Source organism: Saccopteryx leptura, chromosome 6 (genome assembly GCF_036850995.1).
Source record: "Saccopteryx leptura isolate mSacLep1 chromosome 6, mSacLep1_pri_phased_curated, whole genome shotgun sequence".
Lineage (NCBI taxonomy): Eukaryota > Metazoa > Chordata > Mammalia > Chiroptera > Emballonuridae > Saccopteryx > Saccopteryx leptura.
In genome coordinates, this window is record NC_089508.1 from 170,034,658 (window position 1) to 170,106,091 (window position 71,434).

Here is a 71,434-nt window from a genome sequence, read left to right on the forward strand (position 1 = left end):
CATCATTCCAAATCATCCTCACTCTGTGAAAAATAATTTTATATATTGTGTAATAATCAGCACACTCTCCTGTGAAAATACCGTATAGTTCTTTATATTTTTATTATGAATGAGGCATGCTAGTCAGAGAAGACAATGCCTTGCTTAATGACACTTCATATTCCTTGCATAAAGTCACGTGACATGAAGAAATTAATTACTACTTAATGAATTAGTACTCAGTTCTAATATCAGGGATCTATTTGACACCTCACAGCTACTTTCCACTAAAATTCACTGGTCTTCTTGTACTTAAAGAATGATCAGTTGTCAGGAGAGGGATCAATGAGCTCTCTCACCTTACACAGAGCTTGACTCTAGCAGACTCACAACTGGCGAACAACTAATCAGACTGTCTAGCAATATCTGATATAGAAATATCGCTACTCCCTACAGTCTTCTTTCAGCAACCTTAGAATCCAACCTCCAAAAGTGAAAAAGATTAGGTCAATGTCGTAGTGATTAATGAACCAAAAGCTAAATTCCACAGCTCATTCTAGCCCCTTCTTTGTCTCCATCTCTAGAGCGGGAAATGAGAAAATAGTCCACCCATGCAGTTTCTTAAAAGTTATTTGGAACGTTCTCCCTTTCATTAGGCCAGTGTAGGTATTACAAATCCAATACAAAGAGTTACTCAGCCTGACCTGGTGGTGGCAGTGGATAGAGCATTGGATTGGGATGTGGCAGACCCAAGTTTGAGACCCTAAGGTCGCCAGCTTGAATGCAGGTTCATCTGGTTTGAGCAGGCTCACCAACTTGACCTCAAGGTCCCTGGCTCAGGCAAGGGGTCACTCAGTCTGCTGTAGGTCAAGGCACATATGAGAAATCAATCAATGAACAACTAAGGAGCCGCAAAGAAGAATTGATGTTTCTCTTCTCTCTCCCTTCCTGTCTCTCTGTCCCTGTCTGTCCCTCTCTCTCTGACTCTCTCTGTCTCTGCCACACAAAAAAAGGAGCTACTCCCCATCCACATAATAGTAATGGTCTCCTGCATTTTTTAAGATGTGTGACTCGCCTCATCCAGAACTGAAAACCGTACTCACCAGAATAAAGAGGAAACACCAAGGCAATGATGAAAATTGACTTGATCAACAGTGAGAAGAAGGACATTTTATCAAGTCTGTAGAAGAAACCCCAAAGGAACATTTATAGTACATGACACAGAGACAAGTCACCAACTTTTAAACAACAGTTTCTTACAAGTGAAGGACCTGCTTCACTGCCCTAGGTTCCAGGTTATATTGGACATGTGCCTTTCTCTTCCCCAACACACAGGGTCAAGAAGACATAGATAGATGAGCAGAAGGCCTCGTAGAGACTTGAGGGAAAAATCAGGACACAGTGTCGGCAAACTTAAGAAAGGAATATCCATTCCTAATTCATGGCTTGGCCCACAGAGGCCTGACCTCATTTCAGGGAATACACACGTTGGAATCTCAGTTGGCCTCTGACTCTAGAGACAGTGCAGGAAGGACTGGCCGGGACCAGACCCCACAGCACTGCTGCACACCAGGGCCACCTGAAGACTCCCCACCTTCCCTTCCTGAAGCAGAGACTACCGTGGAGAGTGACCTGCCACTCTGGATACTGTGCCTTGTTGTTCACTCTTCCTTCTCAACCACCTGCTCCTAGCTAATGAGCCTCCTTTATCAGCCTGCTGGTGAGGAGCTTGAGGGGGATAGATGGCCCCAGATAACATGAGACACAGAGGTTCTCTGTGTTCTGTCTGGAGGCTGTAAACAGCTTGTGAGCGAAGCTGCACAAATAATTCTCAATAGGTCTTTCCTCAGCAGGAGGTTTGGGACAGTCTTATCTGGTATACCCAGAAGTAGGGCGTAAGATTAAAGTTAGGTACTGCTTTGAAACCCTAAGAGAAATGATGTGAAAAAGTTTTTAAGCTACAGAGTTGGAACAGAGAATCAAATAAAGAAAGAGAATATGTTTTGGAAACTCTAATTAGTTGCATTTGTAGGCCCTCAATATTTTGTAACACTAGAAGTACAATAGACTTTGGGAATTTGGGTATTTCTTAGACTTTTTAAATTTTGAGATAAATGGAGATTGTCCTAAAGGTTTAAGTACTAGAACAGAGAGTAATCAGGTTCCTTTTAATTGATTTCCTCCCATGAGAACATCTTCTAAAGCTGTTATACAAATTCACCACCAGGAAGGTTCAACAACCCAAGATAAATGTCCAGCTAGCCCTAAAATCTGGGCTGGAGGACAGTGTGAAAGTATTAGGTCAGAAGAGAAAGAAGGCTCAGGAATGAAGTTGAGACCACAATAGATAATGCCGTAAATTATATACTGAATAATATGATCTGAGGAATAAATAAAGAAAACAAGATGAAGTCAGTATAGCTAAGCTGACTCAAAATAGAGTCCGTGTAGTCAAGCTGAGTCCCCATGTGGTTCAAAGCAAATGGGCTGAAACAGGAGAAATAGATTTCAATTTAATTGGCCTGAGGACTCAAACTCTTCAACTTTTCAGTGTTGCATCAATGCCTGCAGATATACAAATTCTCATAGATAACTCTCTGAAAGACTTAGGAAAGAATGAACAACATAGGAAGGAATGTTGTTGTGTTCAGAGTGACATCTGTTAGAACACCAAACATGTGGAAAAGTTCTATTTTGAAACAATCTGGAGGCTAAGCCTATAGGACTGATTTATTTCATGAATTTACCTTTCATTATAAGAACTCTTAACTTTGCTCTTTCTTTTGAAAAACTCAGTGTGTTACCTAGTATTGTTTCTGATTTGCAAATCTTAAGACCCTTGAGTAAAACTGTCATGTTTAAATTTTGCAAAGCCTTCTGATTCCTTTATGCTGAGACAGCAGATACAACTTATAGAATGTACAACACCAAGATTAAACATAATGTAAACTATAGGCTTTTGGTGATTATGATGTGTCACTGTAGTTCCATCAGTAGTAACAAATGTACCAGCCCAGTGCAGGATATTGATAATACTGTAGGCTATCCATGGGTGGTGGCAGGGGGATCTATGGCAAATCTCTGTACCCTTTTCTTAACTTTTCTATGAACATGAAACTGCAGGGGAAATAAAGTTTCAACTTTTTAAAAAGACTAGAAAGCCCAACTAGGTGATGATGCAGTGGATAGAGCATCAGCCTGGGATACTGAGGACCCAGGTTCAAAATCCCAAGGTCACTGACTTGAGCACAGGCTCATCTGGCTTGAACGAGGGCTCAACCAGCTTGAGTGTGGGCTCACCCACTTGTGCATGGGGTCTCTGGGTTGAGCGTTGTATCGTAGACATGACCCCATGGTTACTGGCTTCACCACAAAGGTCGCTTGTTTGAGGCCAAATATCACTGGCTTGAGTCCAAGGTTTCTGTTTTGAATAAGGTGGTCACTCACTCTGCTATAGCCCCCTAGTCAAGGCATATATGAGAAAGTAATCAATGAACAACTAAGGTGCCGCAATGAAGAATTGATGATTCTCCTCTCTCATTTTCTGTCTGTATGCCCCTGTTTATCCCTCTTGCTGTATCTGTCTCTTTCTCACTAAAGACAAAATAAGTAAATAATAAAAAAGACTAAGTAATACCCCTTTAAAAAATGGAGTAATGGCCTGAAAAGATATTAATTCATTATGATATTAAAGTGGAGTATAAGCACATGAAGACAAGATTATCATTAGTAAACAGGCAAATTCAATACAAAAGCACAATGAGATACTTTCAGACTCACTTGATTTCCAAACACATAGTAATTGTAATGCAAAGAGTCAACCCATTAGATAAAACTTGGGCTTCCTTTGACAATGATATGTCAATGTAGGTTCATAACACATGTACCACTCTGGTGGGGAGTGTTAAGAATGAGGAATGCAGGGATTCTGAGATGGCAGCAGAGTAGGTAAATATACAAACTGCCACCTCAAGGACCCAAACTGGATTACAAATTACTTTAATAACAATCATCGTGATAAACCAACTTTGGACTAATAGAACAGGACACTAAAACCAGGAAGTATAGAAGAAATCACACTGAGCCTGATAGGAATTGTGGGGATGCTGTGGGGGGCTACTCTGCTCCCAGGAGCAAGGGGCAGCTGAGAGTCCAGAGGGTTTCTCATTGTGGGGAGAGAGATCCTGAGAGGCAGGATCCTCAGTCCCAGGATCAAAGCCCCAGCCCAGAAACCCAGAGACTGGAGTAGCAGCCTGACAGTATTGAGTTCAGAGACGAGAGAGATTTCTCTCTGTAGGAAATGGCTAGCAAAGAAGTTGCTGCCTTAAAGGGCCAGCTTAGAAACTATCACTCACAGCCACTTGCCAGGGGCTCCGGAGGTAGGAGGGCTGAGAGGACTAGTGTTGCATGAGGAAAGTGGGGAGATCGAGGCACGGGAACACAGAAAGTGATGAGGAGAAGTCACTGAGTCATTCTCCAATTCCAAAGCGGCCATACCTAGGGGGAGGGTCACTCCCTCCATCCAGTACAAGCCTAGCATAAAGCCAGTTTACCCACCTCCAAAAAGCTTTCCAGCTCCAATCAGTGCAAAAGGCCATTCAGATAGGAGGAAGTAAAAGGGAGTGGCAGTGACTCAGGTTTCCGGGGAGACCTGAGCTGCACCTCACCCTTCTGATACGGAGAATGTGCCCTGCCCCAGAGAATAACTGCAGACAGCACCTTCTGGTTCTCAGGGGTCACACCCACCACTTTCCTGGATAGAGTTTCAAACTGGGGCCAAAGAGCCAGGTAAACCCTCTACCCCCATCCTAAAACAGAAGTTCCCTGCTGGGCTCAGCAAACAAACAGCAGGGAAATTAAGACTTTTAAGCAGCTCAACTTGTTAAGGAGAATCAAAATCCCAGCAACCAACAGAGGCTGTGGAATAAAGCCTTGGAGGACGGGTTGGTATATGGATATACCAACCTCAGATGCACAAACCAAGCAAGCTTGCAAACCACACACAGGAAAAATGGAAACACAGAGAAATGTAATCCATACGCATCAATAAGATAAATCCCCAGAAAAAGAACTGAATGAGATGGAAGTAACCATATTTCCAGATGTAGAGTTAAATAATAATTGATAGGATGCTTAAGGATCTCAGAGCTATAATAGATGGACTTAATGAGCACCTAAATAAAGAAATTGCAAGCATCAAAAAGGGCACTGAAATCAGAAAAAAGAATCAATCAGAAATGACAATTACAATATCAGAAATGAAGACTACACAGGAAGGAATCAACAGCAGGCTGGATGAAGCAGATCAAATCAGTGATTTATGAACAAGGTAAATAAAAACACAGAAACAGAGCAGCAAAAAGAAAAGAGGCACGAAAAGTCTGAAGAAACTATAAGAGAACTCTGTGACAATATAAAGAGAACAAACTTCTGCATCATAGGGGTTCCTGAAGGAGAAGAGATAGAACAAGGGATAGAGAACCTGTCTGAAGAAATCATAATTGAAAACTTTCCTAAATTAATGAAGGAAAAAGTCACACAAGTTCAAGAAGTTTAATGTCGGTTACTTACACCACAACATATTGGGCTAAAATTTTCTATTTAGTCTTTGTGTAACCTAAGTGCTAGTTCAAATTTTAGGCACCAGGCTTTTCTACAGAAGATTCTGCTTCATTAGATCCAGAGGATCTTCAGCATCTATGCTTTTTACATACACTGCAGGCGGGTCCAGACACATGGCTGCAACTGGCATCACCTCATTGGGTCTCTGTGACTCCACTGAGCAACCTCAGTGGCAACAGTTGTCTTTTTTTTTTTTTATAAATAAATTTTTATTTTAATGGGGTGACATCAATAAATCAGGGTACATATATTCAAAGAAAACATGTCCAAGTTATCTTGTCATTCAGTTCTGTTGCATACCCATCACCCAAAGAGAGATTGTCCTCTGTCACCTTCTATCTAGTTTTCTTTGTGCCCCTCCCGCTCCCCCTCTCTCTCCTTCCCTCCCCCTGCCCCCCGTAACCACCACACTCTTGTCCATGTCTCTTAGTCTCGTTTTTATGTCCCACCAATGTATGGAATCCTGCAGTTCTTGTTTTTTTCTAATTTACTTATTTCACTCTGTATAATGTTATCAAGATCCCACCATTTTGTTATAAGTGATCTAATGTCATCATTTCTTATGGCTGAATAGTATACCATGGTGTATATGTGCCACATCTTCTTTATCTAGTCTTCTTTTTTTTTTTTTTTTACAGTGATTAAAGCCTTTAAGCAAACTCTTGGCCAATACAGCAAGAATCCATAAAAGAGTAGTGTCCTTAACATGTTCACCAAGTCCAAGTTGACCCCAACACCATGCCAAATCCCTGAAAAATGCAACCCAACCCCAGTTCAGTCTGTTAGGAGCTGTCACAAGGAGCAGGAGTTCAGGAAAAGTCCACATCCAGGAAAAGTTTGCATGGCACTGGAATTGTTGTCACAATTCTATATTTTGCAGCTCACGTCCAAGTCCCAATGACCACTGCTTCTAGCTGGTAATGATTCAGGTAGGCTGGAAAAGCCATCTGCAGCATGTGTGGATATGGAGCTTCTGTTCTCCTCTGCCTGGAGAAATGAGACCAGGTTGCTTTTCCCTGGAGCTCTGCGACTGTGGTGTGGTAAAGAGAACCTTGGGATACACTAAGCTGGGTGGCAAAGGTAGATTCGTAATAGAGGTTGGCAAAAGGGGGAAAGAGAGCTCTAAATTTGGAGTAGGTCCCAGCCTGAAATATGAGTGGGGCATTGAGGTAGGAGGAAAAAAGGAAACACTATATATTAAACAAAGAAGCAGAAAATAGGACTATCAACACCCACAACAGAGATCTTCGAGGGAAGAATAAAAAACCTGACTATTCAGGCAAGACATAGTTAAGTGGCCCTTGTGCAAATGAGATCAGTTTACCTGCTTCTTGGAAGAAATACCCTAGGCTCGTCCACAGTGTCGTAGATGGGGCCGACGGCCCTGGGCCCCTTCAGCCTTCAGTGGCAAACCCCAGCATTCTGGGCAAGGTTAGGTCATAGGTGGCTGGAGCAGGGCTGGAAGAGACTGAACCCTCCCATAGAGGAGCGAGGGGGAAACCTACCTTCCAGTGTCCCTGTTTCCTCACAGCAGAGGCATGTAAGTCTGGCAGGCTTTAGCTCGATGACCTTCCTTTCCACTATTGAAGCAGGACCCAGATGGCATCCTATGAGACCCCTTTGGGGCGTTGGAGCCTTTAAGGGTGTATCCTAAAAGCTGGTAGTTCCCCTGATCTCTATTGGGCTTTTTCTGCCTCTAAGTGTCTTAAAAGCCATGCTCAGAAGATCTCACTGAGGGGTTTGAGGATCCCCATCCACCTATATAAATCTTTTCCATATATCTGGAGCTATTTGGAAAAAGACAAAACAGTGTTATTAGCTGGATCAAATAAAGAAGGTAGTAGTTTGCAGGCAAAAAAGATTTGGCGTCTCCTGTTCATCAGCAATCAAAAGAAATTTAATTTTTTTTTTAAGTAAAAAGCATGATATGGTAGACCTGCAGGAGTTCCAGGATATGACTACCCCCTTTAAAAATTTTTTTTTAAATTGACCTTAAAATATTTGCTGGGTACACTTTAATAATACCTTAACTTTAAAGATTGTAAGCATGACAAAATACAGTAAATGCTTTTGCTCCATATGCAGGAGCATTTTCAGTTTAGCCAGTTTAGGAAATCCAATAATAGAACAATGCATACAGACAATGAGCTATAACATGCTTAGCAGCCTCTCCTGTTCTGACAGAGGTTATTATAAATCCAGAATATGTATCCACTGTAACGTGGACATAGGATTGTTTGCCAAATGAAGGTATATGAGTAACATCCATTTGCCAAAGTTGTCCTGGTAGGGGTCCTTGGGGGTTAACTCCAAATGAAGGGGCAGATTGTAGTATAGGACCCCTTGGACAGGATTTCCCAATCTGCCGTGCTGCTTCCCGAGAAAGTTGAAACTGTTTACACCGGGATGCAGCGTTCTGGTAATGAATAGTATGAGACTGAATTGCTCGATCTGTCATGGTTGCTCCAAATAATTTTCTTTTGGGTAGGTTAATCAACAAAGGCATTATTAGGCCCTGGCCAGTTGGCTCAGTGGTAGGGCATCGGCCTGGTGTGCAAGATTCCCCGCTTCGATTCCCGGCCAGGGCACACAGGAGACGCGCTCATCTGCTTCTCCACCCTTCCCCCTCTCCTTCCTCTCTGTCTCTCTCTTCCCCTCCCCTCCCGCAGCCGAGGCTCCACCAGAGCAAAGCCACCACAGGCGCTAAGGATGGCCCCGTGGCCTCTGCCTCAGGTGCTAGAATGGCTCTGGTTGCAACAGAGCAACAACCCAGATGGGCAGAGCATTCCCCCCTGGTAGGTGTGCTGGGTGGATCCCAGTCGGGCACATGTGGGAGTCTGTCTGACTGCCTCCCCACTTCCAACTTCAGAAAAATACAAAAAAAGAAAAAGAAAAGAAAAAAAAGGGGGAATTCCCTTGTGCTAAAACTCCAGGGAGCATGGAGTGAGCTCGAGTATGTCCTATGAAACATGGAGCTCTATGTTGACATACAAGTCTTTGAAGAAGGAGGAACTGCTGAAATAGTTCATCAGCATTTGTCCCTAAGACAGCAGTCTTTATAGTGAAAACACCATAAGTAAATATTTGCTGTCTGTATATAGATTAAAGGGGGAATATGGCAAATGCTGAAAAGCCATGATAATGGCATATAATTCTAGAGTTTGAGCTGATTTTAAGTTGACAGTTTCAGTATAAAGTTGTCCATTGATTTGCAAGAGCGATTTTCCCTTTAGTGGAAGTTTCCCAGAGCCATTGTTGTTGATCCTTTGAAAAAAGGAACAACAATAATTTTGAGGCTCAAAACCTATAAGCCATAAGGGTCGCCTATGCCCCTTGATAATCCAGGAGACAACAAGATCAAACTATGGAAGTATATTCCATGGGCTATTAGATGGTTCAGTGTGCCCAAGCTGTAGCTGCTCTTGTACCAATTGAGCAGCTGCCCTACGTTTCTCCTGAGAAAGGGGCCATTGGTCTACCCATACAGGATTATCTGATTTCCAAGTAATTGGGTCTGCACAATGCATTATTGAGGTAGCAGGAGCTACCAAGGCCCCTATGCTAAATTTTGATATCCTAATCCACACCTTCTGGTATTGGGTGCCACTTCTATGAGAGTGAGAATTCCTCGCTGTTCTTTCCCTAGACCCTTGGTGGGCAAAAATCCCCGATCAAGCATCTGAGTACTGACTAAACCATTAGGACTGACAAGCCACACTCCCATATTTTTCAAAACATCTCTACCTCAGCAGCAACAGTTGTCTTAATAACCATGTAGCATGTGACATGTTTACTGAGCAAAGTATTTAATGATCGAGGAATGCCTTAGATATCAGGTGTGAACATATAATTAGTAGTTTTCTTAGGTTGTGACAGAGAGTAAAAAATGAGGAATTTCAGAATTTGGGAGTGCAGAAACCTAATTCTAATAGTCCATCTAGTTTCCAAAGCAAACCTGATGTACTCATTCGGGAGTTTAAGGCACTATTTCCATTGAAGGGACTGATATTCTATAGAATCTGACCGCTGAGAAGGAGTAAGGGGGAGTCACATGAATGTATGGAGCCACATGGTGAAGATCAGCATGGGCCATTGTGTTTAAATGTGAATTTACCATAACTTTCTCTGTCTAGAGAAAAATATATTAATACAGAGTGATATGTCACGCTCCCTAATTGTGCCCCTGGTACCCTTGAGGCTGAGCATGTGAACAAGGCCCAAGCCGGAGAGCCTGGATGTCACTTCAAGCAGCTGTTCCCAGCAGCTCCTCAGACCTTACAGGTGGCCTTATTCTTCCTGTGGGCAATTTTGTCCTGCATGAGCCATTATGTTGAAAAGTTATTTTCCCATAACTTTTTCTGTTGAGAGAGAAGAACGTATTTTTAAAATGCAATATGTCTTGCTACCTAATTGTGTCCCAGGTGCTCCCTGAACTGAGCATGTGAACAAGGCCCAAGGCAGAGAGCCCGGGTGGCCCCACAGGCAGCTGTCCTGGCAGTGCTTCAGGCCCTGAATGGGTCTCCTGTCCTGCTGCGGGCATATCCTCAGGCCTGATGCACTATAGGGACCCAGCCTGCACCTGAGGAATGAGTGGGTGGAGAGTGTGGTTGAATCCAGTGTCTCCCACTTTACATGCAGTCCTAGTAACTGGAAAATGTTATAGTAAATTAAGGAATGTTAATTGATTTCAATATTTGAAATCAAGTCATCATCATACACAGGTGAAGCTAGCCTATGTTGAGAAGTTTGCATTCCAGGGTGGAGGTGAAGGATACAGGCTCAAGCTTTCATAGAATGCAGTAGTTGTTTACTGTGTACAGCAGGTCCTTAAATAACGTTGTTTTGTTCAATGATTTGTTATAACCTTGATGAGATGTTGCAGGAACTTAACTCTTATTTATATCAATTAATCCAGGGGTCGGGATCCTATGGCTCATGAGCCAGATGTGGCTCCTTTGATGGCTGCATCTGGCTCGCAGACAAATCTTTAATAAAAAAATAATAACGTTAAAAATATAAAACATGTTCGTGTATTACAATCTATTCATTTCCTACTGTTCATCTTCATGGTTGCGGGTGGCTGGAGCCAATCACAGCTGTCCTCTGGGACACCACCAAATTTTTATTGGATAATGTGTAACATACACGGGTCATTGAATTACATTTTAAAATATGTGGCGTTCATGGCTCTCTCAGCCAGAAAGGTTCCTGACCCCTGAATTAACCTATGGCAAAATTGGTTTTATTATATGTCATTTTCCTTACTGTTGCAGAATCTATGAAAGGCGTGATGTAAGGACTTAATGTACCTGGTGACCAGATTAAGAGCAAAAGAGAAGTTTAAAGTAGATGACACTATATCAATAAGTAAAAAGAGTAAATATTGACTATTGCACGCTTACCTATTTGCCTTACAAAATGTGCAGAGATTACTATAGGTGACTCCACTGGATGCATAGACTGGGCTATGGTTTTTAGGGCATCCAAATGTTGGGTTTTTGTTACATGCAGTCTGTAAAGTGCAGGCAACAAAGAAATAATCATAGAGTATATATCTAAAACTATGTTCTTAATAGGTTATTATGAAATAGTGCACATTGAAAAATATGATAATTTATATTATATTATCATGGGCCCATAACAAAACAAATATCCTTGTCATCAGAAACAAAATGTAAACATAAAACTTGTTTATGAACTTAGCCTTCCCTATCAGATACTTCCCGCCAATTCCATTCCCCTCTCATCTCAGAGGTGATCATTACACTCAGTTTTTTATTTATCATTAACTTGCTTTTCCTGTATAGAGTCTATACAGTTATTAATAAAATTGTGTATTACTTAATTTTGGATAGTTTTAAAATATAATCATTATAAACTCTTCTGGTTTCTTCTATATGTTTTAGTAAGTATAGATTACTTTTAATAAAAACTATTATAATTATTTATTGAAATAATATAAATTGACAATTTTTAATACATTGATGATAAATTATAGTAAACCTAATCTAAATCAATCATAGATTGCTGGTAAAGGAGACTGTCAAAATTTGGCTGCATTTTTATACACTGCTATGCTTTCCATACCAATTTTATTTTAGTTATGATTGTAGAGAGGGAGAGAGAGAAGGAGAGAGAAATGGGGGAGGTGGGAGCTGGAAGCATCAACTTGTAGTAGTTTCTTTTTTCATTTTTTATTTTTTTAGCAGAGAGACAGAGATAGAAAGAGACAGAGATAGGGACAGATACGGATAGGCAGACAGGAAGGGAGCAGGATGAGAAGTACCAACTCTTTGTTTAGGCGCTTTAACTGTTCATTGATTACTTTCTCATATGTGCATTAACCTGGGAGATATAGTAGGGCAAGTGACCCCTTGCTTAAGCCAGTGACCTTGATCTGAAGTCAGCAACCCTGGGCTTTAAGCCAGTGACCTTTGGGCTCAAGCCAGCAACCTTGTGATCATTTCTATGATCCCATTCTCAAGCTAGCAACCACACATGCTCAAGCTGGTCAGCCCATGCTCAAGCTAGATGAGCCCGTGCTCAAGCTGGTGACCTTGTGGCTTTGAACCTGGGTCCTCTGCATCCCAGGCCAAAGCTCTATCCACTGCATAACAGCTTGGTCTGGCAGTTGCTTTTATTGGGGGGGGGGGTTGGGGGCTGAGTCAGAGAGGAGGCAGCGAGAGAGACAGATAGGGACAGACAGACAAGAATGGAGAAAAATGAGAAGCATCTATTCTTTGTTGTGGCTCCTTTGTCTCCTTAGTTATTCATTGATTGCTTTCTCATATGTGCCTTGACCAGGGGGCTACAACAGAGCTACTGACCCCTTGCTCAAGCCAGTGACCTTGGGCTCAAGCCAGCAACCACTGGGTCATGTGTATGATCCCATGCTCAAGCCAGCAACCCGGTGCTCAAGCTGGTGATTCTATGCTCAAGCCAGATGAGCTGGCACTCAAATGGGGGACCCTGGCGTTTTGAATCTGGGTCCTCTGCCTCCCAGTCTGATGCTTTATCCTACTGATCACAAGAATTAGGGGATCAAGGAATGTGCAGGTACTTCAGTACTTTCAGCCTTTTGTCTAGTGCATTTTCACCAAAGAATTAAAGTTGATTTTGCATCTCATTTGCATAATTGACAACTTTCTTTGACTTGTCGTTTGCTGATGTTCTTGTTTAAAAAAATATCAAATGCTTCTTTTTCTTCTCACTTCATATTCATTTTGAAATATGCCCTAATTTTTGTGAGCAGTATATATACAAACCTGTCTGTGGCTAGTCTTATTCACACAGTATTTAAATTGGACTTCTTTCCAAGTCATCAAATAAATATTTTTATTGAAAATTAAAGGATTTATTTAGTGATATATACATATAAATTAATTTAAATACACTTATAAATATGGATATTTAGCTTGTTTCAGAGTTTTGTGATTTGGTCTCAAGAAAAGGAACATAAACCCTAAAATGATCATGATAGCTTATTCTTGAAAACCTAGAGCCAGACAGCTGGGCTTCAGTTCAGGTCTTAGCTCTGGGACATAGTAGGTACGGGACCTTGACAATTGCATATATGATCTGATTATAAGTTATCTCATTTGTGAACAGGATTTAAAATAAAATAGATGCTTGCGATTGTTAATTGCTTAAAAGTGCTGACATGTTATATGCACCACATCAGCATAGAATAAAAATATAGAAAGCGACAGAAGCATTTTGTAGTAGCTAAAGAAAACCTGTAATGTGAAAGGGCAGTGTCACTTATTCACAGACTGTTAGCAAGTACCTGTAGAATGGAGCAGTAATTTAAAAGCTTTTTAACAACTGGGATTTTGGGGGAGTCAGGGTTGATTTGGCATTTGAAAACTAAGAAATAGAACTCACTACATTAACAGAGTAAAAGAGAAAATCCTGTGACCATCTCAATAGACAGCTATTCTAGGTTAAAAAAATTTTTTTTGATGACGAAAAATGATATGAGACACTCAGTTGGCTGAAGGACATCAGGAGAGATACCATATGGAAAAATCCATGCTGTGGATTTGATTGCTTTTCCTTAAGATGAAGAGATCTCAGTGCAATGAGGACAGGAGAAAGAAAAAGCAGAAAGGGAAAGGTGGTTACCAATGAAAAAGAAAAGTAAAATTGTCTGTATTAGCAAATGTCCTCTGCAGAACTGCCTAAGACATACATGTATTTTAAAAGGCAGTAAAAAATAGAGGAACACATTAGCAATATATAATAGCAAAAATAATGAAAACTGAAATTTTATCATTTTCTTCTCAACAGTTTTATTGAGGTATAATTGGCATACAATAAACTCCACATACCTAAAGTGTACAGTCTGATAAACGTGACATATGTATACACCCATGAAACTATCATCACATTCAAGAGAGTGAACATAGCCATCATGCCCAAAGTTTCTTCCTCTCCCATCCTTCCTCTCTCCCCAGGCAACTGATGATCTGTTGTCTCTCTGGATTGGTTCGCTTTTTCTAGAATTTTACATAGATGGAATATACCATATGTTTTCTGGTTTGCCTCTCTTTCCCCATAATTATTTCGAGGACCATGTGGTGCCTATCAGTACTTCCTTGTTCCTTATTGCTGAGTAATATCCATTCTGTGGCTAGGCCATAATTTGTTTATCCCTTTGCTTGTTCATGAACACTCACAATGTTCTGCTACATGAGCCAGGCACTAATGAGGCAGAATGTGTCAGACTTTTACAAAAATTTTATTTTAAAATTATTGATTAATTTTAGGAAGTGAGAGAGAGAAAAATATTTATCTTCCTGTATGTGCCCTAACGGGAATCAAACGCACAATCTTGGCGTATCAGGGCGATGCTCTAACCACCAAGCTTTCAGGCCCAGGCAGAACGTCGGATTTACCCAGGGGTATAGTTTGGCCACGTGAGCAGGATGAAATCAGAGAAGAAAAGAAGACAGGTGTGTATGTATATTCATGAAAGTAGTTAAAATGATTGCCTGTGAAAATAAAATTGAGTAAGAAGGAAGAGAAGACATTAATCAGGAAGGACTTTGAAAAAGTGGAAAGGTGAATATTTTAGAGATCAGCTGTGGGATCAGAGCATCACTGGGGTTGGCGTAGAGGTGGAAGTGAGCTGGAAATATAGAAAGTTCTTGTCAGAAATTTAGATACTTCAAATTGAAATCATAGAGAGGTTGCAGTCTTTTGAAACTGACACTGTCTGGGGTGTAACCATATGTTTATCTTCACGTTTTGTGCTAGAGAAAAAAACAACCTTTGTTAAAGCAAACACTTGAGTCACACAAGACTGAACTTTAGTCATCTGGAAAAAAGTTGCCTGGAAATGTCAATAAAACTTGGATTGTTGTCCAAGACAACTCAATAAGAAATTGGCTATTAAATGGAATATAAGATGTTGATTTTTTGCTCCCTTTGTGATTTCCACCCACCATCCGTATCTCACAGATTGCAGGAGATCTAGAGTTGTATCCAGCTGAGGATGCTGTATCCCAGAGCTCAGGTGATATTTGGGAAGAGTCAGTCTTCATCAGGGTTCATCTCGGGTAGTTAAGTCCTCCATTTTCTATCAGTATGTTTACAGAGAAGAGTAATTTAAAAAGAGATTTGTGAGTTCATGCCTAGAAGTGCATTATCAAAAGGGCACTGAATATAATTCCAGGTAGCATTTAAACATCATCAGACTATGTGCATTTATTCAATGAATAAATGGTGGTGATATTGCAGAAGTCTTTAGGACAACAATAAGGCAAATTTGGCTTTGAGTTACAGCCACTAAATATTCATTTAAAAACAAAATATTGATATATCCAAACAATGAACTTCCTACCTCAACTAAGAAGATTAATTTTAGTAAAATCCAGAAACAAAAAAAAGGGAACATTATGTATATATAGAAAATATATTCTGTGCACTAGGCCCTAGTAGGGCCAGGAAGATCGAACGCCTGAGGTGGAAGTAGGTGTGAGTGTTGAAGGAGCAAAGTGAGCAGAAAACAGCAGGAAATGTGGGAAGAGAGGGTAGTGGGAAAGGTTATCACAAGGTCCATTGTGAGGATGTTGACTTTGACTCTGAGACAAGAGAACAATGGAGGGTTTTGGACAGAGAAATAATGTCATCTGACTTTTATTTTAACAGGCTCCCTCTGGCAGTTGTGCTGACAGTAGACTGAAGAGAGACGGGGTTGAGAGCAGGGAGTTAGTTAGGAGGCCACTGCAACGGTCAGGCAGAGATGAGTAGGACTTGGGCCATGGTAGCAGCATGAAGAGATGAGAAATGGGCTCGGACTTTGCTGATGAGTTGGATGATTCAAGCATGCCTTCTACTGGTGTTCTGAAAACTGAGAGCAGATAATGACCATTTCTAAGAGAGGGAAGACTGCTGGGGAGAAATCTCAGTTGTGACCATGTTGAGTTTGAGATGTCTGTCAGTCTCTACTGTGGAAAACCTTCTTCAAGCTAAATATTGCCTGTCTCTCTTAACATAAAAATTCAGTTCAGTGTTATAATAATGTTCACAAAGACTCTGCCCCTTGACTTGTTCTTGTCAAAGATGCTGACCATGCAGTCACATGAAGTCACTGTCCTACTATCCTATGCAAAGGCTTTCCACTGAATTTAGATACAATCTAAATTGCTCCACACAATCTCCAAGACCCTTCCTATACACCTACCTGCCCATCTTACCTGGTAACACCCCTCTTCATTCAGTAACACCCCCTCTTTATTCAGTAACACGCTCGTCTTCATTCATTATGCTCCTTCTATAGGGGCCCTTTTCCCTCTCTTGAACCTGCCAGGGTCATTTTGGTCTTATGCACTTGGTGTCGCTATTGTCTCTTTCTGGAATACTCTGCCCACTGTTTCTCTTCTGTACCAGCAGCTCTGTGTTGATTCAGATTGCAGCCCTCCTGTTACCTCAGAAAGTTCTTTTGTAATCATTATCATTATCTTTATCTTCTTAGTTCTCCTCTTCCTCTGCAATTGTTCCTTCATTTATATACACATTCATTGTCTCCACCTTCCCTCCCTCACAAGGTGTCTTTTCTGACTAGTTTACCATTGCATTCTCAGCACCTAAAACAGTGTCTGGCACACATTAGGCACTCAGTAAGTATCTGTGAAATAACTGTGTAGAGGTAAGAAGAAAAGGCTGAGGTGCAAAGAGAAAACCCTATTCTCCCTTATAAAAAATATGTCATTTTGTTGGCTACAATTTTGCCTCCATAGACGAATGCACTTTATGTTATACTAGACCTTACAAATTACAGAGTATTTCATTAGGGATTTTTTGTTAACACAAATCAATAGGCCAGACCATCCTCATTTCACATTATAAAAGACAAAGAAAATAATATAGTTTCTTCCCAACTTTCAGAAGTCATAAACATCTTTGAAGAGGCTCTGCAATTCATTCAATTATAGACATATCCTAGGTTTCAGAATGTAAATCCATATGGCATACACTTCGTGATTGTAAGACTGACCTGGGCCACATGTTAGAATCAAGTTCCCCAATCCCTCTTCTAGAGATTTTCATTCTTTTGCATAAAGAGGAGGCCACGTGTCTATAATTTTAATGAACAACCAAGTAATGTATTAGTTTTTCACCTTTGAAAGTATTTACTTAATTATAGTTGCCACAAGAAGTCACATATTTTAAATCTCTAATCAACCTCCCAACAAAACAAAGAGTATTTTAATAAAGATATTTTATTTGCATTGATTGAAATATTTATGATAGGAAATGCATTAAATTTTATATTATTAAACCCAATTAAGCCAGTTTTTTACTGTGATTGAATAATTGATCAGAGTTAAAAAAATTTTAATCAAAGATTCTTATTCTACATCCTATATTCCACAGAAGGCTTTATTCAGTCACCTAGGAACTGAGAGCCCTCATTGAGAAGGCTCTAGTTGCTTGTAGAATCCACTGCAAAATAGGATTGCCATAAAAGCCATAGGAATGTGTAGCTCAGGCAGACTCAGCATCTCCCATAATGTTCAAATGCAAATGGTTCTTTATATTTCCTTTAATGAAAAAGACAGAGGAAAAAAAAGATGTGATTACAAACAGCACTGAAAATTACCTGGGTATTGCACTAAGTTCTTCCAGCTAAGGAGCACAATGTACAAAGGCTGTGCCTGTCTTCCAACTGCAGCTGGGCCCCATGTGCTCCCCAACCCTGCACACTACCCCCATCTGGGGCTGCTTGACCCTTACATGCTCAGCCCTGACGCAGTCCTGGAGCCCACCCAGTCTTGAGAGAGGAGGGGGTTAGAGACTGATTGAATGGTTTCCTAGAAGTAGAAGCCATTTTGGGAATTAAAAAAGAGGAAACACCCATGAGAGCAAATGAGGCAGGAGGGAGGATGGCTGGCTGAACTTTTGAACACAACCCCCTTCAGAGTGAGGATATATCAAGGGAGGTTTGGTGGAAGGGTCCTGGAACGTGCTCCCTTAAAGAAGGTTTGGGGTCAGTCACAGAGGCAGGAGACAAGGTGGACCATCTGCCCTTCCAAGTATGAACAGGCCCATTCTGATGGATTTCCAATTTGGTAGTCAGTAGGGTTTCTGCTCAGTTATGCTCCCTGTAGCTTGATGCTACATCACAGAGATTATCAGTTACCATATGGGCTTCAGAAATCAATTAGTAAGTCATAGTAATTAAGTTAAGTTAATTATATGATTGCAGAATATTCAGGAATGTTAAATTGAGGGGTCAGACACAAAAGTACTTGAATGATAACAACTTCCGGAAAAGGTCCTGTTCATTTCTGTCGCAGTTACCCAGCTAGTTCAGTTATTTTCCAGACATACTGAGCCTAGGCCATCAGAAACTGGCTTTTCCTATCATTCTGTGATGGTTTTTCTTCAGGATTTTGGGAGAGCCAATATTTACTTTGTGTTCTTACATTAGTTCAATGCAGAAAAAGCAAGAATTGTAATGAGATCGACCATTGGTTGCGCAGACTGGGTCATATTCTCTGCTGCAAGCGTATATGTCATTAGGAATATCACAGGCTGGTGGCTAAACATAAAGAATGATATAAAATTTGTTAGATAATGCTTTTTAAATACAATGTACTTTATTCTTAACAGAAGATACCATACATCAAAATGGAATAAAATATGCTATATTGAGGCTTAGAAACAAGCAAACCACTGAGACATAAAATATTACTGCAATATTTAATCAACCCCAATATTATATACTTTTATTGGGTAGACAGGTGTGTGAGTGTGTTTCAATGATGCAGCCACTCTGTGCTCACTGCTCCTCACCCTGCCCCTCATTTCCCCGTTAGTTCCCACCCCAAGGAATCATAACACTTCTGTGTTCATAATTGTCTTACCTGTCTCAGTGGTTTCACTGCTGGGGAATCTGTACCTTCATAATATCATCATATATGTATGTATTCATATAGGCTAGTATTTGCATAATCTACTTGGTTAGTGATGGCAGTATTGGTAATTAACATAAATAAACAATGTTGTAATTATTCTTATATGACCAGCTTTTAAAATTTCTTTGTAACCTTTATCTTTTTAGATGTGTAGAACTGTAGTTTATTTGCTTTACTTTTATGTAATCTGCTCTGTAAATATTAAAATTATTACTTTTTCTATGTTTAAGTGGAAAAACATTTCTATTCCTCTTGTTTTGCTAGTATAAACAATACTACTTTAGGCCCTGGCCGGTTGGCTCAGCGGTAGAGTGTCGGCCTAGCGTGCGGAGGACCCGGGTTCTATTTCCGGCCAGGGCACACAGGAGAAGCGCCCTTTTGCTTCTCCACCCCTCCGCTGTGCTTTCCCTCTCTGTCTCTCTCTTCCCGTCCCGCAGCCAAGGCTCCATTGGAGCAAAGATGGCCTGGGCGCTGGGGATGGCTCTGTGGCCTCTGCCCCAGGCACTAGAGTGGCTCTGGTCGCAACATGGTGACACCCAGGATGGGCAGAGCATCGCCCCCTGGTGGGCAGAGCGTCGCCCCTGGTGGGCGGTCCGGGTGGATCCTGGTCGGGCGCATGCGGGAGTCTGTCTGACTGTCTTTCCCTGTTTCCAGCTTCAGAAAAATAAAAAAAAAAAAAAAAAAAAAAAAAAAAGCAATACTACTTTAAATACACTATAACCTTTACATAGTGCTTGAGTATAACAAGGATACCCAATAATGGAATCTGTGAATAATGGGATAATTCTATCAGGTATAAAATACCAAATGTTTTTACATGGCTGGCTAAATTTTATTCCTTTAACTTGGTGTAATAATAATATTGTTTTTACAATAGTATTGAAGGATCATTCTGTTGCACATTTTGTTTATTGAAATTTTGTATAAAAATTATAGCATATAAAATTTTAAAGTTTATCTTTTTCAAATTACAAGTGAGTCATTATTAACTTACCTCTCTGTATTTGGGTTTTGAAAATGAATAACCAGTGTCTGTAACAAGCACACAAAGAATATGGAAAAAATTTGAAGAACAGAGGAAAAGAATCAGAGTCTCTGCTGGGAAGAACATATCTCCTTTAGAATCAAAATACTGTGCAATCTGCCTACACTGCAAGTTCTGAGGTGAGCCTTCTGTGAACATATGAATACAGTAAGTGCACAAAATAACTCCAAATCTGGAAACATCATTCCAAATTATCTTCACTCTGTGAAAAGTAATTTTATATATAGTGTAATAATCATCACACTCTTCCTGAAGATACTGCAGTTCTTCTTATTTTTATTATGAATGAGGCATGCTACTCACAGAATACTATACCTTCCTTAGTGCCACTTCATATTCCTTGCAAATAGTCATGTGACATGAAGAAATTATTAACTACTTAATGAATTAGTACTCAGTTCTAATATCAGGGATCTGTTTGACACCTCACAGCTACTTTCCCATAAACATCACCAGTCTTCTTGTGTTTAAAGGAAGGTCAGTTGTCAGGAGAGGGATCAATGAGCTCTCTCACCTTACACAGAGCTTGACATTATCGGACTCACAACTGGCGAACAACAATCAGACCGTCTAGGAATATCTGATATAGAAATATTGTTACTCCCTACACTCTGCTTTTAGCAACCCTAGAATCTGACCTCCAAAAATGAAAAACATTAGGTCAATGTCTTAGTGATTAATGAACCAAAAGCTAAATTCCACGGCTCATTCTAACCCCCTCTGTCTCCATCTCTAGAGCGGGCAAGGTGAAATCAGCCCACCCATGCAGTTTTTTAAAAGGTATTTGGAACGTTCTCCCTTTCATTAGGCCAATGTAGGTATTACAAATCCAATACAAGTAGCTACTCCCCATCCAGATAACAGTAATCGTCTCCTGCATTTTCTAAGATGTGTGTGACTCGCCCAACCAGAACCAAAAAACGTACTCACCAGAATAAAGAGGAAACTCCAAGGCAATGAAGAAAATCACCTTAATCAACAGTGAGAAGAGAGACATTTTATCAAGTCTGTAGAAGAAACCAAAAAGGAAAGTTTATAGTATATGACAGATTGACAAGTCACCAACTTCTAAATGAAAGTTTCTTTCAAGTGAAGGACCTTCTTCACTGCCCTAGATTCCAGATTATTTTGGACGTCTACCATTTCTTCCCCAAACACACAGGGTCAAGAGGACATAGACAGATGAACAGAAGGCCTCGTAGAAACTTGAGGGAAAAATCAGGACACAGTGTCAGCAAACTTAAGAAAGGAATGACCATTCCCAACTCATGGCTTGGCTCTAAGAGGCCTGACCATATTTCAGGGAATACACACATTGGAGTCTCAGTTGGCCTCCAACTCTAGAGACAGTTCAGGATCGACTGACCTGGTGTGATCCCCACAGCAATGCCACCTGAAGACTCCCCACCTGCCCTTCCTCAAACAGAGAAGGCCGTGGAGACTGACCTGCCACTATGGAGACTGTGCCTCTTTGTTCACTCTTTCTTCTCAACCACCTCCTCCCAGCTGAGGTGCCTCCTATACCAGCCTGCTGGTGAGGAGCTTGATGGGGGATAGGTGACTCATGATATCATGAGACACAGAGGTCCTCTGTGTTCTGTCTGGAGGCTGTAAAACAACTTGTAAACAATGCCGCACAAATAATTCTCAATAGGTCTTCTAGCTTTGGGACAATCTTATCTGGTATACCCAGAAGTAGGGGGTGAAATTTACATTAGGCAGTGCTTTGAAACCCTAAGATAGGTAAGTGATGTGAAAAAGATTTTCAAGCTACAGAGTTGGAAAGGAGAATAAAATGAAGAAAGAGAATAAATTTTGGAAAACTCTAATTAGTTGCATTTGTAGACCCTCAATATTTTGTAACACTAGAAGGAGAATAGATTTTAAGAATTTTGGTATTTATTAGACTTTTTAAATTTTGAGATTAATGCAGACTGTCCTAAAGGTTTAAGTACTACAACAGAGAGTTATCAGGTTCCTTTTAACTGACTTCCTCCCATGGGAAAATCTCCTAAAGCTATAATAGAAATTCACCACCAGGAATGACGTTCAACAGCCCGAGATAAATGAGAGGCAGCCAGCCATGGAACGTGGGCTGGAGGACAGTGTGAAAGTATTAGGTCAGAAGAGAAAGAAGGCTCAGGAATGATGTTGAGACCACAATGGATAATGCCGTAAATTATATACTGAATAATATGATCTGAGGAATAAGTAAAGAAAACAAGATGAAGTCAGTATGGCTAAGCTGACTCAAAATAGAGTCTGTGTGGTCAAGTTGAGAAAACTAGTTCAAAGCAAATGGGCTGAAACAGGAGAAATAGATTTCAATTTAACTGGCCTGAGGGCTCAAACTCTTCAACTTTTCAGTGTTGCATCAATGCCTGCAGATATACAAATTCTCATAGATAACTCTCTGAAAGACTTAGGAAAGAATGAACAACATAGGAAGGAATGTTGTTGTGTTCAGAGTGACATCCTTTAGAACATCAAACGTATGGAAAAGTTTTATTTTGAAACAATTGGAGGCTAAGCCTACAGGACTGATTTTTTTTAAGAATGTACCTTTCATTATAAGAACTCTTAACTTTGTTCTTTCTTTTGAAAAACTCAGTGTGTTACCTAGCATTGTTTCTGATTTGCAAATCCTACGACCCTTGAGTAAAAGTGTCAAGTTTAAATTTTGCAAAGCCTCTGATTCCTTTATGCTGAGACAGCAGGTACAATTTATAGAATGGACACCACCAAGATTAAACATAATGTAAACTATAGGCTTTTGGTGATTATGATTTGTCACTGTAGTTCCATCAGTAGTAACAAATGTACCAGCCCAGTGCAGGATATTGATAATACTGTAGGCTATCCATGGGTAGTGGCAAGGGGATCTATGGCAAATCTCTGTACCCTTTCCTTAACTTTTCTATGAACATAAAACTGCAGGGGAAATAAAGTTTCAACTTTTTAAAAAGACTAGAAAGCCTAACTAGGTGATGATGCAATGGATAGAGCATCAGTCTTGGATGCTGAGGACCCAGGTTCAATATCCCAAAGTCACTGGCTTGAGCACAGGCTAATCTGGCTTGATCGTGGGCTCATCCAGCTTGAGCGCAGGCTCACCCACTTGTGCACGGGGTCTTATGATTGAAAGTGGAATAATAGACATGACCCCATGGTCACTGGCTTCACCTCAAAGGTTGCTGGATTGAGGCCAAAGATAACTGACTTGAGTCCAAGATTTCTGGTTTGAGTAAGGTGGTCACTCACTCTGCTATAGCTCCTGAATCAAGGCACATATGAGAAAGTAATCACTGAACAACTAAGGTGCCACAACAAGAATTGATACTTCTCATCTCTCTCTCATTTCTTGTCTGTATGCCCCTATTTCTCTCGCTTTATCTGTCACTCTGTCACTAAAGAAAAAATAAATAAATAATAGAAATGACTACGTAATACTGTTTTATAAATGGACTGATGACCTGAAAAGATATTTCTTCACTAAGAGATTCAGGTGGATTATAAGCATATCAAAACAAGATTATCAGTAGTACACAGGCGAAATTAATTCAAAAGCAAAATGAGATACTTTTCAGACTCACTTGATTTCCAAACACATCGAAAGTGTAATACAAAGAGTCAACCCATTAGATAAACTTTGGGCTTTTTTTGAAAATGATGAGTCAGTGTAGGTTCATAACAAATGTACAACTCTGGTAGGGAGTGTTAAGAATGAGGGAGGCAGGGATTCCCCAAGGTGCCAGCAGAGTAGGAAGACATACAAACTGCCACCTCATGGGACCAAACCGGATTACAAATTACTTTAATAACAGTCATCAAGAAAAACCAACTTTGGACTAAAAGATGAGCACTCAAAAACTAGGGAGCACTGAAGAAACCACACCAAGCCTGGTAGGAAGTACAGGGTTGCAGTGGGGGCTCTCCCCTGCTCCCAGGAGTGAGGGATGGCTGAGGGCCCAGAGGGTTTCTAAATGTGGGCAGAGAGACCCTGAGAGGTTGGGGCCTCAGTCCCAGGACCAGAACCCCAGCCTAGAAACCTAGATGTTGAAGGAGCAGCCTGATATATTGAGTTCAGAGGAGAGAGGGATTTCTGTCTGTAGGAAATGGCTAGCAAAGATGTTGTAGCTTTAAAATGCCAGTGAAGAAAATATTGCTTACAACCACTTCCATGGAGCTCTGGAGGTGAGGAGGGCAGAGAGGACTGCTGTTGCGTAAAGAGAGTGGGGAGATCAAGGCATGGGGACACAAACGGTGATGGGGCGAAGAATACCTGAGCTGAGTCATTCTCCAATAGTGAAGCGGCCATTGCTAGGTGGAGGGTCACTCCTTCTATCCAGAACAATTGTAGCATAATGCCAAGTTACCTACCTCCAAAAAGCTCTCCAGCTCCAATCAGTGTGAGATGGTGCTCAGATAGGAGGAACAAAAAGGAGGGACAGTGACTCAGATTTCTGGGGAGACCTGAGCAATTACTCCCCTTTCTGATATGTAGAATGTGCCCTGCCCCCATAGAGTAACTGGGCAGAAAACTTCTGGTTAACAGAGATCACATCCACTGTATTCCTGGATAGTGTTTCAACTGGGGTCTAAGAGCAAGGTAAACCCTCTACCCCCATCCTAAACACAGAAGTTCCCTGTTGGGCTTAGCAAACAAACATTAGGGAAATTAAGACTTTTAAGCAGCTCAACTTGTTAAGGAGACTTAAAATCCAAGCAATCAACCGAGGCTGAGTGTAAAGCCCTGGCGGAGGGGCTGCATTCCATATACCAACCTCAGATGCACAACCCAAACAAGCTTGAAAACTGCACACAGAAAAAATGGGAAGACAGAGAAATGTAATTTATATGAATCAACAAGAGAAATCTCCAAAAACAAACAAACAAACAAAACTGATTGAGATAGAAGTAACCATTTTACCAGATGCAGAGTTAAATTAATAATTGTTAGGGTGCTTAAGGATCTCAGGGTGACAATGAATGGACTTAATGAGCACCTAAAAAATGAAATTGCAAGCTTCAAAAAGGACACTGGGCCCTGGCCGGTTGGCTCAGCAGTAGAGCGTTGGCCTGGCGTGTGGGGGACCTGGATTCGATTCCCGGCCAGGGCACACAGGAGAAGCGCCCATTTGCTTCTCCACCACCCCCTCCTTCCTCTCAGTCTCTCTCTTCCCCTCCCGCAGCCGAGGCTCCATTGGAGCAAAGATGGCCCGGGCGCTGGGAATGGCTCCTTGGCCTCTGCCCCAGGCGCTAGAGTGGCTCTGGTCACGGCAGAGCGACGCCCCGGAGGGGCAGAGCATCACCCCCTGGTGGGCAGAGCGCCGCCCTTGGTGGGAGTGCCGGGTGGATCCCAGTGGGGCGCATGCGGGAGTCTGTCTGACTGTCTCTCCCCGTTTCCAGCTTCAGAAAAATACAAAAAAAAAAAAAAAAACAACAAAACACTGAAATCAGAAAAAAGAATAAATCAGAAATTATAATTACAATATCGGAAATAAAGACTACACAGGGTGGAATCAACAGCAGGCTTTATGAAGCAGAGGACCGAATCATCAAATTAGAGAACAAGTTAAATAAAAACACAGAAACAGAGCAGTAAAAAGAAAAGATGCTCAAAAAGTCTTAAGGAAACTATAAGAGAACTCTGTGACAATATGAATAGAAATAACATCCACATCATAGGCGTTCCTGAAGGAGAAGAGATAGAATAAGGGAAAGAGAACCTGATTGAAGGAATCATAGCAGAAAACATTCCTAAATTGATGAAGGAAAAGGTCACACAAGTTCAAGGAGCACAGAGAGTCCTGGTAAAGAGAAACCCAATGAGGCCTACATCAAGACACATCATAACTAAAATACCAAAGTTAAGAGATAAAGAAAAAAATACTAAAAGCAGGAAGAGAAAAGAAGTCAAATACCTGTAGAGGAACCCCCATAGGGATGACATTAGACTTTTCAACAGGCCAAAAAGGAATCGCAAGAAATATTTAAAGTAATGTAAAACAAGAGCCTACAACAAAGATTTTTTTATCCAGCAAGACTATCATTTAAAATTGCAGAAGAAATAAAAGCTTCCCAGACAAAAGCAAACAACAACAACAAAAGAAAAACAAACCCAAAACTCAAGGAATTTGTTACAATCAAACCAGTACTGCAGGAAATGTTAAGAAGCTTGCTGTAAAAAGAGCAAAGAAAAAATAAATTAATAAAAGAGGATTATAGATTTAAAGAATAAAATGGCAATAAACAACTACTTATCAATAATAACCTTAAATGTAAATGGATTAAATGCTCCAATCAAAAGACATAGGGTAGCTGTATGGATAAGAAAACAGGTCTTGTACATATGCTGTCTACAAGAGACCCACCTCAAAACAAAAGATACACATAGACTAAGAGTAAAGGGATGGAAAAAAGTATTTCATGCAAACAGAAAGGAAAAAAAAGCTGAAGTAGCAATAGTAATCTCTGAGAAAATAAATTTTAAAACAGGCTATGGCAAGAGATAAAGGTTTCTACATAATGATAAAAGGAACTTTACTACAGGAGGATATAACTATTATAAATATATATGTACCTAATATAGGAGCTTCTAAATATATAAAACAGATTTTCATGGACAAAAAGGGCAGATCAACAGCAATACTATAATAGTAGGGGATTTTAATACCCCACTAACATTAATGGATAGAACCTCCAGAGAGAAAATTAACAAAGAAATAGCGGCCTTAAATGACACATTAGATCAACTGGATTTAACAGATATCTTCAGAACCTTTCACCCCAAAGCAGTAGAATATACATTCTTTTCAAGTGCTCATGGTACATTCTCTAGGGTAGACCACATGTTAGGACACAAAACAAGTGTTTATAAATTTAAGACGATATCATATCAAGCCCCTTCTCTGATCATAACAGCATGAAACTAGATATCAACTACAATTGAAAAACTTTCAAAAGTTGAAAACTAAATAGCATGCTATTAAATTAGTGGGTTAAAAATGAGATCAAGGAAAAAATCAAAAACTTTCTTGAAACAAATGAAAATGGACATACAACAACTCAAAATTTATGGGACACAGCAAAAGTAATCCTGAGAGGGAAGTTCATACATTATAAGCATACCTTAAGAAGCAAGAAAAAGCACAAATTAACAAGTTAACCTTGCACCTAAGAGAACTGGAAAAGGAACAGCAAGTAAAGCCAAGAGAAAGTAGAAGGAAGGAAATAATAAAGATCAGAGTGGAAATAAATGACAGGCAAAAAAAAAAAAAAAAATACAGAAGATCAATGAAACCAAGAGTTAGTTTGAAAAGGTAAACAAAATTGATGAACCTTTAACCAGACTCACCAAGAAAAAAAGAGGGCTCAAATAAATACAATTAGAAATGAGAGTGGAGAGGTAACAACTGACACAGCAGAAATTCAAAGGATTGTAAGACAATACTATGAAGAACTGTAGACCCAAAATGGGACACTCTAGATGAAGTGGAGAAATTCTTTGAAAAATATAATCATTCAAACATCATTCTGGAAGAATCAGAAAACCTAAACAGACCTATTATAATAAAAGAGATTGAAACTTATCAAAAAACTTCCAACAAACAAAAATACTGGGCCTGATGGCTTCACAGGCGAATTTTACCAAATATTCAAAGAAGAAATAACTCCTATCTTTTTCAAGCTATTTAAAAAAATTCAAAAGGAGAGAAAACTTCCAAATTCCTTTTATCAGGCAAAAATAATCCTCATTCCAAAGCCAGGCAAAGATACCACAAAGAAAGAAAACTATTGGCCAATATTCGTGATGAACATGGATGCTAAAATTCTCAACAAAATATGAGCAAATGGAATCCAGTAATACATGAAAAGATCATACATCATGATCCAGTGGGATTTATTCTGGTGAGGCAAGGCTGGTACAGTGTTCACAAATCAGGTACAGTATTCGCAAATCAATCAACATGATTCATCACATAAACAAAAGGAAGGATAGAAACCACATGATAATAATAATAGATGCAGAAAAGCATTTGATAAAATCTAACATGCATTTTTGGTCAAAATTCTAAGCAAAGGGAGGATACAGGGAACATACCTGAACATGATAAAGGCCATTTATGACAAACCCACAGCCAACATCATACGCAATGGGCAAAAATAAAAGCAATCCCCTAAGAACAGGAACAAGGCAGGTGTGCCTCCTTTCACCAATCTTATTCAACATAGCTCTGGAAATCCTAGCCACAGCAATCAGCTAAAAAGAAGAAATAAAATGCATCTAATTTGGAAAATAAGAAGTAAAACTTGCATTATTTGCTGATGACTTGATACTGTACATAGAAAACCGTAAAGTCCCAGTCAGAAAACTACTGGATGTAATAAATGAATTCAGTGAGGTTGCAGGATATAAAATCAATATTCAGAAATCAGTGGCATTTATATACACCAACAATTAACTGTCTGAAACAGAAACTAAGGAAACAATCCCCTTCACTATTGCGACCAAATAAATAAAGTACCTAGGAGTAAATTTAACCAAGGAGGTTAAAGACCTGTACTCAGCAAATGATAAAACACTAATAAAAGAAATTAAGAAAGATACAAACAAGTAGAAGCATATACTGTGTTCACAAATAGTAAGAATAAACAGCATTAAAATGTCTATACTATCCAAGCAATATATAAATTAAATGCAATTCCTATTAAAATTCCATAGAGGTGACGTCACGGAAATGGCGCCGTGAGCAGCGCGTCCGACAGATCTCCCCCAAATCACAACAAATTTATCAACTAGAAACAGGAAAATTTATCTTCGGAGCAAACTGAAAGCAAAAGGACTGTTATCACTCGAATCTGAGAGACGAGGGTGTGGAGGAAGCTACCGCAGGGACGTTCATTCAAGCCGCGAGAAAGTGCGCCGGTGGTAAGTCATCCCGCACTCGGAAACCACCGCCGCCGCCGCGAGCGGTGGGTCGGTTGCAGAGCCAGCGGCAAACAGCCGCTGACGCGCTCCCGGTCTGATTGCAGACCGAGCATTGCAGACCGAGCACCGCTAACGTTCCCAGCGGCCCGCGCACGGGGAGCGGGAGAGGCCCCAGGGCGGTATTCCCTACTTGGGAGATTCTCTCCGCGGGCGGGGCACCTCACCCAGCCATTCAAGCTAACAATCAAGCGTTGGGGGAGGGGCGCACGCAGGCAGCCTGAAATACCTTCGGGAGCACAGCTGCGACCCAATTACTAAAATTAACTTAACCCGTGAAATCTGCGCACCCTCGGTTCTAATTGATAAGATCTCTCTCAGTTCACCGACCCAAGACAAGAGGCGTGATATTTTTTGGTGCCTCTCGCTAAAGGGGCGGGGGCAACTTCTGATTGATAGAGCCTCCATATTTAGGGATAAACGCTAACAAGAAGGACTTGGCAGATAATAAGATCTATACCACACTAGTCGCAAGCAGAGACTAGTGCCTCTTTTTACCGGCCAAAACAGGCTACAAAGTGTGGAAAGCCTGGGTTGAGAGGTCCAACGGAATGCTAGGCGCTGAACAATCACCTTGACAACAATTGACTCCCACCCCCGCCTGATTACACTGGAGGCCCTGACTGTCAGAGCCCTTCCCAGAGCCTTGCACTGAGTGGGGATAGAGTGGGGATTTCCCAGCTCTTTGAGCCTCTCACTCCCCAGGCAGAAGCAGTGGCAGCCTTGGGGCTGGATCGCCAGGCTGCTGGTTCGGGAGGGGGGGACTGGGAGAGAGAATCCACGAAGGCGAACTCTCTCGTCGTTAGACCCTGCAGACGCCGGCAGGCCTTGACTACCAACAAGAATAAAGCCAATTGTGTGACATTGCCATAGAACCCCATCAACTGCAAGTCCCTGCCTGGGTGTGGCGCAGGGGCAGGGCCTGGGGTGCAGAGTCGCCGACCGGGAAGAGGGAGAGAGGAGAAGGAGGAAGAGGTTGACATCTCAAAATCAGGAAAAATCCACAGACTTTGCAGCTTGTTCCACTGTTTGTTGGTTGTTTTTTTTTGTAGTTGTTGTTGTTTGTTCCTTCTATCTTATTGCCTTTATTTCCTCCACCTCAGCCCTTCTATTCTCTGCCCATCTTATGCTTCCCTTTTCTTGAACTACACTACCCATAAGTGTTACATTTTATTTCTCTCCTTCATCCTCACCCTCCTTTGGGGTTATACTCCAGGACACTTAATTCTCACTCTCTCCTCTTTTGTTTTTTTTTGCTTTATTTTGTTTTTTTCTCTTCCTTTTTTATTTCTTCCTTCGTTTTTCACTTTTTCTTATTTTTTCCTTTCTATTCGTTTTTTCTTTTCTCGTTTTACTTTCCTCCCATTTAATCCTCAATCACGAACAAATTAGTTAATTTGGGACTCAAGGTTTTTTTTTTGGCTTTGTTTTTCTTTTTCGGTTTTGTTTTTGTTTTTTTCTGGTTGGTTTGTTTTTGTGGCATTTTGGGTCCTCCCAACCCAAGGTCTCCATTGTATTTGGTCTTTGCTCCACTTAATACAACGTATTTTTACTTATTATTTTTATTTTTTCTTCTTGATTATTCCTTTTTTTTTGTCCTTTTTTCTGGTTCCCTCTTGTCCCTCTCATTATATCTCTTGGTTGACCGTCACCCGCAGGCAGATCAACTTATGCTTGTCTAAGATTTTCTTCCCTTTTTTTTTTTTTTTATTTATTTATTTATTTTTTTTTGCCCCCTTGAACTCTTCACCGCAAACCAGGCCCTCCATTATAGGCACGATAATTCCCTGAGGAGGGGAGAGGAGGGAATGAGAACAAAGAAAAAAAAAAAAGGGGGAAATAATAAATTATTACTGCTTTTTTTTTTTTTGTGGGGTGTTTTACCCTTTGTTTTTTTTTTTTTGTTTTTGTTTTGTTTTTTTTTTTGTTTTTGTTTTTGTTTTTGTTTTTGTTTTTTACTTTTTACTCTTTATTAATTCTAATTAGTGCTATCAACAAGACCACCCGCAGATGCCAATAAGAAAGAGGAAATCGAATATTATGGATACAAAAGAAAGAGAGGTAACACAAATAGATGTGGAAAAATCTATGGAGAAAAGACTTAACATATTGGAAGCCTTGGAGCTAAATGACAGAGAATTTAAAATAGAAATCTTAAAAATACTCAGAGATATACAAGAAAACACAGAAAGGCAATATAGGGAGATCAGAAAACAACTCAATGAACACAAAGAATATATTACCAAGGAAATTGAAACTATAAAAACAAATCAAACAGAAATGAAAAACTCAATTCACGAGCTGAAAAACGAGGTAACAAGCTTAGCTAGCAGAACAACCTAGATTGAAGATAGGATTAGTGAAATAGAAGACAAACAACTTGAGGCACAACAGAGAGAAGAAGAAAGAGACTCAAAAATAATAAAAACAAGAAAGCCCTACAGGAATTGTCTGACTCCATCAGAAAGAATAACATAAGAATAATAGGTATATCAGAGGGAGAAGAGAAAGAAAATGGAATGGAGAATATACTCAAACAAATAATAGACGAGAACTTCCCAAGCCTGTGGAAAGAACTAAAGCCTCAAATTCAAGAAGCAAACAGAACACCAAGTTTTCTTAACCCCAACAAACCCACTCCAAGGCACATCATAATAAAGATGACACAAACCAATGACAAAGAAAAAATTCTCAAGGCAGCCAGGGAAAAGAAGAGTACAACATATAAAGGAAGGCCTATTAGATTATCATCAGATTTCTCAGCAGAAACTCTACAAGCTAGAAGAGAGTGGACCCCAATATTTAAGGCCCTGAAAGAGAGGAACTTTCAGCCAAGAATACTATACCCATCAAAGCTATCCTTCAAGTATGAAGGAGATATAAAAACATTCACAAATACAGAAAAGATGAGAGAATTTATCACGAGAAAGCCCCCACTCCAGGAAATACTAAAGGGGGTTTTCCAACCAGATTCAAAGAACAAAAGAAAACAACACCACAAGTAACAGCTCCACCAAGAACACAATAAAACCAAACTTAAACTGTGACAACAAAGGAAAAAAAAAGGGGGGGAGAGAATGGAGATTAACAGTAGCAAAGGACGATGAAGTGCAGAAATACTTATAAGATAGGGTACTACATTGAATATGGTAGGTACCCTTTTCATTACTTAATGGTAACCACCCTTGAAAAAACCACCACAAAAACACATGACTTAAAAAAGGTAGCAACAGAGGAAAGAAGTATGGAACACAAACAAACAGAAACAAATGATAGAAAAACAAAAGAGAAGAATCAAACTAGATACAAAACTAACAGAAAGCAATTTATAAAATGGTAGTAGGGAACCCACAAGTGTCAATAATTACACTAAATGTAAATGGATTAAACTTACCAATAAAAAGACACAGAGTAGCAGAATGGATTAAAAAAGAAAATCCAACTATATGCTGCCTACAAGAAACACATCTAAGCAACAAGGATAAAAACAAATTCAAAGTGAAAGGCTGGAAAACAATACTCCAAGCAAACAACACCCAAAAAAAAGCAGGTGTAGCAATACTCATATCTGATAATGCTGACTACAAGACAGAAAAAGTACTCAAAGACAAAAATGGTCACTTCATAATGATTAAGGGGACACTGAATCAAGAAGACATAACAATCCTTAATATATATGCACCAAACCAAGGAGCACCAAAATATATAAGACAGCTACTTATTGACCTTAAAACAAAAACTAACAAAAATACAATCATACTTGGAGACCTCAATACTCCGCTGACGGCTCTAGATCGGTCATCCAAACAGAGAATCAATAAAGATATAGTGGCCTTGAACGAAATACTAGAACACCTGGATATGATAGACATCTACAGGACATTTCATCCCAAAGCGACAGAGTATACATTTTTCTCTAGTGTACATGGAACATTCTCAAGAATTGACCATATGTTGGGCCACAAAGACAATATCAGCAAATTTAGAAAAATTGAAATTGTACCAAGCATATTTTCTGATCATAAAGCCTTGAAACTAGAATTCAACGGCAAAAAAGAGGGGGAAAAACCCACAAAAATGTGGAAACTAAACAACATACTTCTAAAAAATGAATGGGTCAAAGAAGAAATAAGCGCAGAGATCAAAAGATACATACAGACAAATGAAAATGAAAATACGACATATCAGAATCTCTGGGATGCAGCAAAAGCAGTAATAAGAGGAAAGTTCATATCACTTCAGGCCTATATGAACAAACAAGAGAGAGCCGAAGTAAACCACTTAACTTCACACCTTAAGGAACTAGAAAAAGAAGAACAAAGACAACCCAAAACCAGCCGAAGAAAGGAGATAATAAAAATTAGAGCAGAAATAAATGAAATAGAGAACAGAAAAACTATAGAAAAAATCAATAAAACAAGGAGCTGGTTCTTTGAAAAGGTCAACAAAATTGACAAACCCTTGGCAAGACTCACCAAGGAAAAAAGGCACAGGACTCAAATAAATAAAATCCAAAATGAAAGAGGAGAGATCACCACAGACATCATAGATATACAAAGAATTATTGTAGAATACTATGAAAAATTATATGCCACCAAATACAACAATCTAGAAGAAATGGATAAATTCCTAGAACAATACAACCTTCGTAGACTGAGTCATGAAGAAGCAGAAAGCCTAAACAGACCAATCAGCAGGGAGGAAATAGAAAAAACTATTAAAAACCTCCCCAAAAATAAAAGTCCAGGCCCAGACGGTTATACTAGTGAATTCTATCAAACATTCAAAGAAGACTTGGTTCCTATTCTACTCAAAGTCTTCCAAAAAATTGAAGAAGAAGCAATACTTCCGAACACATTTTATGAGGCCAACATAACCCTCATACCAAAACCTGGCAAGGATGGCACAAAGAAAGAAAACTACAGACCAATATCTCTAATGAATACAGATGCTAAAATTCTAAACAAAATACTGGCAAACCGAATACAACAACATATTAAAAAAATAATACATCATGATCAAGTGGGATTCATCCCAGAATCTCAAGGATGGTTCAACATACGCAAAACGGTTAACGTAATACACCATATCAACAAAACAAAGAACAAAAACCACATGATCTTATCAATAGATGCAGAAAAGGCTTTTGATAAAATACAACACAATTTTATGTTTAAGACTCTCAACAAAATGGGTATAGAAGGAAAATATCTCAACATGATAAAGGCCATATATGATAAACCATCAGCTAACATCATATTAAATGGCACTAAACTGAAGGCTTTCCCCCTTAAATCAGGAACAAGACAGGGTTGTCCACTCCACTCTTATTTAACGTGGTGCTAGAAGTTCTGGCCAGAGCAATCAGACAAGACAAAGAAATAAAAGGCATCCATATTGGAAAAGAAGAAGTAAAGGTATCACTTTTTGCTGATGATATGATCCTATACATCGAAAACCCGAAGGACTCCACAAAAAGATTATTAGAAACAATAAACCAATACAGTAAGGTCGCAGGATACAAAATTAACATACAGAAGTCCATAGCCTTTCTCTATGCCAACAATGAAATATTAGAAAACGAACTCAAAAAAATAATCCCCTTCACGATTGCAACAAAAAAAATAAAATACCTAGGAATAAACATAACAAAGAATGTAAAGGACCTATATAATGAAAATTACAAAGCATTGTTAAGGGAAATCGAAAAAGATACAATGAGATGGAAAAATATTCCTTGCTCTTGGATAGGAAGAATAAATATAATCAAAATGGCCATATTACCCAAAGCAATATACAAATTTAATGCAATTCCCATCAAAATTCCTATGAGATTTTTTAAAGAAATGGAACAAAAAATCATCAGATTTATATGGAACTATAAAAAACCCCGAATAGCCAAAACAATCCTAAGGAAAAAGAATGAAGCTGGGGGCATTACAATACCTGACTTTAAACTATATTATAGGGCCACAATAATCAAAACAGCATGGTATTGGCAGAAAAATAGACACTCAGACCAATGGAACAGAATAGAAAGCCCAGAAATAAAACCACATATATATGGTCAAATAATCTTTGATAAAGGGGCCAACAACACACAATGGAGAAAAGAAAGCCTCTTCAACAAATGGTGTTGGGAAAACTGGAAAGCCACATGCAAAAGAATGAAACTCGACTACAGCCTGTCCCCGTGTACTAAAATTAATTCAAAATGGATCAAAGACCTAAATATAAGACCTGAAACAATAAAGTACATAGAAGAAGACATAGGTACTAAACTCATGGACCTAGGTTTTAAAGAACATTTTATGAACTTGACTCCAATGGCAAGAGAAGTGAAGGCAAAGATAAATGAATGGGACTACATCAGAATAAAAAGTTTTTGCTCAGCAAGAGAAACTGATATAAAAATAAACAGACAGCCAACTAAATGGGAAATGATATTTTCAAACAACAGCTCAGATAAGGGCCTAATTTCCAAAATTTACAAAGAACTCATAAAACTAAACAACAAACAAACAAACAATCCAATAAAAAAATGGGAAGAAGACATGAATAGACACTTCTCCCAGGAAGAGATACAAATGGCCAACAGATATATGAAAAAATGCTCAGCTTCATTAGTTATTAGGGAAATGCAAATCAAAACTACAATGAGATACCACCTCACACCTGTTAGATTAGCTATGATCAACAAGACGGGTAATAGCAAATGTTGGAGAGGCTGTGGAGAAAAAGGAACCCTCATTCACTGTTGGTGGGACTGTAAGGTAGTACAACCATTATGGAGGAAAGTATGGTGGTTCCTCAAAAAACTGCAAATAGAACTACCTTATGACCCAGCAATCCCTCTACTGGGTATATACCCCCAAAACTCAGAAACATTGATACGTGAAGACACATGTAGCCCCATGTTCATTGCAGCACTGTTCACAGTGGCCAAGACATGGAAACAACCAAAAAGCCCTTCAATAGAAGACTGGATAAAGAAGATGTGGCACATATACACTATGGAATACTACTCAGCCATAAGAAACGATGACATCAGATCATTTACAGCAAAATGGTGGGATCTTGATAACATTATAAGGAGTGAAATAAGTAAATCAGAAAAAAACAAGAACTACATGATTCCATACATTGGTGGAACATAAAAATGAGACTAAGAGACATGGACAAGAGTGTGGTGGTTACCAGGGGTGGGGGGAGGGAGGACAGGGGGAGAGTTAGGGGGAGGGGGAGGGGCACAGAGAACTAGATAGAGGGTGGCGAAGGACAATCTGACTTTGGGCGAGGGGTATGCAACATAATTTAATGACAAAATAACCTAGACATGTTTTCTTTGAATATATGTACCCTGATTTATTAATGTCATCCCATTACCATTAATAAAAATTTATTTAAAAAAAAAAAAAAATTCCATAGCATACTTTAGAGATATAGAATTAATAGTCCAAAAATTTATATGGAACCAGGAAATAACACGAATAGCCTCAGCAATCTTGAAAAGGAAAAACAAAGCGGGGGGTATCACACTTCCTGATATCAAGTTATACTACAAGGCCATTGTACTCAAAACTGCTTGGTACTGGCATAAGAACAGGCATACAGATCAATGGAACAAAACAGAGAACACAGAAATAAACCCACACCTTTATGGCCAATTGATATTTCACAAAGCAGGTAAGAGCATACAATTAAGTAAAGACTGTCTCTTTAACAAATGGTGCTGGGAAAATGGGACAAATACAAAAAAAAAAAAAAAAAATGAAACTAGACCAACTTACACCATTCACAAAAATAAACTCAAAATGGATAAAAGACTTGAATGTAAGTCATGAAACCATGATCATCTTGGAAGAAAACAGGCAGTAAGATATCCGACATCTCTCACCACAATATATTTGCCGATTTAACTCCATGGGCAGGTGTATTAAAGGACAGGATGGACAAATGGGACTAAGGCAAACTAAAAAGCTTTTGCACAGCTAAAAACAATATAAACAGAATAAAGAGACAACCCACACAATGGGAGAACATCGTCTGATAAGGGGTTAATAACTAAAATCTGTAAATAACTTGTAAAACTCAAGACCAGAAAAGTAAACAAGTCAATCAAAAATTAAGCAAAAGAACTGAATAGACACTTCTCTGAAGAGGACATACAGATGGCCAGTGGCATATGAAAAAATGTTCAACATCACTAATCATTAGAGAAATGCAAATTAAAACCACAATGAGTTACCACCTCAGACCTGTCAGAATGGCGCTCATTAACAAAACAACACAGAATAAGTGCTGGTGAGGATGTGGAGAAAGGGGAACCCTCCTACACTGCTTGTGGGAATGCAGACTGGTACAGCCACTGTGGAAAACAGTATGCAGATTCCTCAAAAAATTAAAAATCAAACTGCCTTTTGACCCAGTTATCCCACTTCTAGGAATATATCCTAAGAATATCAAATCACTGATTCAAAAGAAGAAATGCACCCCCATGTTTATTGCAGAAGTGTTTACAATAGCCAAGATCTGGAAATAACCAAAGTGTCAATCAGTAGAGTACTGGATTAAAAAGCAGTGGTACATATACACAATGGAAAACTACAGAGCCATGAGAAAGAAGGAAATCTTACCATTTGTGGCAACATGGATGGACCTGGAGTCTATTTTGCTAAGCGAAATTAACCAGGCAGAGAAAGAAAAATATCATATGTCCTCACTCGTATGAGGAATCCAATGAACAATGTGATCTGAGGAACGGAAGAGAGGCAGAGAAGGGGTTAAAGAGTCCAGAGGGAAAGCAGTCAGAGGAAAAGGGGAGGAGGGAAAGGGATCAAAGAAAGGAAAAACATTAGGGAAAATATATACACAAAACGCAGAGATAGAGGGTAGGATTGTTAATCATGGCGGAGAAGAGATGGTTAAAGGGGGTATCGAGGATAACACGGGGTGGGGGAGGAGGGAGGGAGATGTATTTGGGGGAACACTTGTAACTTTGTAACACACAAATTAAAATCAATTAAAAATGAGGAGGCTATGCATATGTGTGTGGGTGTGGCGCAGAGTGCATTCCTAGCAGCTGCGGCTGATGCAATGCTGTGAGTATACACCAGCTTCCAGAAGCCTCCTGGGCATAACCAGGAATGAAGCTCGCCCTCTATAAGGAAGTGACTTAGCGCCAACCACTCAGCTTCCTGATCTTTTCAGCCATTGGCTATGAAGGACACACTGTAACATTCTATTGGCTGAACCCATCTATATAAGCTTACTTACTTCCTGAATAAAGTGGATCTGCGTCACTGAACCTGGTCCCCAGAGTCTACTGAACCTGGTCCCCAGAGTCGGGTCTTTGGGTCTCCATCATCCTCACCCCCGGCGTCCTCACCCCCAGCAGGATTTGTCTGCAAGTGGCGCCTGAACATGGGGCAGGGACCTAACTGGCATCCAAGGACGGGTGAGTGACCCTCTGCAATGGGAAACCTTCTCCCTCACTCCTGAGCCCCACAGGCTCAAGCCCTGCACGCCCTATTGCAGAGTAGGAGAGTCAAAGTTTGTGAAAAGGATCCCTGTACTTACTGGGAGATTCTCTCTGGACTCAATCCCTGGATTGAGGACGTGCAGCTCTGGGACCCGGATATTTGGACCCAAGCTCTTCTATGTGTTCATTCGGCCGAGGTACATGAGGGACGGTCCTTCCCTCTTGGCCTCACTACTGCCTTATTGGCAGTACACCCCTGCTTGACCGGTGCTCCTGCTGGGGACCCTCCACTGGTCCCTGGGTCTTGCAGGCTGCTCCTCTTTCAGAGGAGCCCCTACCTCCCTATTCGCCCCTCTCCACTGAGGAGGAAAGTAGTTTAGCCTTTGAATTTGCGGCTGAGCGTGCAGAAATGAAACTAACTGAATTGCTAACTGCGCCATCAGCTTCGCCACAGGGAAAAGCAGAAGTCGCTACTTCTGCATTCCCTGCCGGGGCTCAGGGCCCCACCCCAGCCTCTCAGATGCCATTTTCTCCAATGCATGTTCCTGCTGCAGACCCATGGGCCAGCCTATATGCCCCCAAGTGTCAGCAAAGAGGTATTTCCCATGAATCATGCCCTCCCAGCTCAAAGGTTAAAGCCTTTTGTTCCCAATGGCAAATCACACACCGCCTTGGCATTCCTTATAACAGGGGTCCCCAAACTATGGCCCGCGGGCTGCATGCGGCCCCCTGAGGCCATTTATCCGGCCCCCACCGCACTTCCGGAAGGGGCACCTCTTTCATTGGTGGTCAGTGAGAGGAGCATAGTTCCCATTGAAATACTGGTCAGTTGGTTGATTTAAATTTACTTGTTCTTTATTTTAAATACTGTATTTGTTCCTGTTTTGTTTTTTTACTTTAAAATAAGGTATGTGCAGTGTGCATAGGGATTTGTTCATAGTTTTTTGTTTTTATAGTCCGGCCCTCCAACGGTCTGAGGGACAATGAACTGGCCCCCTATGTAAAAAGTTTGGGGACCCCTGCCTTATAATATCCAAGGAGAAGCTGTTGTAGAATGGCGATACAGAGACATAAAGCTTCAAATTCAAAAAGAAAGGGCAGGGGATATGCCCCAGGCCTCACCCGGAGAAGTGCTTCTCCGTGCTGTATTCACTCTCAATTATTTAACTTTTGATTTTGAAGGAGTAACTCCTGCTTATAAACATTGGGGAGGCCTTCGTAGCCAACCAACCCCATTGCCATTAGTACGGTGGAAGGACCCAGCCACAGCTCAGTGGCAGGGACCGCACCCTCTTCTAACACAAGCGAGAGGTTATGCTTGTGTTATTCCAGAAAATAGCCCGCATTCAATTTGGATCCCAGGAAGGAACGTATGGCTACTCTCGGTGTCCCAAGATGACCCACCAACAACGCCTCCAACACCTGCAAACCCTCCAGTTTCGGAAGCTGAGAGACGGAATGCATGCAACCATATGCAGTACGCAGCCCACAGCAAAGAAATAAATAGACACTTCTCCAAAGAGTATATACAGATGGCCAATAGGCATATGAAAAAATGCTCAACATCACTAATCATTAGAGAAATGCAAATTAAAACCACAATGAGATATCACCTCACACCAGTCAGAATGGTGCTCATCAACAAAACAACACAGAATAAGTGCTGGCGAGGAAGTGGAGAAAAGGGAACCCTCCATCACTGCTGGTGGTAATGCAGACTGGTGCTTATTGCCTTTTGACCCAGCTATCCTACTTTTAGGAATATACCCTAAGAACACCATAGAACAGTTCTAAAAGGAGAAATGCACCCCCATGTTTATGGCAGCATTGTTCACAATAGCGAAGATCTGGAAACAACCCAAGTGTCTGTCAGAGGACGAGTGGATTAAAAAGCTTTGGTACATATATATTATGGAATACTACTCAGCCATAAGAAATGATGACATCGGATCATTTACAATAACATGGATGGACCTTGATAACATTATACGGAGTGAAATAAGTAAATCAGAAAAAACTAACAACTATATGAACCTATACCTAGATGGGATATAAAAATGGGACTCAGAGACATGTACAAGAGTGTGATGGTAACAGTGGGTGGGGTGGGGGGTGGGGAGGGGGCAAGGAAGGAGAGAGAGGGGGTGGGGGGAGGGGAGCGGCACAAAGAAAACCAGATAGAAAGTGACAGAAGACAATTTGTCTTTGGGTGAGAGGTATGCAATATAATCAAATGTCAAAATAATCTGGAGATGTTTTCTCGGAACATATGTACCCTGATTTATCAATGTACTGCATTAAAATTAATAAAATAAGATTAAAAATAAAATCTTAGAGCTTTGTTAGGGACTTTCCCTAAGCCATGCAGCTTAGTGACTACTGTCTAAGTGGGCTAAAAATAAACTAATGTTTCTTAGTAATAAGAGATGCATCAGTTTCTATATCTAAAAGTCTTTTGTATTGTTTATTATAGGCCATCAGAGGAACTAAATTCCCTCTTTTCTCAGTGCCTCCTTTTTCAGGATGTTGCCTTACAAGCAGCCAACTGCCTGAAACAGCTTTAGATAAATTCTTAAAATGACTTAATTTTACTTACTTCCTTAGTTTTACAGATTTGAGCATATTTTTACACACAAACAAGACAATTTTCAACAAAGAATCACAAGTATAACATAACTTTAATCCTAATACTTGAATTCTTATTTGGTTTCAAATTTTGAATATACCTTACAATGTATTAACCAAATTAGCAAGTCTTAAGGATCCATATTCTATTCAATTTAAATTTAAATGAACGCTCCTTATAATTTCTAATTTTTTTTTTTTTTTGTATTTTTCTGAAGCCGGAAATGGGGAGAGACAGTCAAACAGACTCCCGCATGCGCCGACCGGGATCCACCCAGCACGCCCACCAGGGGCAACACTCTGCCCACCAGGGGGCGAAGCTCTGCCCCTCCGGGGCGTCGCTCTGCCACAATCAGAGCCACTCTAGCACCTGGGGCAGAGGCCAAGGAGCCATCCCCAGCGCCTGGGCCATCTTTGCTCCAATCGAGCCTTGGCTGCGGGAGGGGAAGAGAGAGAGAGGAAGGGGGGGGGTGGAGAAGCAAATGGGCCCTTCTCCTATGTGCCCTGGCTGGGAATCAAACCCTGGTCCCCCGCACGCCAGGCCGACGCTCTACTGCTGAGCCAACCGGCCAGGGCCTATAATTTCTAATTTTAAAGCAAAAAATATATGGATGAAACTTTTCAATATAAAAGCCAGCATTTTTAGTCTTTGCATGTAAACACTTAATTCAGGCCTTAAAATCACATTTTAGACAACATCAAACAAAAACTAAACAAATTAGAATAAGACAAACCAGACCAGACAAACCAAAGAGAAACCTGAGATTTCAGAGCACAGACTAGAAAGATGCCTGCCTGATTTTAATCCGGGCATTTCTGACAGAGGGACTGACAATGGATGAGACTAAACAAAATTTCCCCAAGAAAATTCTCTTAGCAGCTGCTGGGATATTTTCTATAGTCAGATCCAACACACATCTCCTGCCTCAGTTTCCAGGCAAAGAATAAGAAAGAAACAAAATGATAGCTCAGAGGATTGTAGCTGAAACACCAAAGAAAATCAGTATTTATTTATTTTATTATTACAAAGACTAGAGAATTCTAAGGACTTCATGATTCTGCTATATGTCCTAATTCTAATTGAATTTGTACCAACTGATGTAAAGCTGCAAGCTTTTCTTCCTTGTCTCCAACTCCAGTGATTTGCATCCAGGCTTTAAGACAAGCAATCTAATCTGAGCTTTAACAGCATCAGTATAACCAGTTTGTTGTCCACAGCTGCATAAGAGTCAACACTGATGAGCATTTCAAAAGTAGCTCCCGGGGGATTATTTCTGGCGTTCATGTGAGATTTTCAAAGAGCCTCCTCTCTCCACCAAGATTTGAACTGTAAATATTGTCCTGGTTCCAAAACCATACTAGCAAGTAAATCCCAATTCAAAGGAATCATTAAATGATCATTACAATAGGAAGAGAAAAGGCCTTGAACATATGGGGACTGAGGTCCATACGTAGCAACAGATTGACTAGCTTTGAGAAAGTAAATTCAATTTGGTCAAATTGGATATTATGCTCTTCCCCAGGATCTGGAGCATTGAGAGGAAAAGGCTGTCGAATAATTGGAGAAATAGATGCAGAAATATTACTAGAATTAGATTCCAAATCATCATGATGCACAAGCACCTGTTGTATTTCAGAGGTTTCAGGGAATTGAAAAATCCTTCCCCTGCCAGTACCAATTAATATTTGACCTTGAATTGGAGGAGCCGTAGGCTCACATATATCTTGCTCTTGAACAGGATAAGCAGTATACTGATTTCCAATCTCCTGTCGTTCCAGTGTAAATTGTAGTTTATTTAATAAATGTTTTAGGCAACATCATCCATAGGGGCTCCCTCATTCTTTAAGAAAGGGATGAAAGCCTAGGGACAGCTGAATTTCATTAAGATTATCAGTAACTTCAGAAGCAGAGATAGTATTGTCCAAATCATTATTCTGTTCACTCTGTGCTGAATCAAATTTTTCAGGCTCATTATAAATAACCTCACTCAAGATTTAACAGAATCTCCATCTGACTGCAAAGGGCCAAGGGCTGTAGCAATAAGATTATAAGCAGCCCACATCTCAGCATTAAGCAAATCTCCATGCTGATGAGCATGGCATAAAGATTTTCCTACTTTGTTGCCAAACATTCAAATTCAATTGCTTACAATGTTCAGGAGTATACCAATAACAGTGTTTCTGAATAGCATGTAAAAGACGTAACAAAACCTTGTCTTTTATCTGAATCCCTGATCCTCTTGAGAGGGATTTTAAAACTTGTACATAGTCATCTAATAATAAATGGGAATTCCCCATGACTTTGCTAGTTTTCCCGAAAGTTTCGCATACACAGCGCGTCCTACTTACCCTTTTGGGGTTCCACCTGATCCTAATCTCTTCTTCAGGCCCTACGATAGGCACCAAATGTTGTTGTGAGTCGGGGGCACAGAGAGAGAGATTAGCAGACGAAATCATTGTGGACTAGCAAAGGACCACTGCTCGCTCAGGCGAATGGCGCCAAGTTCGCTCTGTGTCCTATTTTTATTCACAAGATTTCAAAAAGCTTGTTTACTTAGAAATTGGCATAGCATCAAGCATAACCTTTACTTAAAGATAAATAGAATACATCTGCATGATAGCTTAATAACAATATAATATCAGAAGGCATTAATTGCTGTTGCTTCTATGGTTCCCACAGCATTCCTCTCTTTATCTCAAGGGATAACCTTGAAAGGAACAGAAATCTTATGAGAATGTTTTACTGAGAAAAAGCCCAGCAAATGCCTTCAGTCACATAGACCTGTTTTAGTGACCTGCCTTCAAGTCACAAAACAATTCTCTTGGCAAAACATTCTTTTCTTGTTGGCTGTGTTCCCATTCAAGGCCATGCAATGGATTATTCCACTACAGATGACCATGAACCTGAACAATGCTACATAGTTGTCTTCAAGTATTAATTCTACATTTCTATAGTAAAATCCATTCTAAGTGGGCATGTGGCCTTGCAGTTGAGCATCATTCTCATAGGTAGAGAGGATTGGACCACCATCTGGCCTGTATCCTGAAATGGAAGACTTGAGTGGTGAATGCACGATTCCCTCCAGCTAAGACCTGTCCATCCACCTTGGAACCATTACATGAAAAGGAGAAAATCACAAATCAAGATCCTTGACGCTTCTTTCTCTGTTCTGTTCATTTAGTCTGTATCCTGACAAATACAATCCTCTTGACCAATCCTCTGTGCAGAAACTGCCTTTCTTGGAATGTTGATCTCAGCCTATTGATAATGACACTTAAGAGCTAGGACTACCTGAGTCCATTGTAGAAGGCCCCATAGGTTTCTCCTGAGCAGGAGCCAATGTTGTGGCTGGATGCCATCTTGTGGTTCTTATTATGATTGTTCAAGGTGATTTTGGGAAAAAAAAACACAAAACATCAGGGAAGTTTGAGGAACAAAATATTTTACTCATAGGTCCTGGAGGGTACAAGGCACACCTGAAGGCCACACAGACAGCACATAGGTAGAGAAAAGAGGACGGAGCATGGACCTGGGTTCCGACTTTATTAGAATCTGAGAGTCAGGTGCTTAGATTTTTGCAGTTTCACTCTTTCTGGGTGAATTTAAAGATAAGAGTATGACTTAGGGGCTCTGGCTGGTTGGCTCAGCAGTAGGGTGTCATCCAGTATATAGAAGTCTCAGGTTTGATTCCTGGTCAGGGCACAGAGTAGAAGCGCCCATATGCTTCTCCACCTCTCCCCCTCTTCTTCCTCTCTATCTTTCTTCCCCTCCACAGCCAAGGCTCCATTGGAGCAAAGTTGGCCGGGGCGCTGAGGATGGCTCCATGGCCTCTACCTCAGACACTAGAATGGCTTTGGCTTTAATGGAGCAATATCCCAGATGAGTAGACATTACCCCCTGGGGGGCAGGCCAGGTGGATACCAGTCGGGTGCATATAGGAGTCTGTCTGACGGCCTCCCAGCTTCTAACTTCAGAGAAATACAAAGAAAAAAAAAAGAGTGGGACTTAGGGCACCAGAAGGGCAAAGTAGGGTCACTCAAATGGTCAGTTAATTAGATTACCCAAAGCTTTAAAAATGGGAGCTGAGGGTGGGGGCTGCCTGGCTCCTTAACTAGTTTTGCTGGTAGGTATGTCCCAAATCCAACAATATGGGAATTCAAGGTAGATGTCTTTGAAACAGATGCCTCAGCAATGAAAAGTTTAATGTCAGGTACTTACACTACAACATTTTAGGCTAAAATTTTCTATTCAGTCTCTGTGTAGAAAGAAAAAGTGCTAGTTTAAATTTTAGGCACCAGGGTTTTGTGCAGAAAATTCTGCTTCAGCAGAACCGGGAGGATCTTCAGCATTTATGCTTTTTACATACACTGTAGGTGGGTCCGGATACATGGCTGCAACTAGCATCGCCTCATTGTGTCTCTGTGACTCCAATGAGCAACCTCAGTGACAAGAGTTGTCTAATAACCAAGTAGCATGTGACATGTTTACTGAGAAAAGTATTTAATGATCAAGGAATGCCTTAGATATCAGGTGTAAATACATAATTAGTAGTTTTCTTAGGTTGTGACAGAGAGTTAGAAATGTGGAATTTCAGAATTTGGGAGTACTGAAACCTAATTCTAACAGTTCATCCAGCTTCCAAAGCATAATTAATCACTCATTCAGGAGTTTATGGAACTATTTCCATTGAAGAGACTGATATTCTATAGAATCCGACCGCTGAGAAGGAGTAAAGGGGAGTTCCATGAATGTATGCAGCCACATGGCGAAGATCAGCGTGGGCCATTGTGTTTAAATGTGAATTTACCATAACTTTGTCAAGAAAAAAAAATATTAACACAGAGCAATATGTCATGCTTTCTAATTGTGCTGCTGGTAACCTTGAGACTGAGCATGTGAACAAGGCCCAAGCCGGAGAGCCTGGATGTCACTTCACGCAGCCGTTCTCAGCAGCTCCTCAGACCCCCCACGTGGCCTTGTTCCTCCTGTGGACAATATTCTCCTGCATGAGCCATTATGTTGAAAAGTAATTTTCCCATAACTTTTTCTGTCGAGAGAGAAAAACATATTAAAAGAAGGCAGTATCGTGCCCCCTAATTGTGTCCCAAGTGCTCCCTGAACTGAGCATGTGAACAAGGCCCAAGGCAGAGAGCCCGGGCGGCCCCTCAGGCAGCTGTCACAGCAGTGCCCCGGGCCCTGCACGGGACCCCTGTCCTGCTGCGGGCATATCCTCAGGCCTGATGCACTATGGGGACCCAGCCCACACCTGAGGAATGAGTGGGTGGAGAGTGTGGTTGAATCCAGCGTCTCCCACTTTACATGCAGTCCTAGTAACTGGAAAATGTTATAGTAAATTAAGGAATGTTAATTGATTTCAATATTTGAAATCAGGTCATCATCATACACAGGTGAAGCTAGCCTACGTTGGGAAGCGGGCATACCAGGGTGGAGGTGAAGGATACAGACTCAAGCTTTCATAGAATGCAGTTGTTGTTTACTGTGTACAGCAGGTCCTTAAATAACATCGTTTTGTTCAATGATTCGCTATAACCTTGATGAGATGTTGCAGGAACTTTTATTTATATCAATTAACCTATGGCAAAATTGGTTTTATTATATGTCATTTTTCTTACTGTTGCAGAATCTATGAAAGACGTGATGAAGGACTTAATGTACCTGTAACTAGATTAAGAGCAAAACAGAAGTTTATAGTATGTGACACTATTTCAATAAGTAAAAAGTAAATATTGACTATAGCACGCTTACCTGTTTGCCTTACAAAATGTGCAGAGATTACTATAGGTGACTCCATTGGATGCACAGACTGGGCTATGGTTTTTAGGGCATCCAAATGTTGGGTTTTTGTTACATGCAGTCTGTAAAATACAGACAACAAAGAAATAATCATAGAGTATATATCTAAAACTATGTTCTTAATATGTTATTATGAAATGCTGTAGATTAAAAAATATGATAATTTATATTATATTATCATGGGCCCATAACAAAACATACATCTCTATAATTAGAAACGAAATGTAAAAATAAAACAATTTTATGAACTTAGCCTTCCCTATCAGGTACTTCCTGCAAATTTCATTCCCCTCTCATCTCAGAGTTGATCATTACACTCAGTTTTCTATTTATCATTGACCTGCTTTTCCTGTGTAGAGTCTATACAATTATTAATAAAATTGTGTATTATTTAACTTTGGATATTTTTAAATATACTGTATATGTATAATCATTATAAACTATTCTGGTTTCTTCTATATATTTTAGTAAGTATAGATTACTTTCTATGAAAACCTTTACAATAATTTATTGAAATAATATAAATTGACAATTTTTAACGCTTTAATGATAAATTATAGTAAACCTAATCTAAACCAATCATTTATTGCTGGTAAAGGAGACTGTCATAATTTCGCTGTATTTTTGTTTGTTTGTTTGTTTGTTTTTTCTTTCTCTGAAGTTGGAAATGGGGAGGCAGTCAGACAGACTCCTGCATGCGCCCGACTGGGATCCACCCGACATGCCCACCAGGGGGCCATGCTCTGCTCATCTTGGGGCATGGCTCTGCCGCAGCAGAGCCATTCTAGTGCCTAAGGCAAAGGCCACAGAGCCATCCTCAGCGCCTGGGCAAACTTTGCTCCAGTGGAGCCTTGGCTGCAGGAGGGGAAGAGAGAGACAGAGAGGAAGGAGAGGGGGAGGGGTGGAGAAGCAGATGGGCGCTTCTCCTGTGTGCCCTGGCCAGGAATTGAACCCAGGGCTCCCGCACGCCAGGACGACGCTCTACCACTGAGCCAACCGGCCAGGGCCTAATTTGGCTGTATTTTTATACACTGCTATGCTTTCCATACCAATTTTATTTTAGTTATGACTTTAGAGAGAGAGGAGAGAGAGAAAGAGTGAGAAACGGAGGTGTGAGGAGCTGGAAGCATCAACTTGTATTTGCTTTTTTATTTTTTTAGCAAGAAAAACAGAGACAGAGAGAGGGACAGATAGGGTCAGGCAGATAGGAAGGGAGAGGGATGAGAAGTATCAACTCTCTGTTTCGGCCCCTTAACTGTTCATTGATTACTTTCTCATATGTGCCTTGACCTGGGAGCTATAGCAGAGGAAGTGACCCCTTGCCCAATCCAGCGACCTTGGGCTCAAGCCAGCAACCATGGTATCATGTCTATGATCCCATTTTCAAGCTAGCAACCACATGCTCAAGCTGGTCAGCCCATGCTCAAGCTAGATGAGCCCGTCCATGCTCAAGCCAGGTCCTCTGTACCCCATCCAAAGCTCTGTCCACTGCATTACCACCTGGTCTGGCAGTAGCTTCTTTCTCTTTTTATTTTTTGTGACAGAGTCAGAGAGGAGGCAGAGAAAGAGACAGATAGGGACACACAGACAAGAAGGGAGAGAGATGAGAAGCATCAGTTCTTCGTTGCAGCTCCTTTGTCTCCTTAGTTATTTATTGATTTCTTTCTCATATGTGCCTTGGCTACAAAGAGCTATGCCCCTAGCTCAAGCCAGTGATCATGGGCTCAAGCCACCGAAGTTGGGCTTTAAGCCAGCGATCTCTTGGTTCAAGCCTGCGACCATTGGGTCATATGTATGATCCCACGCTCAAGCCAGTGACCCCACACTCAAGCTGGGGAGGTCACTCTCAAGCTGGATGAGCTGGCGCTTGAGAGGGAGACCTTGGATTTTCAAACCTGAGTCCTCTGCATTCCAGTCCGATGCACTATCCACTGCGCAACTTCCTGGTCAAGCAGGCTGTTACTTCTTATATGTCCGGGGTCAGGAACCTTTTTGGCTGAGAGAGCCATGAACGCCACATATTTTAATATGTAATTTTATGAGAGCCATACAATGACCTGTGTACATTAAACATTATACAATAAAAATTTGGTGTTGTCCGAAAGGACAGCTGTGATTGGCTCTAGCCATCCGCAACCATGAACATGAGTGGTAGGAAATGAATGGATTGTAATACATGAAAATATTTTATATTTTTAAAGTTTTTTTTTTTTTTATTAAAGATTTGTCTGTGAGCCAGATACAGCCGTCAAAAGAGCCACATCTGGCTTGCAAGCCATAGTTTCCTGACCCCTGCTATATATGTTTTGGCCAGGCAACCATGAGATGAGAACCAATGATCTCAGCATGCTAGAATGATGCTTCACCATGGTGCCACCACAGGTCAATCTACATATGAAGTTTTTATTTAGGATTTTTGGATCTTTGTTAAGACTGACAATGTCTTCCATTGTTCAAATTCAGGAGTCTGATAACTATCTACTTTCAGTGTTTTTGTAGGTAATTATTTCTTTTTTCTTTGGTGCCTATTAATACCACTTCTTTGTATTTATATATACTTTTGATACAGTGTGAATAGCTGTGGATTTGAAAGTAAATGTTTTAGTTAGAATGAATTGGGATAGTCATTACTATTCAGTGAGTAGAAAGTCAAAAAGTGGGGGGAGTCATGTTGAGACCTGACATCTTAGAGATAAGATAGTGAAAGTAAAAAACACGTGGGGGCCTTCAAAATAATGCAATACAAAAGAGAACCAAACGGGTGTGTGTGTGTGTGTGTGTGTGTGTGTGTGTATAAAACACACACACACCACCTCATAAAGGAACCAGAATTTTTCTGTGGACACAATAGGGCACTCTTTCACCAGAAACACTAAACAAACCTAGAGCAAGAGCCAACTGTGTTCACTCAAATATATGACACAAAGTCATCTTCCTTTATACAGAACTTCTATAAAAAGAAAGAAAAATTGAGAATTATATACCTGTAGCTGAAGCCTCCTAGCTTCTAAAATACAAAACCTGGAAGCAGAAGAAAACCTGAATGCAGCACTGAAAACATAGTAAATTCAGTAGCCTCTAGCAAACATCTGGGATGTGTTGATTCCTTGAATCAAAAGTCAAACTCTAGGAGTGAAACTTATTTTTAATATATGGAACAACAAGATTGAGTTCAGGAAAGAAATATGTTAAAGCAAAAGGGTTACAGAAATAAATATTAAATCTGCATGACAAACAAACACTATAACAAGTCATAATATAAATTATAAAAAATTAGAAAGTATTTATAAATATGCAAAAATATTCAATTTTAAATATAATTAGAAATATACAAATAAAACTTGTACTTTCATAGAAAAATCAGATCAAATTTGAAAACCTTAATAGTACCTTATGTTAGCAAGGCTGTGGATACCAATGCATTTTTTAAAATTTTCTTATTGAATTTATTTTTTAACCTGTTTTTTTATCAGGATAAACTTAACTAAAACCTAACCTACTGGGGTACTGTCAGAGCCTAACTGACCTGAGAGAAGGGAAGTACTCAACTCCAGTCCATTCTAGCAATTCAGTCCCACCTCAGGGAGGAGATACAAACTAAAACGTACGTGTGAGTTTCCCAGTCCAGAGGCTCAGGCTCACTAAATGACTGAGACCTAATCATCAGACAATAGAATGTTTCCCCTTGCCCCACACCTTATCATAAAGTTACTAGAGGACTGTTTACAGTAGTTCCTTTACCTGGTACATTATGTTCACCCATAGCAAAAACATTACAAAACATACTAAAAAGCAAAAAGACATAAGTGAAGAGACAGAGCAGGCATCAGAACCAGACTGGCAGGGATGTTGGAATAATAAGACCAGGAATTGAAAACAACTGTGCTAAGATTCTAATGGATCAAGTAGACAGAATCAAGAATAGGTGGACAGTGTAAGCAGAGAGATGAGAGTTCTCAGGACCAAAAAGAAATACCACAGATAAATAATATTGTAACATACATGAAGACTGTCTTTGATGGACGTATTAGTAATTGGACATGGCTGTGGAAGGAATCTCTGTGCTAGAAGATATTTCAGGAAAAACCTCAAAAACTGAAAAGTAATATGAAAAAGGCTAAAAAGAAGGGAAGAAAATCTAATAGCTATGGGACAACTAGAAAAGCTGTAACATACATAATGGGAATACCAGAGGAAGGAAAAAGAGAGAAGGGAACAAGAAATATTTGTAACAATGATGACTGACAATGTTTCCAAATTAATGTCAGACACCAAACCACAGATCCAGGAAGCTCAGAGAACACCAAGCATAATTTTAATTAATTCTAAAAAGAGAAGAGCTATCAAGCCATGAAATGACATGACGAACTTTAAGGTATATTATTAAATGAATGAAGCCAACCTGAAAAGTCTACATACTGTACCTTTCCAACTCTACGATATTCTGGAGAAGGGAAAACTAAGGACAAAGTATAAAGATCATTGGTTGCCAGGTGAGCGGGAAGATGAAGTGATGAATAGGTGGAATAGAGAATTTTAGGACATTGAACATTTAAATACTGAAACATAAAAGACTGTGTTATCTCGTGTACTTCGCAAAAGTACACAGTACGGCTCATAAAAAGGAATAAGATAGGCATGAATAAGTATGGTTCTGCATTGCTGTAATTTCTATATTTTCTCCAGGGAGGTTAATAATTTGGGATTTTACTTTGTAACACATCATTTTTGTTGGAAGCACTTTACCTTATAATTTTACTCTATTTTACAAGAATGAAATATTTCCAATTTCTTATAAGTTTGAAGTAACTTACCGGCTTTGTGATATCAGAGATTTCAGCCGAGTTAGTTCCTGTACAGATAAAAGACATTTAATAACTAGGTACAGGCAATGACATTTCCACATATGTTGTGAGAAGACACGGATGCAGTTCCTTCAATGAGGAAACAACATGGCATTAGTGAGCCTTCTTTGACACTGACTGTGGATAGGAAAGTCCAATGACCAAAACTGTGAACAATGCTGATTACTACAGTAGACCTAACTTTGTCTCAAAAATCATTGTATTTCTTAAACTACACAACACCTTCATGGATATCATTTGCTTTAGTACCAACATTTTGTAGATGATGAAACTGAAGGTTATGAAAGATAATAACTTGCTAACATCATTCTAATACAAAGGGAATTGACTGAGACTCATTATTTTCAATAATGTTTCTGATGTCCATGCTGTTGCCTCACAATTAAGGTAATAAACACTCTCAGTTCTAAGGTTGATTAATGGTCCCTAGAGATGTGGATGAGGGAATTTGCACTATTCTCTAGCTAGGTTTCTCAATTCAAGAATGCTAAAAGAAATGAAAAAAAAAATTTTTTGTTTCCAATGACACCAAATCCTCCCATGATTGGAAAATATACTCACCAGAGAAAAGAGGAAATGCCAATATGATGATCAGAAAGCTGACTTTGATACGCATTGAGAAGTTAGCCATTTGCTCTCCCAAGTCACCTTGAAGAAAGTGGTAAGGAAACCAGAGGGTTTATGACAAGCCCCATAAAATGTTCAGTGAACAGAACCAGAGAGACCACTTTCTGGACACTCCAGTTTGAGAAAGAACAACTATAACTCCTGAGTTATTAAACTTTTTATTAAGGAAGACTGTTCCCTTTACTCCTCCCCCACGAAATCAATAGATGAGTAAGCTTGATGCACAGTACATATTGAGAAAAAAAGAGGTCATGTGAACTATCTTCTGTGTAGCATTTAAGGATAGACACAGACAACAGTGTGATGATAGCCAGAGGGAAAGGGGGTGGGGACAGGGGGAGCTGGGCAAATGGTGGGAAATGGGGACAGGAGAGAGTTTACTTGGGAAGATGGGCACACGGTGCAGTGTGCAGGTGATGTTTTGTTGTTTTTCACACTTCAACCTGTACCCCAATACATTCAATTTTACAAAACTAATTAATAAAAAAGTACATGCAGTTCTGAATGCTCAATTTATCCTTCAGAGAACCAGGAGCAGTATTTCTAGAAGGGCCAGAGCTAGAGCAGTCTTCATAGCAAAACTATACAAAAAAATCACAATAATTTATGCCCCAAATTACTCACCTCAAGATGCAATACAGAGGGAGACTGTGACTGTCTTGTTTACTCTTGCTTCTTCAGCTACCTCCACTCTATTGAATAGTGTGTTTTAAATATCAAGGGAAGGAAAGCAAGGGGAGATAAGACCCAGAGGGATCACATATCATGTCCTGGCAGTGACAGGGAAGTTGCCACACACAGAGGTCATCAAAGCTGTTCCTACAGCAGGAAGTTTAGAGCACAGGCAGTTTCATCACAGGCACAAATGAATGGGGAGGGGAGAAAACGATAAGTTGTTTATAGGTCCTAAACTAGGGAAGACATGACACCTTTCTAAGCAAGAGAGCTGTTTAGGAGAAAGAAAAAAGCCTCGAAAAGAACTCCAGAAACTACAACTTTCAAATGTGTCTTGTACTTCAGTAGTTTTCAAATGTAGATAGCTATGAGAACAACCTGGAGAACTTGGTGAAATTACCAGTACCCATATTTTTACCGCCAAGGCTGTGATTCAATTTTGTGTGAGATCATAGTAACTGGTATCATTTAAAAGTTTGTAAAGTGCTCGTAACATGCAGCTGCCATGGAGAGTGACTGGGCTAGAGCCCTAGAACGTCCTCTGGAACAGTATTCCCTCAGTACCCTACTTGTCTTACCAGAACTTTTACGTTTAAGGGAAATTACTGCTCACAAAAATTAGGGGATCAGAGAACGTGCAGATATTCTAGTAGTTTCAGCCTTTTTATAGTACATTTTTACCAATGAATTAAAGTTGGTTTTACATCTTATATGTATAATTGACAATTTTCTTTGACTTTCATTTGTTTTTCTGATGTTCTTGTTTAATAAAAAAATAAATATAATGCTTTTTTATCACTTCATATTTATTTTTAAATATCCCCTCATTTTTTTTTTTTATTTTATTTATTCATTATAGAGAGGAGAGAGAGAGAGAGAGAGAGAGAGAGAGAGAGAGAAGGGGGGAGGAGCAGGAAGCATCAACTCCCATATGTGCCTTGACCAGGTAAGCCCAGGGTTTTGAACCAGCAACCTCAGCGTTTCCAGGTTGATGCTTTATCCACTGCACCACCGCAGGTCAGGCAATATCCCCTCATTTTTGAGGGTATATATACAAATCTGTCTGAGGCTAGGTTTATTTACACAGTATTTAAATTTGACTTCTTTCCAAGTCCTCATATACATATTTTTATTGAATATTAAAGTATTTATTTAGTGGTGTGTATGAATAAATTAATTAAAATACACTTATAATGGGTATTTAGCTTGTTTCAGAATTTTGTGATTCAGTCGTAAGAAAAGGAACATAAACCCTAAAATGCTCATGATAGCTTATTCTTGAAAACCTAGAGCCAGACAGCTGGGCTTCAGGTCTTAGCTCTGGGGCATAGTAGGTACGGGACCTTGACAATTGCATATATGCTCTGATTAAAAGTTATCTCATTTTTCAAGAGGATTTAAAATAAATTTGATGTTTGTAATTGTTAATTGCTTAAAAGTGCCTGACATGTTATAGGCACCACATAAGTATAGAACAAAGACCTAGAAAGTGACAGAGCATTTTCTAGTAGCTAAAGAAAACCTGTTATGTTAAAGGGCAGTATCACTTATTCACAGACTATAAACAAGTAGAATAGAGCAGTAGTTTAAAAGCTTTTTATCAGAAAGGTTTATTAGATTATTATTTATTTCTCAGCAGAAACTCGACAAGCTAGAAGAGAGTGGACACCAATATTTAAAGTTCTGAAAGAGAGGAACTTCGAGCCAAGAATACTATACCCATCAATGCTATCTTTCAAATATGAAGGAGAAATAAAAACATTGACAGAAACAGAAAAGATGAGGGAATTTATCACAAAAAAACCCAATTCAGGAAATACTATAGGGGGTTTTCTGACCAGATACAAAGAACAAAACAAAACTACAAGTTAAAGCTCCATCAAGACCACAATAAAAACAAGATTAATCTGTGACAAAACAAAAAAGGGGAGCGGAAAAAGATTAACAGTAGCAAAGGAGGATGGAGTGCAGAAGCACTCATGAGATAATGTACTATAATGAACATGATATGTATCTTTTCCATTACTTAATGGTAACCACCCCTGAAAAAATCACCACAGAAGCACATGGCTTGAAAAAAGAATAACAGAGGAAAGAAGTATGGATTACAATGAAACAAAACAAATGATAGAAAAACAAAAGTGAAGAACCAAACAAGATACAAAACTATCAGAAAGCAATATATAAAATGACAGTAGGAAACCTTCAAGTGTCAATAATTATACTAAATGTAAATGGATTGAACTCACCAATAAAAAGACACAGAGTAGCAGAATGGATTAAAAAAGAAAATCCAACTGTATGCTGCCTACAAGAAACACATCTAAGCTACAAGGATAAAAACAAATTTAAAGTGAAAGGTTGGAAAACAATACTCAAAGCAAATAACATCAAAAAAAAAAAAAAAAGCTGGTGTAGCAATACTTGTATCTAACAATGCTGACTACAAGACAGAAAGGTAATCAGAGACAAAAACAGTCATTTCATAATGATAAAGGGGACATTGAATCAAGAAGACATAACACTTCTTAATATATCTGCACCAAAGCAAGGAGCACCAAAATATATAAGACAGCTACTGACTGACCTAAAAACAAAAATCGACAAAAATACAATCATACTTGGAGACCTCAGTACACCACTGATGGCTCTAGATCATTCCTCCAAACAGAAAATCAATAAAGAAATGTTGGCCTTAAACGAAACACTTGAACAATTGGATATGATAGACATCTACAGGACATTTCATCCCAAAGTGTCAGAATATACATTTCTCTCTAGTGTACATGGAACATTCTCAAGAATTGAAATGTTGGGCAACAAAAATAACATCAAAAAATTCAGAAAGGTTGAAATTATACCAAACATATTCTCTGATCATAAAGCCTTGAAACTAGAATTCAACTTCATAAAACAGGTAAACAAACCCACAAAAATGTGGAAATTAAACAAAATACTTTTTAAAAAATGTGGTCAAAGAAGAAATAAAAGCAGAGATCAAAAGATACATACAAACGAAAATACAGTATGACATATCAGAATCTCTGGGATGCAGCAGTAATAAGAAGGAAGTTCATATCACTACAGGCCTATATGAACAAACAAGAGAGAGCCCAAGTACCACTTAAATTCACATCTTAAGAAACTAGAAAAAGAACAAAGGCAAACCCAAACCAGAAAAGAAATGAAATAATAAAAACCAGAGCAGAAATAAACAAAATAGAGAACAGAAAAAGTATAGAAAAAAATTAATAAAACAAGGAGCTGGTTCTTTGAAAAGATCAACAAAATTGAGAAACCCTTGGCAGAACTCACTAAGGAAAAAAGAGAAAGGACTCATATAAACAAAATCCAAAATGAAAGAGGAGAAATCACCACGGATAACATAGATATAGAAAGAATTATTGTAGAATACTATGAAAAACTATATGCCACCAAATTTAACAATCTAGAAGAAATGGATAAATTCCTAGAACAATGCAATCTACCTAGACTGAGTCATGAAGAAGCTGAAAGCCTAAACAGACCCATAAGCAGGGAGGAAATAGAAACAACTATCAAAAACCTCTCCAAAAAGAAAAGTCCAGGGCCAGACGGTTATACAAGTGAATTCTATCAAACATTCAAAGAATACCTGGTTCCTGTTCTACTCAAAGTCTCCCCAAAAATTGAAGAAGAAGCAATACTTCTAAACACATTTTATGAGGCCAACATAACTCTCATACCGAAACCTGGCAAGGACAATACAAAGAAAGAAACAGACCAATGTCTGTAATGAATACAGATGTTAAAATATTAAACAAAATACTAGCAAATCGAATACAACAACACATTAAAATAATAATTCACCATGATTATGTGGGATTCACCCCAGAATCACAAAGATGGTTCAACATATGTAAAACGGTTAATGTAATATACCATATCAACAAAACAAAGAACAAAAAACATATGATCCTATCAATAGATGCAGAAAAGGCATTCAATAAAATACAACACCATTTTATGTTTAAAACACTCAACAAAATGGGTATAGAAGGAAAATATCTCAACATAATAAAGGCCATTTATGATAAACCATCAGCTAACATCATATTACATGGCATAAAACTGAGGACTTTTTCACTAAAATCAGGAACAAGACAAGGTTTTCCACTCTCTCTACTCTTATTCAACATAGTGCTGGAAGTTGTAGCCAGAGCAATCAGACAAGAGAAAGAAATTCAGATATTGATCAACATACGACCTATGCAATTTATTACCATGAGACTTTATGACCACAATCGCTAGCCATGACTGCTCTGCGTCTGGCAGCACAAGCGTTTCCCAGCTGGGTGTACGACAGTGCGGATCAGCATCCGACAGCACTACCATCTCCGCTTGAACCATTTCAGCTGTTATCCCAGATTCGGTACAGCAATTTGTGTTTTGTGTCTTGGATATTTTTTCATCAAACCCCTCCCAAGATGACTACCAAGAGGAAATTGTCTTTGTCTATGCCTCAGCCTGCCACGAAGGAATAAAAGGCCATCGATCTTGACACGAAAATGAGCCCAGGCTCATCCAACTTGAGCATGGGTTCACCAGCTTGCGTGCAGGGGCCCTGGCTTGAGCATGGGATCATAGACATGATCCCATGGTCACTTGTTTGAGCCCAAGGTCACTGGCTTGAGCAAGGGGCCACTCGCTCTGCTGTATCCTCCTGGTCAAGGCACATACGAGAAAGCAATCAATGAACAAGTATGAAGGAGGAAAGAAAGTGAAAGTGATGACACATGTTTATGAAAAATCCAACTCCAGTAACCCCAACTGCTGCCTCAGATGATGACATCAATCATCTGCAGCCAAGACCAGCGGCCAATAAAATGTTTCATATATGTTTATATGTTTTGATATGTTTTGCAATTGGGAATATGTTTCCTATGGTATTTTTTACACCTGTATTTTGTATTTTTGTATGCACTTGTATTTTGTAATTTGTATGTTTTGCAAATATTAAACCAGTTGTACTGGTAATGCAGTGTTTTACTTAAACCTGACGAATGTAACAATAAGAAACAAAATAGTGTAGAGATGATACAAATGGCATAAAATGAACAAAGAAAATTATGGTATATATATAACAATAATGAAAGACAATTATGATAAAATATGACTTAAAGATTTTTATAACATCATTTCACGATACTGTACATATAGCCTATTTAACTTACAACCAAATTGTGTTAAAACCGGTCTGTCGGAACTCATCGTTGTCGTAAGTCAAGTACTAGCTGTAAAAAGCATTCATATTGAAAAAGAAGAAGTAAAGATTTCACTTTTTGAGATGATATGATCCTATATATCGAAAACCCCAAAGACTCCACAAAAGGATGACTAGAAACAAGAAACCAATACAGTAAGGTCGCAGGGTACAAAATTAATGCACAAAAGTTTATTGCCTTCCTATAAGCCAACAATGAAACATCAAAAAGGAACTCAAAAAAATAATCCCCTTCATAGTTGCAACAACAACAACAAAAATACCTAGGAATAAACAAAAAATGTAAAGGACCTATATAATGAAAACTACAAAGCATTGTTCAGGGAAATCGAAAAAGATACAATGAAATAAAAAAAATATTTCGTGTTCTTGGATAGGAAGAATAAATATAGTCAAAATGACCATATTAGCCAAAGCGATATAAAAATTTAATGCAATTCCCATAAAAATTCTAATGTTATTTTTTTAAGGAAATAGAACAAAAAATCATCAGGTCTATATGGAACAACAGTATAAAAAACTCCAAATAGCCAAAGCAATCCTAAGGAAAAAGAACAAAGTTGGGTGCATTACAATACCTGACTTCAAATAATATTATAGAGCCATGATAATCTAGACAGCATGGTATTTGCAGAAAAATAGACACTCAGACCAATGGAACAGAATAGAAGGCCCAGAAATAAAATCACATATTTATGGACAAATAATATTTAATAAAGGAGCCAATAACACACAATGGAGAAAAGGAAGCCTCTTCAACAAATGGTGCTGGGAAAACTGGAAAGCCACATGCAAAAGAATGAAACTCGACTACAGTGTGTCCCCTTGTACGAAAATTAATTCAAAATGGATCAAAGACCTAAATATAAGACCTGAAACAATAAATTACATAGAAGAAAACATAGGATGGACCTTGGTTATAAGGAGCACTTTATGACTCCAAAGGCAAGGGAAGTGAAGTCAAAGATGAATGAATGGGACCACATCAGATTAAGAAGCTTTTGTACAGCAGGAGAAACTAACAACAAAACAGACAACCAACTAAATAGGAGATGATATTTTCAAATAACAGCACAGATAAGGACCTAATATCCAAAATTTACAAAGAACTCATAAAACTCAACAATAAACAAAGAAATAATCCAATAAAAAAATAGGAAGAGAACATGAACAGACACTTCTCCCAGGAAGAAATACAAATGGCCAACAGATATATGAAAAGATGCTCATCTTCTTTAGCTATTAGACAAATGGAAATCAAAACTACAATGAGATACCACTTCACACCTGTTAGATTAGCTATTTTCAACAAGACAGGTAACAACAAGTGTTGGAGAAGCTGTGGAGAAAAAGGAACCCTCATCTACTGTCTGTGTGAATGTAAAGTAGTACAACCATTATGGAAGAAAATATGGTGGTTCCTCAAAAAATTAAAAATAAAACTACCATATGACCCAGCAATCCCTCTACTGGATATATATCACCAAAACTCAAAAACGCTGGTATGTAAAAACACATGCAGCTCCATGTTCATCACAGCATTGTTCACAGTGGCCAAGACATGGAAACAAGCAAAATGCTGTTCAATAGATGATTGGATAAAGTAAGAGCGGTACATATATACTATGGAATACTATTCAGCCATTAGAAATGATGACATCAGATAATTTACAACAACATGGATGGACTTTGATAACATTATACTGAATGAAATAAGTAAGCCAGAATAAACTAAGAGCTATAGGAATCTCTATATAGGTGGGACATAAAAAAGACTCAGGGACATGAACTAGAGTGTGGTGGTTATGGGGTGGGGTAGGTGAGTGAAGGGAGAAGAGAGGGGGGAAGGCAGAGGGGAGGGGGACAAAGAAAACCAGATAGAAGGTGATGAAAGACAATTTGACTTTGGGTGATGGATATAAACATAATCAAATGTCAAAATGATCTGTAGAAGTTTTCTCTGAATCTATGTACTCTAATTGATCAATGTCATCCCATTAAAATTAATTGTCCAAATGAAATTAAAAAAATTCTTTTTAAAAAAAGCTTTTTATCAACTAGAATTTTAGGGGAGTCAAGGTTGATTTAGCATTTGAAAACTAAGAAATGGAACTCAGTACATTAACAGAGTAAAAGAGAAAATCCTATGACCATCTCAATAGACAGCTATTCTAGATTTAAAAAATTATTATTTTTTTGTTTTTCTGAAGTTGGAAACTGGGAGGCAGTCAGACGGACTCCCGGATGCGCCCAACCGGGATCCACCTGGCATGCCCACCAGGGGGCGATGCTCTGCCCATCTGGAGCGTTGCTCTGTTGCAACCAGAGCCATTCTAGCACCTGAGGTGGAGGCCATGGAGCCCTCCCCAGCGCCAGGGCCAATTTTGTTCCAATGGAGCCTTGGCTGCAGGAGGGGAAGAGAGAGAGAGAGGAAGGAAAGGGGGAGGAGTGGAGAAGCAGATGGGTGCTTCTCCTGTGTGCCCTGGCCGGGAATCGAACCCGGGATTCCTGCATGCCAGGCCGATGCTCTACCACTGAGCCAACCGGCCAGAGCAAAAAAAATTTTTTTTGATGACGAGAAATGACAGGAGATATTCAGTTATCTGAAGACTTCATGAGAGACATCAAAGGGCAAAATCCATGCTGTAGTTTTAATTGCTTTTCCATAAAATGAGGAGATCTCAGTGCAATGAGGACAGGAGAAAGAAAAAGCAGAAAGGGAAAGGTTGTTACTAATGAAAAAGAAAAGTAAAATTATCTCTATTAGCAAATGTCCTCTGCAGAACTGCCTAAGACATACATGTATTTTAAAAGGCAGCAAACATAAAGAGGAACACATTAGCATTATATATTAGCAAAAATAATGAAAACTGAAATTTTATCATTTTTTCTCAACAGTTCTACTGAGGTGTAATTGGCATACAATAAACTCCACATACCTAAAGTGTACAGTCTGATAAAGGTGACATATGTATACATCCATGAAACTATCATCACATTCAAGATAGTGAACATAGCCATCATGCCCAAAGTTTCTTCCTCTCCCATCCTTCCTCTCTCCCCAGGCAACTGATGATCTGTTGTCTCTCTGGATTACTTCGCTTTTTCTAGAATTTTACATAGATGGAATATACCATATGTTTTCTGGTTTGCTGTCATTCCCCATAATTATTTCGAGGACCATGTGGTGCCTATTAGTACTTCCTTGTTTCTTATTGCCGAGTAATATCCATTCTGTGGCTAGGCCATAATTTGTTTATCCCTTTGCTTGTTCATGAACACTCACAATGTTCTGCTACATGAGCCAGGCACCAATAAGGCAGAAAGTGTCAGATTTTTACAAAACTTTTATTTTAAATTTATTGATTGATTTTAGGAAGAGAGAGAGAAAAAAACATTTATATTCCTGTATGTGCCCTAATGGGAATCGAACGCACAATCTTGGCACATCAGGGCGATGTTTTAACCACCAAGCACCCTGGCCAGGACAGAACGTCAGATTTACCCAGTGGTGTAGCTTGGCCATGCAATCAGAGAAACAAGGAAATACAGACATGTATGTATATTCATGAAAGTAGTTAAAATGATTGCCTGTGAAAGTAAAATTGAGTAAGAAGGAAGAGAAGACATTAGTCAGGGAAGGACTTTGAAAAAGTGGAAAGGTGAATATTTTAGAGATCCAGCTGTGGGATCAGAGCATCACTGGGGTTGGCGTAGAGGTGGAAGTGAGCTGGAAATATAGGAAGCTTTGTCAGAAATTTAGGTACTTGAAATTGAGAACATAGAGAGGATGCAGAATTTTGAAAATGTCCTGTCTAGGATGTAACTATATGTTTATCTTCACATTTTGTGCTAAGAAAAAAACAACCTTTGTTAAAGCAAACACTTGAGTCACACAAGACTGAACTTCAGTCAAATGGAAAAAAGTTTCCTGGTAATATCAACAAAACTTAGATTCTTGTCTAAGAGAACTTGGTAAGAAGTTGGCTATTAAATGGAATATAAGATGTTGATGTTTTGCTCCCTTTTTGATTTCCACCCACCATCCGTATCTCACAGATTGCAGGAGATCTAGAGTTGTATCCAGCTGAGGATGCTGTATCGCAGAGCTCAGGTGATATTTGGGAAGAGTCAGTCTTTATCAGGGTTCATCTCAGGTTGTTAAGTCCTCCATTTTCTACCATTATGTTTACAGAGAAGGATAATTTAAAAATAGGGTTTTGTGAGTTCATGCCTAGAAGTGCATTATCAAAAGGGCACTGAATATAATTCCAGGTAGCATCCTTGGCCTCTGCCCTAGGCGCTAGAGTGGCTCTGGTCGCAACAGAGCGACTCCCCGGAGGGGCAGAGCATCGCCCCATGGTGGGCATGCCAGGTGGATCCCGGTCGGGCGCATGTGGGAGTCTGTCTGACTGTCTCTCCCCGTTTTCAGCTTCAGAAAAATACAAAAAAAATCCCAAAAAACAAATAAAAATCCTCAGACTGTGTGCATTTATTCAATGAATCAGTGGGAGCAATATTGCATAAGTCTTTAGGCCAACAATAACGCAACTTTGGCTTTGAGTTATGCAACTAAATATTCATTTAAAAACAAAATATTGATATATCCAAATGATCAAATTTCTACCTCAATTAAGAAGATGAATTTTAGTAAAACCCAGAAAGAAGAAAAAAGAAACTTTATGTATATATAGAAAATATATTCTGTGCACTAGGCCCTAGTAGTGCCAGGAAGATCAAGGCCTGAGGTGGAAGTAGGTGTGAGTGTTGAAGGAGCAAAGTGAGCAGAAAACAGCAGGAAATGTGGGAAGAGAGGGTAGTGGGAAAGGTTATCACGAGGTCCATTGTGAGGATGTTGACTTTGACTCTGAGACAAGAGAACAATGGAGGGTTTTGGACAGAGAAATAATGTCATCTGACTGTTATTTTAACAGGCTCCCTCTGGCAGTTGTGCTGACAGTAGACTGAAGAGAGACGGGGTTGAGAGCAGGGAGTTAGTTAGGAGGCCACTGCAACGGTCAGGCAGAGATGAGTAGGACTTGGGCCATGGTAGCAGCATGAAGAGATGAGAAATGGGCTCGGACTTTGCTGATGAGTTGGATGATTCAAGCATGCCTTCTACTGGTGTTCTGAAAACTGAGAGCAGATAATGACCATTTCTAAGAGAGGGAAGACGGCTGGGGAGAAATCTCAGTTGTGACCATGTTGAATTTGAGATGTCTGTCAGTCTCTACTGTGGAAAACCTTCTTCAAGCTAAATATTGCCTGTCTCTCTTAACATAAAAATTCAATTCAGTGTTATAATAATGTTCACAAAGACTCTGCCCCTTGACTTGTTCTTGTCAAAGATGCTGACCATGCAGTCACATGAAGTCACTGTCCTACTATCCAATGCAAAGGCTTTCCACTGAATTTAGATATAATCTAAATTGCTCACCACAATCTCCAAGACCCTTCCTATACACCTACCTGCCCATCTTACCTTGTAACACCCTCCTTCATTCAGTAACACCCCCTCTTCATTCAGTAACACCTACTTTTCATTCATTATGCTCCTTCTATAGGGGCCCTATTTCCCTCTATTGAGCATGCTAGCATCATTTTGGTCTTAGGGACTGCTGTCGCTGTTGTCTCTTTCTGGAATACTCTGCCCACTGTTTCTCTGCTGAGTCAGCAGCTCTGTGTTCATTCAGATTGCAGCCCTCCTGTTACCTCAGAAAGTTCTTTTGTAATCATTATCATTATCTTCTTAGTTCTCCTCTTCCTCTGCAATTGTTCCTTCATTTATATACACATTCATTGTCTCCACCTCCCCTCCCTCACAAGGTGTCTTTTCTCACTGGTTTACCATTGCATTCTCAGCACCTAATACAGTGTCTGGCACACATTAGGCACTCAGTAAGTATCTGTGAAATAACTGACTAGAGGTAAGAAGGAAAAGATAAGGTGCAAAGAGAAAACCCTATTCTCCCTTATAAAAAATATGTCATTTTGTTGGCTAAAATTTTGCCTCCATAGACGAATGCACTTTAATTTATGTTATACTAGACCTTACAAATTACAGAGTATTTCATTAGGGATTTTTTGTTAACACAAATCAATAGGCCAGACCATCCTCATTTCACATTATAAAAGACAAATAAAATAATATGGTTTTCTCCTAACTTTCAGAAGTCATAAACATCTTTGAAGAGGCTCTGCAACTCATTCAGTTATAGACATGTCGTAGGTTTTAGAATGTAAATGATTATGGCATACGATTCGTAATTATAAGACTGACATGGGCCACAGGTTAGAATTTAAGTTCCCCAATCCCTGTTCTAGAGGTTTTCATTCTTTCACATAAAGAGGAGGTCATGTTTCTATAATTTTAATGAATAACGAAGTAATGTATTAGTTTTTCACCTTTAAAAGTATTTACTTAATTATAGTTGCCACAAGAAATCGTGTATTTTAAACCTCTAATCAACCCCCACAACAAAACAAAGAGAGTATTTTAATAAAGACATTATATTTACATTGATTGAAATATTTATGATAGGAAAATGCATTAAATTTTATATTATTAAGCCTATTTAAGCCAGGTTTTAAATTTGATTGAATAACTGGCCAGAAAATAAAAATTTTTAATCAAAGATTCTTAGAGTCCGAAGAATTCTTCTACATCCTATATTCCACAGAAGGCTTTATCTGGTCACCTAGAAACTGAGAGCCCTCATTGAGAAGACTCCAGTTGGTTGTAGAATCGACTGCGAAATACGATTGCCATAAGAGCCACAAAAATATGTAGCTCAGGCAGCCTCAGCATCTCCCATAATGTTTGAATGAAAATGTTTCACCACGTTCCCTTTAATGAAAAAGACAGAGAAAAAAAAAGGTGTGATTACAAACAGCACAGAATATTACCAGGGTACTGCAGTAAGTTCTTCCAACAAAGGAGCACAATGTACAAAGGCTGTGCTCCTCTTCCACTGCAGCTGGGCCCCATGTGCTCCCCAACCCTGCACGCTACCCCCAACTGGGGCTGCTTGACCCTTACATGCTCAGCCCTGACGCAGTCCTGGAGCCCACCCAGTCTTGAGAGAGGAGGGGATTAGAGAATGTCTTAGTAAGTTTTCTTGAAGTAAAATCCATTTTGGGAATTAAAAAAGAGGAAACACCCATGAGAGCAAATGAGGCAGGAGGGAGGATGACTGGCTGAACTTTTGAACACAACCCCCTTCAGAGTGAGGATATATCAAGGGAGGTTTGGTGGAAGGGTCCTGGGACGTGCTCCCTTAAAGAAGGTTTGGGGTCAGTCATAGAGGCAGGAGACAAGGTGGACCATCTGTCCCTTCCAAGTATGAACAGGCCCATTCTGATGGATTTCCAATTTGGTAGTCAGTAGGGTTTCTGCTCAGTTATGCTCCCTGTAGCTTGAAGCTACATCACAGAGATTATCAGTTACCATATGGGCTTCAGAAATCAATTAGTAAGTCGTAGTATTAAATTAAGTTAATTATATGATTACAGATTATCCAGGAATATTAAATTAAGGGGTTAGACACAAAACTACTTGAAGGATGGCAAGTTCCAGGAAAGGTCCCTGTGCGTTTCTGTGGCAGTTACCCAGCTAGTACAGTTATTTTCCAGATATACTCTGCTGAGGCCATCAGAAACTGGCTTTTCCTATCATTCTGTGATGGTTTTTTCAGTATTTTGGGAGAGCCGATATTTACTTTGTGTTCTTACTTTACTTTAAAGCAGAAAAAGCAAGGATTGAAATAAGATCCACCATTGGTTCCGCAGACTGGATCATATTCTCTGCTGCAAGCATATACGTCTTTTGTATAAGAATCACAGTCTGGTTCCTAAACATAAAGAATGACATAAAATTGGTTAGATAATGCTTTTTAAATACAATGTTCTTTATTCTTAATACAACATACCATACATTAAAATGAAATAAAATATGCTATATTGAGGCTTAGAAACAAGCAAACCACTGAGACATAAAATATTACTGCAATATTTTATCAACCCCAGTATTATATACTTTTAATGGGCAGACAGGTGTGTGATTGTTTCAATGATGCAGCCACTCTGCGCTCACTGCTCCTCACCCTGCCGGTATTTCCCCTTAGTTCCCACCCCAGGGAATCATCATAACACTGTTGTGTTCATTATTGTCTTACATGTCTCAGTAAGGGGAATCTGTACTTTCAGTGTATCACCACATATGTATGTATTCATATAGACTAGTATTTGCATAAATCTACTTGGTTAGTGATGGCAGTATTGATAATTAACATAAATAAACAATGTTGTAATTATTCTTATATGACCAGCTTTTAAAATTTCTTTGTAACCTTTATCTCCTTGGATGTGTAGAACTGTAGTTTATTTTCTTTGCTTTTATGTAATCTGCTCTGTGAATATATGAAAATTATTACTTTATCCATGTTAAAGTGGAAAAACATTTTTAGTCCTCTTGTTTTGCTAGGATAAAGAATACTACTTTAAATACACGGTAAGCTTTACATGGTGCTTGAAGATAACAAGGATACTCAATAATGGAATCTTTGAATAATTGGATAATTCTATGAAGTATAAAATACCAAATGGTTTTTACATGGCTGGTTAAATTTTATTCTTTTAACTTAGTGTAATAATGATATTCCTTGTACAATAGTTTTGAATGATCATTCTGTGTGTGCACATTTTGTTTATTGAAATTTCGTATAAACATTACACTGTTTAAAATTTTACAGTTTATCTTTTTCAAATTCCAAGTGAGTCATTATTAACTTACCTTTCTATGTTTGGATTTTGAACATGAAAAACCAGTTTCTGTAACAAGCACACAAAAGACAAAATTGGAGACAATTTGAAGAAGAGGGGAAAAGAATCAGAGTCTCTGGTGGGAAGAACCTATCTCTTTTAGAAGTAAAATACTAGTAATCAGCCTACAATGCAAGTTCTGAGGTGACCCTTCTGTGAACGTATCTATACAGTTAAGTTCACAAATTAACTCCAAATTCGGAATCATCATTCCAAATTTTCTCACTTTTTGAGAAGTAATTTTATATATAGTGTAATAATCACCATACTCTTCTAGAAGATACTGTAATTCTTCATATTTTTATTTTAAATAAGGCATGCTAGTCAGAGAATACCATGCCTTGCTTAATGACACTTCATATTACTTGCATAAAGTCACGTGACATGAAGAAATTAATTACTACTTAATCAATTAGTACTCAGTTCTAATATTAGGGATTATTTGACACCTCACAGCTACTTTCCACTAAAATTCACTGGTCTTCTTGTACTTAAAGAAAGATCAGTTGTCAGGAGAGGGATCAATGAGCTCTCTCACCTTACACAGAGCTTGACCTTAGTGGACTCACAACTTGCAAACAACAAATCAGACCGTCTAGGAATACCTGATATAGAAATATCGCTACTCCCTACACTCTGCTTTTAGCAACCTTGGAAACGAACCTCCAAAAATGATAAAGATTAGGTCAATGTCTTAGTGATTAATGAACCAAAAGCTAAATTCCACTGCTTGTTCTAGCCCCCTTTCTGTCTGCATATCTAGAGTAATAAAGGAGAAAGCAGTCCACCCATGCAGTTTTTTAAAAGTTATTTAGAATGTTCTCTCTTTCATGAGTCCAGTGTAGGTATTAAAAATCCAATACTAGGACCTGCTCCCCATCCAGATAACAGTAATTGTCTCCTGCATTTTCTAAGATGTGTGACTCGCCTCATCTAGAACCAAAAAAGGTACTCACCAGAATAAAGAGGAAACATCAAGGCAATGATGCAAATAGCCTTGAACAGTGAGAAGAAAGATATTTTATCAAGTCTGTAAAAGAAACCCAAAAGTAATGTTTATAGCACACGATACAGGGACAAGTCACCAACTTCTAAACAACAGTTTCTTACAAGTGAAGGACCTGATCCACTGCCCTAGATTACAGGTTATATTGGACATCTGCCTTTTTCTTCTTCAACATACAGGGTCAAGAAGACATAGGGAAAAATTAGGACACAGTGTCGGCAAACTTAAGAAGGGAATATCCATTCCAACTGGTGGATTGGCCCACATAGTACTGACCTCATTTCAGGGAATACACACATTGCAATTTTAGTTGGTCTCCAACTCTAGAGACAGTGCAGGAAGGACTGGCAGGAGCAGTCCCCACAGTACTGCGGTACATCAGGGCCAACAGAAGACTCCCCACCTGTCCTTCCTGAAACAGAAGACCATGGAGAGTGGCCTGCCACTGTGGACACTGTGCCTCTTCATTCACTCTTCCTTCTCAACCACCTTCTCCCAGCAGAGGAGCCTCCTTTATCAGCCTGCTTTTGGGAGCTTGAGGGGGATAGATGGCTCATGATATCATGAGCTACAGAGGTTCTCTGTGTTCTGTCTGGAGGCTGTAAAACAACTTGTGAACAATGCTGCACAAATAATTCTCAATAGGTCTTTCCTTAGCAGGAGGTTTGGGACAATTTTATCTGGTACCCAGAAGTAGGCGGTGAATTTAATTAGTGCTTTGAATCCCTAAGATAAGGAAGTGATGTGAAAAAGTTTTTTTAAGCTAAAGAGTTAGAAAGGAGAATAAAATGAAGAAAGAGAATAAGTTTTGGAAAACTCTAATTAGTTGCATTTGTAGGCCCTCAATATAGAATAGACTTTGGGAATTTTGGTATTTATTAGACTTTTAAATTTAGGAGAAATGCAGATTGTCCTAAAGGTTTAACTAATAGAACAGAGTTATCAGTTTCCTTTAATTGACTTCCTACCATGGGAACATCTCCTAAAGCTATAATACAAATTCACCACCAGGAACGTTCAGATTCTCAAGATAAATGTCGGGCAGTCAGCCGTGGAACGTGGTCTGGAGGACAGTGTGAAAGTATTAGGTCAGAAGAGAAAGAAGGCTCAGGATGAAGTTGAGACCACCAGGGATAATGCCCTAAATTATATACTGAATAATATGATATGAGGAATAAATAAAGAAAACAAGATGAAATCAGTATAGCTAAACTGACTCAAAATAGAGTTTGTGTGGTCAAGCTGAGAAAACTAGTTCAAAGCAAATGGGCTGAAACAGGAGAAATAGATTTCAATTTAATTAGCCTGAGGACTCAAACTCATCAACTTTTCAGTGTTGCATCAATGCCTGCAGATATACAAATTCTCATAGACAACTCTCTGAAAGACTTAGGAAAAAATGAAGAACTTAGGAAGGAATGTTCTTGTGTTCAGAGTGACATCTTGTTAGAACATCAAACATGTGGAAAAGTTCTATTTTGAAACAATCTGGAGGCTAAGCCTACAGGACTGATTCTTTTCAAGATGTACCTTTCATTATAAGAACTCTTAACTTTGCTCTTTCTTTTGAAAAACTCAGTGTGTTACCTAGCATTGTTTCTGATTTGCAAATCCTAAGACCCTTGAGTAAAACTGTCATGTTTAAATTTTGCAAAGCCTTCTGATTCCTTTATGCTGAGACAGCAGATACAACTTATAGAATGTACAACACCAAGATTAAATATAATGTAAACTATAGGCTTTTGGTGATTATGATGTGTCACTGTAGTTCCATCAGCAGTAACAAATGTACCAACCCAGTACAGGATATTGATAATACTGTAGGCTACCCATGGGTGGTGGCAGGGGGATCTATGGCAAATCTCTGTACCCTTTTCTTAACTTTTCTATGAACATGAAACTGCAGGGGAAATAAAGTTCCAACTTTTTAAAAAGACTAAAAAGTCTAGGTGGTTATGCAGTGGATAGAGCATCAGCCTGGGATACTGAGGACCCAGGTTCAAAATCCCAAGGTCACTGGCTTGAGCACAGGCTCATCTGGCTTGAGCGAGGACTCATCCAGCTTGAGAACGGGTTCATCCAGTTTGAGTTCGGGCCTACCAGCTTGTGCATGGGGTCTCTGGGTTGAGTGTGGGATCATAGATGTGACCCATTTTCACTGGCTTCACCCAAAAGGTCGCTGCTTTGAGGCCAGAGATCACTAGCTTGAGTCAAAGGTTTCTCGTTTGGGTAAGGAAGTCACTCACTCTGCTGTAGCCCCTCAGTAAAGTCACATATGAGAAAATAATCAATGAACAACTAAGGTGCCACAACCAAGAATTGATACTTCTCATCTCTCTCTCATTTCCTGTATATGCCCCTGTGTATCCCTATCATTGTTTCTATCTCTCTCTCACTAAAGAAAAAAATAATTAAATCATAGAAATGACTAATACCATTTTTTTAAATGGACTGATGACCTTTAAAGATATTTCTTCACTAAGAGATTCAAGTGTATTATAAGCACATCAAAACAAGATTATCACTAGTAAACAAGTGAATTCAATCCAAAAGCACAATGAGATACTTTCAGACTCACTTGATTTCCAAACACATAGAAAGTGTAATACAAAGAGTCAACCCATTAGATAAACTTTGGGCTTTTTTTGACAATGATGAGTCAGTGTAGGTTCATAACAAATGTACAACTCTGGTAGGGAGTGTTAAGAATGAGGGAGGCAGGGATTCCCAAGGTGCCAGCAGAGTAGGCAGACATACAAACTGCCACCTCATGGGACCAAACTGGATTAAAAATTACTTGAAGAACAATCATCAAGTAAAACCAACTTTAGACTAAAAGAACAGGACTCAAAAACTAAGGTGTACTGAAGAAACCACACTGAGCCTGGTAGGAAGTGCAGGGATGTGGTTGGGGCTCCCTTGCTTCGAGTAGAGAGGAGTGGCTGAGGGTCCAGAGGGTTTCTAATTATGGGCAGGGAGACCCTGAGAGGCGAGGGTCCTCAGTCCCAGGACCAAAACCCCAGCCAGAAACCAAGAAACTGAAGGAGCAGCCTGATAGTTTTGCGTTCAGAGAAGAGAGGGATTTCTGTCTGTAGGACACAGCTAGCAAAGAAGTTGTAGCCTTAAAGGGCCAGTGTAGAAAATATCACTTACAACCACTTACCTGGGGCTCCGGAAGTTAGGAGGCCTGAGAGGACT

At 39.4% G+C, this 71,434-nt stretch overlaps 2 protein-coding genes across 4 annotated transcripts; both read right to left on the reverse strand.

The window, feature by feature from the left end:
- Window positions 1-16,930: 16,930 nt before the first annotated feature.
- LOC136375806 (sperm-associated acrosin inhibitor-like) lies at window positions 16,931-53,208 on the reverse strand. 3 transcript variants are annotated; one of them, XM_066341576.1, is made up of 5 exons: window positions 53,097-53,208; window positions 21,001-21,077; window positions 20,020-20,057; window positions 18,534-18,649; window positions 16,931-17,648 (listed from the first exon to the last, which is right to left on the reverse strand). In XM_066341576.1, exons 2-5 carry the CDS (start codon window positions 21,065-21,067, stop codon window positions 17,603-17,605), a joined length of 267 nt encoding a protein of 88 aa, XP_066197673.1. In that variant the 5' UTR covers window positions 21,068-21,077; window positions 53,097-53,208; the 3' UTR covers window positions 16,931-17,602. The 3 variants fall into 3 exon arrangements, with proteins under 3 accessions (XP_066197673.1, XP_066197674.1, XP_066197671.1); XM_066341577.1 differs by lacking the exon at window positions 53,097-53,208 and adding an exon at window positions 43,515-44,094; XM_066341574.1 differs by lacking the exon at window positions 53,097-53,208 and adding an exon at window positions 21,517-21,924.
- LOC136375804 (serine protease inhibitor Kazal-type 1-like) lies at window positions 44,566-52,590 on the reverse strand. Its single transcript, XM_066341572.1, has 4 exons — window positions 52,407-52,590; window positions 51,795-51,832; window positions 46,933-47,042; window positions 44,566-46,213 (listed from the first exon to the last, which is right to left on the reverse strand). The coding sequence occupies exons 1-4, from the start codon at window positions 52,474-52,476 to the stop codon at window positions 46,099-46,101; spliced, it is 333 nt and encodes a 110-aa protein (XP_066197669.1). The 5' UTR covers window positions 52,477-52,590; the 3' UTR covers window positions 44,566-46,098.
- Window positions 53,209-71,434: the final 18,226 nt, after the last annotated feature.

Bases quoted from the DNA above. Each gene is read 5' to 3' on its own strand.
- LOC136375804 (XM_066341572.1), bottom strand. From the start codon at position 52,476: ATGGCTAACTTCTCAATGCGTATCAAAGTCAGCTTTCTGATCATCATA. The intron at 47,043-51,794 runs GTAAGTTACTTC...TGTATTTTACAG, and splicing joins TCTCTGATATCACAAAGCCG to ACTGCATGTAACAAAAACCC. The intron at 46,214-46,932 runs GTAAGCGTGCTA...CTCTCTCGACAG, and splicing joins ACATTTTGTAAGGCAAACAG to AAAAAGTTATGGGAAAATTA.
- LOC136375806 (XM_066341576.1), bottom strand. From the start codon at position 21,067: ATGTCTCTCTTCTCACTGTTGATTAAGGTGATTTTCTTCATTGCCTTG. The intron at 20,058-21,000 runs GTGAGTACGTTT...TGCTTGTTACAG, and splicing joins GGAGTTTCCTCTTTATTCTG to ACACTGGTTATTCATTTTCA. The intron at 18,650-20,019 runs GTAAGTTAATAA...CTTTATGTTTAG, and splicing joins CAAAACCCAAATACAGAGAG to CCACCAGCCTGTGATATTCC.